Consider the following 72089-nt stretch of genomic DNA (forward strand, 5'->3'; position numbering starts at 1 on the left):
AGCACATCACATCAGAAAGATGAGCACATCACATCAGAAAGATGAGCACATCACATCAGAAAGATAAGCACATCACATCAGATGAGCACATTATATATCAGAAAGATGAGCATATCACATCAGAAACATGAGCACATTATATTAGAAAGATGAGCACATTATATTAGAAAGATGAGCACACCACGTTAAAAAGATGAGCACATTATATTGGAAAGATGAGCACATTTATTAGAAAGATGAGCACATCACATCAGAAAGATGAGCACATCACATGAGAAAGATAAGCACATCACATCAGAAAGATGAGCACATCACATTAGAAAGATGAGCACATTATATTAGAAAGATGAGCACATTATATTAGAAAGATGAGCACATTATATATCAGAAAGATTAGCACATTATATTAGAAAGATGAGCACATTATATATCAGAAAGATGAGCACATCACATCAGAAAGATGAGCACATTATATTAGAAAGATGAGCACACCACGTTAAAAAGATGAGCACATTATATTGGAAAGATGAGCACATTATATTAGAAAGATGAGCACACCACATCGGAAAGATGAACACATCACATTAGAAAGATGAACACATCACATTAGAAAGATGAACAAATCACATTAGAAAGATGAACAAATCACATTAGAAAGATGAACACATTATATTAGAAAGATGAACAAATCACATTAGAAAGATGAACACATTATATTAGAAAGATGAACAAATCACATTAGAAAGATGAACACATTATATTAGAAAGATGAACAAATCACATTAGAAAGATGAACACATTATATTAGAAAGATGAACAAATCACATTAGAAAGATGAACACATTATATTAGAAAGATGAACAAATCACATTAGAAAGATGAACACATTATATTAGAAAGATGAACAAATCACACCAAAGAAGATATTGTGCAATGTTTCTTTTTTTTTTTTAAATTTTTGTGGACGCTCAAGATTATCTTCTGTGTGTTAAAAACAAATAACATTGATTCCATGCACAGATTTAAATTATAATGTCAATGCCAACTGATAAAGACCGACAATGACAGGTAATGAGAGTTTATATTACAGATAATTAAAATAGTTGTGGTTGATTGAAATGGGGTTCTCATTTATTTATTTCAAAAGTTGAGCACCTAGAGCTCCAGTTGGGTGTGAAGTACATCCTAATCAATGAAACAAATTCAATCAATTGAAGATAAGAAACCTGATGCTTTGATTAGTTCAGTAAATATTTTACAAAAAATAATTCCCATGAGTTAAGCACATTTAAAAAAAAACACTTTGTATGTTGAACTATGAATATCACGCAGAGGCACTCACGTTTTGTGCTTTATTCATATTCTAAAAACCACAATAATATCAAGAAATATTAGTCTACTTCTATATGTATTATTGATTTTAATCATACCTACTATCCACTATACTATTTTTTTCTAGAGGAGATTTGGAATAGTTTACGTATTGGAAGTAAGAGTCAATAACTCTACATCTACTGTCTACATCTAACACGTTTAAGTAATAGTAATTGAAACAAAAAACATACCACAAATTAAGTGAATTCTACAATAAATAACATCCAGCTTCCTCTGAAACGTCTTCTGTCATTCCCAGAAAATGTGTACATCCAGAAATTTGGAGGGAACGTCTTTCTGTAACTTTACAGGAGCAAGAACTGAGCAGACGTCTGGAGTTTTTTTTTTTTTTTTTATGTGTATTTTGGAAAGATGGAATATTTTGGGATGAGAGTTGAAAAGATTAAAAGAAGAAAGAGGAGAGGGGGAACTTTAAAAAGCGGGGGGAGGGAAGCTGAAGCTGTTTAAACATAAAAATTCCGTGTCAAAGACAAGTCATAAAATATTTCCGAAAGCATCGAAAAAAAGAGCGGCAACTCACTAATGATCCGACATAAATCAAGAAATCCCGCTTTGAGTAGCCTTTAATGTTTCCCAATACCTTACGCCCTGGGCCGTTTCGATACCGTTCTCGTCATAGAGAAACTTTCTCATCGCAGTATCGTATTCGATTACCAAATCTTCAGTACTTGATCAACAGATTTAGTTTGTTTTTTTGTCTGTTTTTGTTTATCATTGTCTGTATAGTTTGACTTATTATTTGAACTGTTGATTGTTCACATGTTTACAAAATGTGTTGTTACAAACAATTGCTATATTCGTGAGATTATTATTTTTCTTTTTTGTATCAAAAGTGGGTAGAACTCTTTCCCGCGCCTGGCAAATGAGGTATCGCCCACCCGAGATCTCGTAACGAGCTCGCCGCCGAGTCGAACAATAGCGGAGAGCGAAGTGGCGGAGAGATGAATGGAAAGATCACTTTCCGAAAGGCAGCCATAAATAATCCCGCTAATAGCTGCACACGACTTTTATGTGCAAAATATTGGTTCATTCCGAGAATGAATGGCTAGTGAACCTGCCGGCCGTTCCTCCTCCCGATTAACCGAACTTGTCTAAGAGAATACCCCCATTTTTTTAACTTAAAAAAAAAAAATGGGGGAATGTAAACATGTTACATTTTTAATTATTGTATTTTACCTACCCTCATTTAAAACCGCATTTTTTAAAAAATGTATCTGTTAATTTGGCACTGGGCTGCTATTTAAAGAGTTGAAGCCTTTACACGACTAAAAGATAATGGTCTGTTAAGTAATAAAATTCCGTAGCAAATAAAACTGGTAACATAGAAAAAAAATGGTTTAAAAGACTATTTCTACTTTGGAATTTTTATGATAGCGATTACTTAGCTCTTAACCAATGAAGGATAGATTTATAACAAGAAAATACAGAAAATATACTTTTTGAAAACAAATTATATTAAGCTCTCTCTCTCTCTCTCTATTTATCCATCTATCTGTCTGTGTGTTTGTCAGTCTGTCTGTCTGTCTGTCTTGTCTTGTCTTGTCTTTTATGTATGTATGTATGTATGTATGTATGTATGTATGTATGTATGTATGTATGTATGTATGTATGTTTCATATGTCTTTCCTGGGGCATCGTTTAACAAAAGCAGCACAGAATTTCTCACCAAAACTGAACATTTTTAGAATGAAAGACACAAAGACTTAGACTAGAATAAATAATGACAGTCCTAATTTCTAAAGCCATAGTTCCTTTGCCAGTCAACAGCTAAGAATAGTCTAAAAAGAATGGAGCGCATGCAATTAAGAGAATGGATATATTTGAAACGAATTTCGATTAAACGGAAGCGAAAATTTTTGCGGATTTTACAAAACTTGACTTCGAAAATTTAAGAAACAAATGTGCAGTGAATATCGGACTAGGTTTGGGACACACAAGCAGTTGGTGGGGGTGCTGTTGGTGATGAGGCCGGGATGTTCTGGTGCTGTGTAGTGGACAATATTTCATACGAAATCGTTTGTCAGAGATGGGGAACGAAGGACAAAAAGGCGGCTGTCCGCAGGAGGAAACAACTCGCCGGGAAGAGGAGGTCATCAAAGAGAATAATCGCCCGTGGTAGTTTATGGCGTCTTAATTGTAAGGACAAAATTTGTCATAAGTCATTTTGTCTGGTTGGTGTGGAGGGGGGGAATCAAAACACCTTAGAGAGAACGACAGAGAGAAAAAAAAACAGAGAAAGAGAGAGAGAAAGAAAGTTCGAAGAAGAGGGGAGAAATATCCTAATGAATTTCTCACAGGTGAAGGAGAGAATAAAAAGCACTACAGAAAGAAAGGAAGCAGAAGAGAGTGATCTTAATGAGTTTTGTGCGCGTACGAGAGAGAGAGAGAGAGAGAGAGAAAGAAAGAAAGAGAAAGACAAAAAGAAAGAGAGAGAAAGAAAGAGTCTGAAAGAAAGATAGAAAGAGATAGAAAGAAAGAGAGATACAAGGGAGAGACAGAAAAAGATACAAAGAAAGAGAAAGAGAGACAAAGAGAGAGAGAAAAAAAACAGAAAGAAAGAGAGGATGAGAGACAGAAAGAAAGAGAGAAAGATAAAGAGAGAGAGTGAGCAAAAGAGAAAAAGAGAGAGAGAGAGATGGACAGATGAAAAGAGTAACATGAATAAACTGCAGACGCAGATAAATTTGAGACCAATTTAACATTTTGACATTGGAAACATATGACATCTTAATATTGGGATATAATGGATATTGTAACCTGGACATTTGAAAGTGTCTGGGGGTCAATACCAAGGTATCAAGGTTATAAAAATGCTGGATTGTTGTAAGAGCCATTTCTGTGTTGAATGTCATGTTATGTACCTGAATTGTTTTTAGCTCGGAAAAATACATTAAAATCACGAGTTTATTAAGTTTGGTAGAACGTTTTGAAATGGACAAAAATTATATAAATTAAAGTAAAAAAAAGGAAACACAAAAAAAAATAATTTTTTGTCTAGATCTCACTAAACATTTAGCCCAAAAATTTTGCTAGTAAAAAAATAGAATCTTACTTGAACTAAACACAGCCAACACTTTAATTTTCGTTTTGTACCAAACTTTTTAGTGCCTTTAAATAGAAGTGTTGTCTTTTTTTTTTCCCCCTATAACTTATTTTCGCCTTTTTAGTCTTTGACTTGTACAATCCTTTTGGATCACTGACGTATTTAAGACACTGAATCTAAGATTAAACTATTTTGATAATCTTGTCATGAATATTGCCACTCAAACAACGTAAAAGTTAGAAGGACTGTGACCCAAACATTGAACTTAGTGCGTCACACTTAGGTCTTACCATTCGCCAAGAGAAGTCACGCAAGTGTGAAGTGTTATTGTTTGCACACCTCCCACGACGTACCTCTCCTTAGAGTAGTTCTTTTCTATAATAAAAACAAATTTTAGTTTCGAGAATTTTATTAACTGATTGGTGGATTTTTCTTTTTATTTCTTCATGTGTTGTCCTCAGCAAAAAAAAAAAAAACCTTTTGAGTCGATTTTGCAGCAGGCATTTTTCGAAAAAGTTGTAGCCCAGACCTACTTTCAAGGTGAAAAATCTCTATACTAATTTCATTTTTCAAACATATTTAGATATAAACAAAGAAAACAATATATATTCTGTTTCTTTAATTAAGAATTTCAAAGGAACAAACAATAACATGTTTTTTTCCGTTTCTCCCACTTCATCATTATTATTTTTTTTTTTACAAAGCTTATATCAAAGCACCCTGTCTGTCTGTCTGTCTGGGTGGAATCTTGTTTAAGTTATATCTTCCACTTTCCCTTCACGGACCAACTTCAAACTTTGCATATTTATTCATTGTCGATGACAATCAGTGAAACAAAATAACCAATTAATAAATCAATTATTCGTAATTAATGCAATTTATTTTTATAGAGACAGTAGGGCCTACTAAGCTAAAAGGGAGATAAGCCTTGTGTAGAGAATGAGGTCTTTCGCTAAAATAGAATATCAACCAGGGGCGGACAGGCTATTTGGCATTTGGGCCAATGCCCGGTGGGCCGGTACCCAATAGGGCCGGTAGGGCCACAGTTATGGCCGCATGAATGTCAGTAAATTGTTTTAAGGTCTTATAACATTCTCTTTAAAGCAACTTTTGAGCGTTGTGATTTTAATACCTTGAGTGTGAATGTAAAGTATATGCATATGCTAATGTATTTGGTAGCAATTTTTTTTTTTCACGTTAAGAGATTTCCCATTCCAAGTGATATACTTTATTCATTTAGTAATTGAGCTTATTAGATTAGATCCTTTCAAAATCATCTAATAAATTATTCATATAGCTAACTCCTTTCAATACATAAACTTTACACAATGCTCTTGAGAACAAAATGTAATTGGATGAAATCATGTGGCATATAATTTGTGGGTCGGATTGTATAGAAATGCCCGGGCCGATTTGGACATTCAGTTCGCCACTGCTATCAATAGACTATACAACCTTCTACTTTTTAAATAACTTGGTTAGCTCAGTGGCTAGGAAGTCGGCTTTCCTGGAGGCTCGAGATCTAATTCAGACTCAAGCAACTCTTTTAAAAAAATGATTTTGAAAAAAGTATCACCGAAAACGTCTTTTTTTCTTCACTGGCTGGTCCATTAAGGTGATTGGACTATAGCCCACTGAACAGGCTTTAGCCCAAGCATGAAAGTTACCTTAAACAAAAGCAATGAGCTTTGTTGCTGCACATAAAAAATATTTGTATGTCAGATGCGAATAGCCCAAATTTTCAGTAAAAGAAAATACAAAAGTCATTTCTCTATAGAAGTTACGAAAGTTATAAAATATAAAACCACAGACCTATATATACTACAATAGGTACTGATATTTGCTCTATTTACGATTTATTTAGGTAGATGCTGTTTTACTATTACACACCAAGCATCAGATTTTAGAAAAACCCAGGTTCGTTTTGTTGTGTAACGCTATTCGCTGACACCGTATAGATCTAAATTACATCTCTTTATTAGTATAATTAAATCTATATATTAAAATCTGAATGAATGCGTTGGAAACATAGTAGATCTAGAGCTACTTATTATAAATGAGATTATAAGTTTTATGTTTATAAATTAAGTGGAATAGATCTATTGTTCTAGAATTTTAAAATCTACATATATTTTTGGCATATCGCACAGCACAAACAGACAAACTTACAAAAGCCGTCAAGTCGGAATTGGTTCTGCGTATTTCATAGGCGTAGACATATCACCACATGGGCACAGGTGATTCGTGAAACATTCAAATAAATAGTAAAAAACTCAACATTAATCTTCGGAATCCACAACATTGTCATTAAGTCATTAAATAGACATGTAGAATGTAGACTCTATATCTAGATCTACATTTCTAGTTTAGAAATCTAGATTCTATCTTGAGACTAGATTGTCACTAGTCTACTCTACCAGACTAAAGTTTATTAACTAGGATAGGCATACATCTACTGTCTAAATTATTCTATTTAGAGTCTACATCTAGATCTAGAAAAATTCTATAGTCTATAGTCTATGGCTACTAATAGCTAGTTTAGGCCAGACTCAGTAGATCTACTATCCCTGCAATATTGAATCTATTTCTACTTATTGATCTACTTTTCAACGCCAAGACCTAATATACTAATATAATAATAATAAGGCTCAATAAGATTAATGCAGAATGCAATATTTTCCGAGGCTACGCAGCCCCAGCTGTGACCTATATATTTTCCCACATCCAGTGCAAGCATAACCATTGTCCGCCGGTGGTACATTTTCTTTTCTTTTCGCCGTCTGCGTCTGTCCTCGGCAGTGGATTTCCTTTTGGTCTCAAATGTGTATCCCGCGGCCTTTGTGAGTGACCTCCTGCTGTCTCGTTCTGAGGCCGCATGCAACCAGGTATTCACTTCTATGTCTGCTAAGGCAAGTTGGCGCCTTAGCTGGTCTTTATAGCATTTCGGTGAGGCACCCCTTTACTTCGACAACCTTTAAGCTTACCAAAAAAAAAAAAAAGAATGCATTTGGCATACGTTCGTCTCCCATACGGGATACGTGCCCTGCCCAGCGTAGCTATTGGACCTTAAGAAGTCCCTCTATACTGTCCATACCGGCGTTCGCAAGGATATCGCTGTTTGTAGTGCTGTCTTGCCACCGTATGTCCATGATGGAGCGCAAGCATCTTTGGTGAAAGCGTTCAAGTAGTCTTAGTTGCTTTCTGTATAATACCCATGTCTCAGAGCCATATAGAAAGGTTGAGAGAACAATTTAGATTCTATTTCTACTATATTTTAATATTTATAACCTAGATATATATTCTAGAAGTAGATTTATACTGATTCTATAGTTACAATTGAAATTCAACTTGAATATTTATGATTATATTGATTACAGATTATAACTAGATTTTATAGATCTATGACTTTAATGACATTGTCCATGGCATGTGTGAGATCTATTTTTCAAAGCAACTATAATTAATGGACTTCATCTAAAACAAGTTCATTCATATATTCACTTGCGATTTTTTAATAAAATATAAGCTTAGCATTATTTTGGACCAATGTGTCACAGCGGCTGATAAGAGAAATCAGTTATAAGCATCAGAAGACAACACGACCCCTCAACTCAAGAAAACATTAAGAAACTAGAACAGACACACAATAGACAATAAGATTCATAACAAACCAATATTCACAATTGATTACAGTAACACCTTTTTAGAAACACCTTTTTAAAAATCATTAAATGTTTTAAAATCACTACACTTTTTATTTCTACATCGCAAAATGCCTGGTACTTGAAATAAGCTAATCCATAAAAAAAAAATACATAGATCTTGATCACATAGATCAAAAATACATCAGAACGAGACACACCTAATAAAGTACTGTAAATGCGTAGTTTCATACTCTTCTTTCAGGTCTTTTCTTTTTATAGCCTCTATCGGGTTTGATCCCAACTACACGTATTTTTGTGCAGAATTTTTTTTTCTATCAAGTACACTTAAAATTAAAGCCTAATAATGTCAGTTTAATTTAAAATGAGAACTGAAAAATGCAAAAGATATTTAAGGAAAATGGTACTTCCGGCACAATTTACTAATTCTAGTTTTAAACCAAAGAAACGAAACGCATAAGCGCAACATAGCCTATTAATAAAAATATTTTCAATCGCTTAAATTTATTATTGTTATCTAGATCTACTAGGAATTAGCAGCATGACTGATACTAAAATAGTTCTTGCAATATCACTCAAAATTACAATTTATTTATATTTTAAAATTTTACTTGTTGGCTTTTAATTTTTAGCATTAATAAAATAACAAAGCTTACATTAGCAAGGATTTATTACTCTATAGCATTTACTCATGTGGCCCCGTGGCCTAATGGATAAGGCGTCTGACTTCGGATCAGAAGATTGCGAGTTCGAATCTCGTCGGGGTCGAAGCATTTTTTTTTTTCGAATGTGGATTTGAAAAGAATAAATTGAACTACAAAATGTTTGAAATATTTTGTTCTGTATCCCACTTTTGAAATGTGGAGAAATACATTTAAAATGTCTTCTCCCTTGCAAACGTGTCTGAATGTAGTATCTTATCTTATAGTGTCTTATCTTATAGTGTCTTATAAATCACAGAAGTTTCTTTGACAAGAAAAAAAAAAAAGGCCTATGTGTTAAATGACTAGTTTATGTAAATTTAAACTCTAAAAGGATTTTTTTGTTTGTTTGCTTATTCCGGAAATGTGTTCCATGACCACAAAGAAAAGAAAGATTTCTTACAAAGGGAGACAAGCGGAGTCATTTGTACAGTCATTTGTACAGTATCATTGATGAAAGCACTCTGTGGCTTTGTGCCAACATGGTGACATAGTGCATGGAGCCAAATGTGGCATCACGTTGTTTTCTCAGCTCTCTGAGGTTTAAATACATGAGATTGTTCAAATATGTATTGCACAAATGAGGAAATAATAATTTTATTGAAAAAAAAAACAGCAACAAGATTACAAAGAGAGTTTGTGTTTTCACGCAAACTCAGAGGCATGATTAACATGCATAACTAAATTGACACACGAAATTATCTTCTTTACAAAGCTTATATCAACTCACTTTGTATGTCTGCAGTATGTCTGGTAAAAGTGTATTTCTCCCACACTCTATCTCGGATCAAGTTGAAACTTCGCACAATTATTTATTGGCATAGGTGACCTGATCCTTACTTTTTTGTGGAATGAGAAATGAAACCATTTTCATGCCAATTTTTTTGTCGTTTTTTTTTTGCATCTTTTCGTTGATGTGGCCCGCGACAAGAATGTCAGAAATTGAAATGGGCCGCAGGAAAAACTAGGGTGGGCATCACTGGTCTAAAGTAGGTAGATGTACACTCAAAAAGTAATTCTAGACCATCAGAGGTTTAGCGCTCCGACTACCCCCCCCCCCCTCAAACGGTTCTTCCTTTCCTATGTTAATAAACATCAACGAGATACATTAGACGCAATTGGAACCAATTACAGCTGTTGACACAATTCGGTGGGTGCTTGGGCACAGCCAATTAAATCGCTTGACACATTTGTTAATGGGATTTTATCTGGTTGATGACAAAGAGCAAGATGCTGATGATACGCTACGATTTGTAAGTTGGTGGGTGGGGGGGGGGACTATTGGGATGAGGAGAAAACACTGATGCCTTGGGGGGGGGGGCTGGAAAGGCGAGGAACCCTGAACGTGGGAAACTAGTTGACGCTTGTGAACCATAAGGTATGAAACCATTGGCGTGGAGGAACCGTGCAAAGGGCAAGGAACGAGTGGGACGAGGAAACTTAGGAGAGTGAGAGAACTATGGGCGCTGGGAACCATCGGACTGGGGAACTATTGAGGCAGGGAGAAGACAATGGACCTCATTCACCAATCTCAAAAAAACAACATTTAGTCACGTGATCTTATTGATAAAACAACGAAAAAAAAACTGTCACGTGACAACCATCATGAATTTAACATGAGATCGTATATTATATAGAAGCGATAGAGCACCACGTGGCTAAATGTTGTTTGTTTACGATTGGTGAATGAGGTCCATTGTGATGAGAGGATCTTTCAGAGGATGAAATCTCAGCCTCAGCGTGTGTCCGGGTCTAAACAGTCGTTGGAGGGACGAAAAAGACCAATAGGGAGCCAATAGGTCGACATGGAAAATGCTAACTGACTCCGTGGCCTAATGGATAAGACGTCTGACTTCGGATCAGAAGATTGCGAGTTCAAGTCACGTCGGTGTCGGACTCCCGTTTTTTTTTCAACATCCTAAAATATTTCTAGAGAAAATATTTTTAGAAATAATATATATAAAAAAAAAAACAACTATGTAATTATTTTTAAAGAAACTCTAGACTATTATAAATCTTTCTCTGCTTATGTTTCTCCCCATCTCTCGTAGGTAATTGTTAGTATTGTGTTTGACAAACCTTATATTAACTCTCTCCGTCTGTATAAAAAATTCTGCACGTTAATTCTCCGAAACGCAATCTGGGATAAGGCTGAAATTTAGCACAATTATTTCTTACACTTGACAACACAAATTCATTTTTTTTTAAATGTAACCTATTAGTAAATTAACTAATCAACTATAAGCTGACTTAAATGCATTCTAGGTATCAACTAGTGAAACCAATTAAAACGCTTGAAGAACGTGCAAAGCCCACTTTTGTTTCTAATTTCCAATTTATAGATTGTAAACCGAAAATTTATTTCTAAATACAGGAATATTTGCATCATTTCCAAATAACATGCGCGATACCTTACGGTATATGGATGGTATTATTCAACAATTTAAGACAAGATTATAATCTTACGCAACGATATACAGGAACTATCTCTCCCACCTCTTTCTCTTTCTCTCACTCTCTCTCTCTCTCTCTCTCTCTCTTATATACACACACACATAAACGACACGCGTGCTAACAAGCTGAATGCCAAACTTCCCAGATTTTTTAGCGAGGTGCAGACAAAAAGGTTTTCGGGTTATTTTTAAATAAATATTTTCTTTCGCGCCTTATTAATGAACCCAACCTGTCATATTTTTTTTATTTGTGGAAACAAGGCAGACGTAGCCAATAGATGCGCGTATGTCGGTCAGGACATGTTGTAGTGGGGCGGGTGGGATGGTGGCCTGGTGGATGGGAGTAGATGTACAGTCCATATACAGGGCCGGCCTCACAAATTTCGGGGCCGGATTTGATGCTTGCGAGGCCACTCTTCTAGATTTTTGTTTAACAATAGGAACTATTACTATTACAGATCACTATACCAACATTTGTTATACAACATGCACAGGAAACAACTCAAACGAAATTGGCGGCAATAGGTTAATTAATGCTACGTCTAACATACGATAGGCCTACATTAAATATGTTAACCCATTAAGTCCAACATCGTTGAAAGCCTGTATCAAGAGCCTTGACCGATACTTAATGTAAATCGCTGGGTCCCTGCCATCCGCGAAGCCCAATTGAAGCAATCGGTCAAATCGACCTAAAGCGGACCTGCATATTTATATATATTCTAGTATTGCTCGTATATCGTTATACGATGATGACCACTATGTTTCCTAGGTTGGGGGGGGGGGGGGGGCTGAGGGCTTTGCTTTGTAATTTTGTGCCTCCTCATATGTCTGGTGAGACCTTAGTGAGCCTGGAATGTTTGGCTGCACACCGACAGTGGTCCAGCTGGACTTTGTGATAATCGTCTTGATTGTAATCTCCAGCTCTTGTCCTCAGCCAAGGCTTCTTGTTCTCTGCGCCATTCTAGAATAACAGTAAAGCCTCTTTAAGTTTGATACAAGTAAAAAAAGCAATATACAATCACACACATATGATACGATCGTTCGGTAACAATGAAACAATATAGTAACATTTAACAATAATTACACACTTAAGTTTACTGAACAATCATGATTACAATACAATAACAAAACACACACACACACACACTTCTAATGGACAACAAAAGTTAGACAGCAATCACACACACACACATACACACATGACAACAAGGTTACAAAGACAGTTTGTGTGGAAACACAAACTCAAAATCGGCCCCCGAAGTGGTCACCCAGGCAGGTAAAAAGGCAGGTTCTAATATTTTCGAAAGAACATCAGAATGAAATTCTATCAAAGACAAATTACAGAGAAGAGTGGAGAAATGTGGTTGACAGATCTTGTGTGGCTCCCCAACGGTCCAGCAGACCAACAAAGGATAGGTGAAAGTAAATGGGAAGTAAGATGTGAACCTGGCTTAACTGATGTCTTTTAATGAATATCTAATTAATCTAATTGTTTTGTAAAGGATCAATCTCTTATTCAAATCCTTAAGAAAAATACATTTCCGAAAAAAATTGTTAAGTTTCCTGTGTGTACCTGTGCATAGTGTATTTTATGCGATAAAATGAAAAACTACTAATTAATTGTTGTTTAAAATTATGCCCAACTTATTTGCTTTTTAAATAGATTTTTTCTCTTTAAAAAAAAAGAAAACTTTTTTGTGTGTAAATGTAGTAGAAAGTATGACAGATCTTACATAACTTAGCAATAAATATGTAATTAAAAAAATATTTTGACAAAAAATCTAAAACCATTTGCATAAATATATTAAAAATGTGGTGAATATCTATCTCCCCTTCTAAAGAGCCTCCAGTGTTTGTCACTATTAATAGTGAATAGTTGTAAAAGTGTTGTATTTTCATGAAAAAACTGCTTGCATATGTGATTTTAAAAATTCGATTTTTCGCTTTCAGAAAAAAAAAAGTAGCCGTTGCATCAGAACTTTGAATGGTCTAAAATATTATGGTGTCAGATTTTCACTATCTTTTCTAGTTTACGAGATCTAAACGGGACGGACAGATGGACAGACATTCCACACAAAACTAATAGCGCCTTTTCCCTTTTCAGGGGCATCTAAAAATCACATAATTGTAAGAAAAATGTTTCACTTCTCATATTCCCACTCTCTACGCCAGCAACTGAAAAAAAAAAAAAAGGACTTTGAAGAAGTTTTGTATGAGAGAGTACAGTTCAAACCTATATATCACCTCTGAAGGGACGAGTGAGCTAGATAGAACTAGATATGTGAGCTGTATCTCTCTGTGTGCGAGCATCTCTGCTGAACATACGTGTACTTATGGGGCGCCTGGAATACTTTCAGGGCCCGCTCCGCGACCCAATAAATCACTCGCAATAAACGTAAGATCTGCGCCGGGCCTGGTGCGCGAGACTGACAGGGCCCGAGGGCCGCGTCTGAAGTCTCTCCCCGTCTGCGGGGGTGTACACTTCCAAGGCGTGTCAGTTTAACTCACTTCTCAACACCCCCTCCGGTGCCGCCACTTCTCCTCCAGAGCTCAGCCTTTTGAGATTGTGACTGGGCTGTCCGTGTGCATTGCGCATCTCCTGGAGTCAGGCGTACCAGGCCATACCGAGCTGTCGGTTCCAATATCGGACGCAGTGGCTCACGCACACACGCTCAGCATCTCACATACGCACAATATTACAGACATAAACACACATGCATGGGCGTTCCCAAGCGTCCCTTGCCAAGCTGTTAAAAGGAGATGGTAATAAACTTGTTTAAATAAAAACGAACTCTTATTGCTAACAACATTAAAGCAATAAGGATTCAAAGTGTTTCCTGGTAGAAGTCTTTTAGCGTCCACTGATTGCGTTCATCATTTGGGGTCATTGGATTAAAGTACTCTGACCTTAGTCAACTGATTGCCTTTACTAATTGGGATCCTTTGATTAAAGTACTCTGACCTTAGTCCACTGATTGCAGGGCCGGCTCTAGCAATCGCTGGGCTCTATGCGAAAAGGCGGGGCCCAGTCTGGGTAAGATTAAACATAAAGTCAAAAATAAAATAAAGATTTTGTATTAGAAAAAAACATTCTTCTCTGCAATACATTTTTATTAAATGAAAACTGAACTGACAATACCGTTTTCATTTTTTAATAGCGCGAACGATAGGCAACCCCAAATGACAGTTTTGTCTATTTTTCAGGAGATTTTTATGATTTTTCAAAGAGATTTTAATAATTTTAATGATGTATGCAACCTATGCGGCCGCAGTGAGCCCCGCACTTTCAAGAATTAACATTCTGTCGTCATCGAGAAGTACATAGGCCTAGAAGTCTATTTATAAAGCGTTGGTAATGAGTGTGTATGTGTTTTTCGTGTGAGAATGTCGTTCGTATGTGCATCTATAATGTGCATCTATATTGTTATTTTACAGTAGTTACACTGAGGTTGTCATTTGTAGTCAAACCGAATTTCCATTTGATTGGATCAATAAAAGTTATCTTATCTTATCTTATCATATGCCCGCGCTAATTTTAAGTGTAAATTATGTTAAACCATTATAACGTATATATATAATAACAGGGTTTCCTCGGTCTCCTGATTTTCCTCCTGGAAATCACTCAAATTGCAAAATATACACACAAAAAAGTCTTGGAAATCGCTGAAATTATAATAATCTCCTGAAAACTCATAAAAATCTCATGTAAATAGACAAAATTGTCATATTAGGGTGTCAATCCTAAGCATGATAAAAAAGTATGCATTGTCAGCTTTCATTTAATAAAAAGTTATTGCAAAGACGAATGTATTTTCTAATACAAAATCTTTATTTTGACATTATACTTATCAGACTAGGCCCAGCGCAATCTATTTTGCATTTCGCAACTGTTATGGGCGGCCCTGGATACATGAAATAGATACATTCCAAAGTTATTTTTGTAGAAGTTACAATCAGAAGTTACGTTCAATAGTTAAGATCTTTAGTAACTCTCATGTTCCCTGTTTCTGCCCCATCCCTCCAACCCCTGTAAAAAAATTTCCACGTTCAGAATTTACCCAAGAAACTGGTTAATGTTTTGTAGGCGGTGATGTTGGAAGGCTTTTCTCCATTCCAAAATGCCGGATCGCCATGTTGTCCTGGTAAGACTGACATGTTTGGCATACTCGTCTGGTCTGCAGACGTCACTATTAAGCCTGGTGCTGGAAGCTGCTAGCTTCAGCCAGATATGTCTCGTCGGCTAATTGCTTGCACACTATTGCCAAGGAAAGCGGCTCGATGAGTGATTGAGTTATCTCCGCCTTTACTGGGAAGTTATAGTTTCAAACAAAAACAAGAGATCTTCTAATTACGTTATTAATTATAGATTTAGATTTAGATTTAGAATAAGATTTAGATTAAGTTTTAGTCTAAGTTTCAGATTTAGTTTTAGTTTTAGTTTTTGTTTTTGCTTTTGTTTTTGTTTTTGTCTTTGTCTTAGTCATAGTCTTAGTTTTAGTTTTAGTTTTAGTTTTAGTTTTAGTTTTAGTTTTAGTTTTAGTTTTAGTTTTAGTTTTAGTTTTAGTTTTAGTTTTAGTTTCGGTTATAGTTTTTTTTTTAATTTTTGTTTGTTTTTGTTTTAGTTTTAGTTTTAGTTTTAGTTTCGGTTATAGTTTTTTTTTTAATTTTTGTTTGTTTTTGTTTTAGTTTTAGTTTTAGTTTTAGTTTTAGTTTTAGTTTTAGTTTCAGTTTCAGTTTTAGTTTTAGTTTTAGTTTTTTTTTTTTTTTTGTTTTTTGTTTTTATTTTTGTTTTAGTTTCAGATTCAGTTTTATTTTTAGTTAGACCGAATCCTCGGTACTACTCGCGTTGTATCTCAACTATTTGGCACGGTCATAGTTTCCGATCCCGGAGTTTCATATAAAGTACACTCCGATACTCCTATATCATTGCTAAAGTAAGAACATATGCAGGACGCGAAAGAAATTCTTCTCGATTAGAAGGGAAACAGGGAAGGGGGAGGGAGGCTCGACCGACAAAAGTTTGAGAAGCATTGCTCTATAACCTTAGTAACTTTTTTCCTCGGATTTATTTCATTGCATTTTTTAATCAATTTTTTTTATTTTTCATTTTCTAGGCGTCTTTTACTTGCTAGAACCACAATTTGTTTAAGTGACAATTTGTTTGTGTGACAATTTGTGTGTGTGATTGTTTTTTTTTTTGTGTGTGACAATTAGTGAATGTGACAAGTTCGTCGATGTGAAAGTTTGAGAAGATTAAAAAGATTATTTCTTCAGCATTTAAAATTACTGTAAGACTATACAAATTAAGACACAATGAAAAATACACTTTAAAAAAAATGGTCAAATCTAGGCCAGTGAATGATTGTTTTAATATTGAGACGTATTTATTAAGACAGAAACTAACGCTTCAAAAAAACTTTAATAAATCTTTAGTCTTTCATAAATTCCGAAAAAAATAAATAAATTTAAGGGCATAAATTGGAAATATTTTTAAACTTGAAGATACAATTTATTTTTAAAAAATATAAAATACTTCAAAAAATGTTTATTGAAGCTGAAAACTCCCCAGTTACTATATCTCTCAATAATGTAGAATTTTTATCCCTTTTTGGTATTAAACAAAATAATTAATTAACAATAAATAATTGACTAATTTGTTATTTGTAATTTTTTAATTGTTTTGTTAGGTACAACTAATAACTCTGTAAAGTTTCAACTTGATCCAAGAATTGTGAGTGGGAGAGATAACGTGCTTAAAAAGATTTGTAACAGACAGACAGACAGAGTGAGTTAATATAATCTTTGTAATTATCTATAATATACTTCTATGCTACAACTAACGGACTGACACATTCATTGATCACGTGATCTTTTAAACTGCCGTACGTATCAGCATCAAATTTCGTACACACGTTTATTTAACCCCCTAGGTGCTCACTAAGAACGGTTTGTGACAGATTCGCAACCTGACGACCGCCATTCACGAAAAACCGCAAGGTCTATCAAACCTTTATTTATTTTTTTTCGGTATTTTTTTTTTTTTTTAGAAAACAAAATACGAAAAGAAATGTAGAAATTGGAACAGGAATTTGTAAGAAGGACTAGCTTGTTATTGTTGGCGCTTTTCCATTTTTTTTTTCGAGAAAGTGAGAGACAGAGAGAGAAAGCCTAGAACGGTACTTTGTAACACTTAAAAACAAACTGTCCTAATAGCATTAAAAAGATAAATCTAGAATCATGATCTATTGTCATCATCTCGCTACATTCAAAAGGAGTTAGATAAACAATGACCATAAATAAAACCAGATTGATATTTTTTTTTTATTAAGAAAATGTAGACACGGAGACGAGATTGTGGCCTTCAATTGAGGTGTATTTTTATACAAGGCCTGAAACTGATGGTATGAAGACATGTATTCGGTGTATAATACTGGACTCACTGGACCTTGCTTGCAGTAAGATTAAAGGGTAGAAAAATAGAAAACGAATAAATTGTGGCCCGTGTATTACAAAGTCAGAAAAAAAATGAAAAGGGGTGTTCCGGCCATAGTATTTACGCATTGTGCCGTTATGATTCAACAGCCTTAGCCGATGTGTACTGCTAAAATTTTGTAATTTAGAAAAAACTTGTTGGAATTTGCATAAATTGTTACGAATATGAAACATTCTGAGGTCTTTAATTTCTGTATTTATTTTTTTTATAGATGTTTCTTTGGTCAATGTGAGTACCTCTGGTCACATCTGGTGGTAGAACAAAAAGCTCGTCCGCTGTTTAATTGTTTTTTTGCTCTGTCTACTAAATTGTATTTGAAATGAAAATTCGCTTGACAAGATTTAGTACAGGCGACTGATCCATGGTACACAGGCCGTACCAGGACGGCATACACAGGCAGTACAAGGGCCAAAACCCGTGCACTGCAAATATGTCCCATCAATACTAATCACATCTAGTAACAATAGTTATGAGGGAGGGGGGAGCGCCGATGACAGGTTCAAAGGTCAGATTTCCAACCTTTCTACTCGAAGGCTATCTCAGGGGCATTTTGTTTATTCCACTAGGCCCGCTATCGCCCCCATCCCACCCCACACACACCTTTTCGCCAACCCCAATCAATAGCATTGGTACGAGAAAATAGAGAACACCAAACTGTGGGAGATGAGTGGACAGAAAAATATAGAAGTGCAGATCTTAGAGAGGAAGTAGAGATGGATTGGTCACACCCTTAGAAAAGATACCAGCAACAGAGCTAGGCAGGCCTTAAAGTGGAAACCCCAGGGAACAAGACGCAGAGGAAGACCAAAAAGAACATGGCGACGCAGTGTACTTGAAGAAGCCGAGAGGTCCGGGAAGAGCTGGGAAACCATCAAAAAAGTATCAAGAGACCGTGGAGAGTGGCGTGTTTTTGTCGAGGCCCTATGTTCCATGAGGAACCCAAAGGAATGATGATGAATCAATAGCATTACCTTGATCCTTACACTCAGTTTTCTTTCAGAAGTCTAAAGTTTCCAAAGTTTGGAATCATAAATGTTTTTTTTTTTTTAGTCTTACATCTAGATCGGCACCTTCGACATAGGGGTCACGGAGGTCACGTCTAGATCCAATATGACCCTTAAGTAAAGCAGATCGGAATAGAGCCACTTTGAATGTTAGTGTTCGTGCTATGGGAGTTGTATGGGATCGAGTTTAAATCTTTACAAATCTTCCCCCCCCTCCTCCACTTTTGTTCCACCCACCCACCACTTCCGCCTCCCTCCACAGTCACCATAAGGCTCAACTGCTTGCTGTAAGTCTGTTGCCAGCGAACGTCTGTTACTCACCAGCGGCACGTGTTGAGGCCATTAACGTCACCAGTGTTTGGTCAGGGGCAGTGGGGGGAGGGGGGAGCTCTGTCACGCTACGTCACTCATACCGGTCCTGACTGGCTGTGGTGGGAGGCGGGGGGTGTGATGGATTGTTGTCTCAAGAGTTACTGACCACAATACATTTATGATCCCCCTTCCATCCTTCTGGTTTTCATTGTTAACACTGGTTCCATGTGGACAGTTTTTGGTCTTGATTCTCAGCGTACTTGTTAATTCATTTCACAATTTGTTATTTCACTTTCTCCACCTACATTTGTTACGTTGTTGTTATTATTATTATTATTATTATTTCTATTTCATTATTGCTTCCTAGTTTTTGAGATATAAACAGGATTTATAGAACAGAACCAAAATCTTTTTTTTTTTTTCAATTCTCTGCGGTGACCGCTAAAAATTGTTGTAGTCCATCAATACGTGCATTCGCTACCTTCGAGTTGGTAACCGGAAATTGAAACTGTCTCATTTAAGAGTTGGTAACCATAGAAACAATAATAACAATAAAAAGAATTAGTACATAGACTATAATCATACACGTGCACGGCTAATCTTCACAGGGTGTCAGTGTTATTGTTTCTGTTTTTTAACAGCTTAAGAAAATCAGATTCTTTTTTATAATTAGCCTATTCAACTTGTAAATTCTTCATCGTCGAAACATGTGTAGAACCTGCAACCTGGATACGCAGCTCGAAAACGGCTCTAACGATTGTCCTAGAAATTTGACAGTTTATGTATATGCTTTAAAATGAAATTCCTAGCTCATTGGCCACACGGGGAGAATTCTGATTTGACCGTTATGAGTTTTTACAAATACAATAATTTTAAAAATTAAATTTGGTCTGGAGTTGAAGACATTCCATAACTTGAACACACCCACATACGCCAGCGGGTATTCCCACATGTACTCATATATAAGAGTGAAATTGTGGGTAAATAAATGATTGGACGCTCATGTTGCACACCACCTTCTACGTCTGGGTCTGTAGGCCTAGCATTAGAATTTTTAACATTTGCTTGACCAGAGTTGTTGTTTTTTTTGGGTTGGGGGGGGGAGGATGAGGTAGGGGTGAAATGTTCCTTTAAAAAAATAAATCTATCATTTATTAGTTTATATCAACACGCCCGAACAAGACACTGGCCCCCAAGGCCATCCTATAGAAGAAAAACTATACGGAGAACTGCTTGATCTGGAAACCACTGCGCGGTTTATCTCAGATAAAGGATTACTGATCTGAACCCTCCGACATGTACAATGAGAACGAAGAAGAAGAGGAAGAAATTCATTAGCTATTAGGAGCAAAATAATCGCCCTTGTAGTTGCTGATCAGCTAGATATATAGGAGGAACTGTCTTTAAAAATAAAACTATGTTACTTCTTTATGTTTCATTTTGCAGACCTCATATCCGTCCTGGTTTAGATACAAAATAAGCTCAGCTCAGCTCATCCCTCCCTCTCATTTAACCCCAGCTCGCCTGTCAGAATGGCCTTAATGTTAATTGTTGCACACAGCAAATCAGTACGCTCCTTGTCGACTGCAGAAAATTCATTTTACGCAATTTTGAAAGGAAAAGCAAAAGTCGTTAACATTTTTTTAACATGTAAGCTAAAAGAGGGGGGGGGGAGGCGGAGGACAACTTCTGCCAGTAGACGAACATGCCAAGTTGCCGCTGAAATGCCAAAAGTTGACAGTCTGTGTTGGCAGAAATATTTGACCGATCTCAAGTATCTGGCCATCATACTGTTAGCAGTCTTGTCTACAGGCAGTCTCCTGGCTAGCTGCGTCGTCCATGCCAGTTTGAATTTGTAAATTTATTTTTTTGTTGGGATTTTGTTGTTTTTTGCTGCAGAGTTGGGTTTGACCTAGTGAAATGTCATTTTTTCATTTAAAAATAAATCTAATTGAAGGTCATTAGTGTTCCACCATTTTTTTTTCAAGCTTTTGGTTTAAGAGCTCGATGTGTATTCAAAACGTGTTTATAAGACTTCAATCTGTATGTAATGTCCACTATTTATAAGACTTCAATCTGTATGTAATGTCCACTATTTATAAGACTTCAATCTGTATGTAATGTCCACTATTTATAAGACTTCAATCTGTATGTAATGTCCACTATTTATAAGACTTCAATCTGTATGTAATGTCCACTATTTATAAGACTTCAATCTGTATGTAATGTCCACTATTTATAAGACTTCAATCTGTATGTAATGTCCACTATTTATAAGACTTCAATCTGTATGTAATGTCCACTATTTATAAGACTTCAATCTGTATGTAATGTCCACTATTTATAAGACTTCAATCTGTATGTAATGTCCACTATTTATAAGACTTCAATCTGTATGTAATGTCCACTATTTATAAGACTTCAATCTGTATGTAATGTCCACTATTTATAAGACTTCAATCTGTATGTAATGTCCACTATTTATAAGACTTCAATCTGTATGTAATGCCCACTATTTATAAGACTTCAATCTGTATGTAATGTCCACTATTTATAAGACTTCAATCTGTATGTAATGCCCACTATTTATAAGACTTCAATCTGTATGTAATGTCCACTATTTATAAGACTTCAATCTGTATGTAATGTCCACTATTTATAAGACTTCAATCTGTATGTAATGTCCACTATTTATAAGACTTCAATCTGTATGTAATGTCCACTATTTATAAGACTTCAATCTGTATGTAATGTCCACTATTTATAAGACTTCAATCTGTATGTAATGTCCACTATTTATAAGACTTCAATCTGTATGTAATGTCCACTATTTATAAGACTTCAATCTGTATGTAATGTCCACTATTTATAAGACTTCAATCTGTATGTAATGTCCACTATTTATAGGAATCTTAAAATGTCGATCTGGTCTTTTCAAGGTAAACTATTTTTCCTATTATAAGATTTCCCGACAAAACCAACGTCTAATCTTTCGACTCAGGACCGGACACAACTGAATGAGACAACACATGCACCGGAAGCTCAAATTGGAACCAGTAAAATCTGCCCATGTGAAGTATCACCAGAGAATGCCGACCAGGTCCTCCAAAACTGCTCTCTTTATCAAGAGGCACGTAGAAGACACTGGCCCCAAAACACCCCAATAGAAAGAAAACTATATGGAGAGCTCCCTGATTAGGAAACCACTGCGCAGTTCATCTCATATATTGGTCTAGTCATCTGAACGCTCCAACATAACAATGAGAACGAAGAAGAATTAAAAAAACTAAAACCTAGCCTATATTGAATGAAATTGTATCAATTATTAGGAATCAGATAGATATATACTATCCTCCGTTGCGTAGCAGTTTCGGTTGTCACCTTAAATCTTGTCAATGCTCGCCCGTCGCCGACTTGTGTGCTCCGGCTTTGCTTTTTTTTTTTTTTTTTTTCGACTATGAGTGGTTTTTGTAACGGGTCGCCCGCCACCGGTTTGTAGTACATTTTGCATATAATGTAAAATTAATTACGACTATTTGATTAACTTATTGGTGACGTTTGATTGAATCATGTGTTGTCATCGACAATGAATAATTGTGCAAAGTTTGAACTTGATCCGTGAATGGGAACTGGAAGAAAAAAGCATGTAACAAATTTACTCAGTCAGACGGAGTGAATCAAGTGAAGCGTGGTAAAATAAACACACGCTCGATTTCCCCGAGTACTTGGAGTTTGCAGCCTGAAAACCTCCTTAGGTTGTCACATGTACTGCGCGATCTCCGGACTTGGCTAATGACGGCATCCTTCGCGAGATAGATTACACAATCTGCTGGAAAAGTATATTTATATCATTATAATATTATTATTATGTTATATACATACAATAACATTTTTTTGTCAAAAAAGCAATCATGCATTATTTTATATAAATGTGCACAATAATCACCTTCCTTGCTTAGAATATCCTCCAATCTTTTGAGTATGAATAGTATTTAATAGTTTGTTTCGTTTGTTTTTTGTTGTTGTTTTGACAAACGCTAACATGTTTATAATTTATAACAAAACGTCCGCTTTCAGAATCAAGCTGCAAAATAAAATGAATCCATTTTTTTCCTCAATCTCTTTTCTAGTTTTTGAGATCTACGAGTAACGGAATGACAGACAAACTACACAAAACTACTCCTTTATGGGGCCGCTAAAAATAACCTTGACGTCGATGTCTCTAGAACATGAAGGAGCCTGCTGCTACGTAAGGCTCCTTGAAAAACTTTAATCCCAGAAGTGGACACTGCAAGGAAGACAGGGACACGGCGGAGATCATCCTGTACGAGAGAACAGGTGCAAACAGAGGTGTCGCTCTGTATTGAGATGAGGACACCCTGAGGAACACCTCTGTCACAGATGAAATGGTTAACTTATTGTACCATAATTTTGTGAATACAGAGAGTGGACGTGTAAACAGTGACCACGAGTTATGAGTTATGAATGACCGGAAGTAAGATCGAGAGTCTAGTAGAGTAGGTGAAATAACTTGCTTCAAGCAAATTAGTTTTCTGGTCAAGTGGAAGTCATGCAACAAATATGCTGGTCATTAGTCACTTCAGGCATAGGCATAGGCAAACTAGGCAGCTGCCTAGGACCTCCAATTGGTGGGGGCCTCATACAGGACATGTTACTATTATTTGAGAGAAGAAATAGCGACAAATCTTGTTCTCAATGTTGTAGTCCCTAGCTTCTTGATAAATTGCATAATTTTAGTTTTTTCGCTGTTTATGTTTTATTTTTATTCAGGGTCACCAAATTCACTTCGCCTAGGGCAGCGGTTTTCAACCTTTTTAGCTCGACGACCCACTAATACGATTCACCAGTAGGCCGCGACCCCCTACCTTAAAATGTATTTCGTTCTTAGGCCTAGTTAGGCTTTAAGTGTGATTCTGCTAATGTAATAAAATAATCAAATTTTAAATGTATGACGTATTGCCATAGCAAAAACTTTATATCGTTGTCTTCAACATTTATTTTCGAATGATAACTATATTCAAAAAAAAAAAGCAGTAACTATCAATCATCATCATCATCATCATGATGAAACTCCATTTGAGTGAGGGCTTGAGAGGCTCAAATCCTCTTTTGCAAAAGCTCTGGACAGAAACCCTGTTGTCTTGCGTAGTGCATAAACGTCGCCATACAGGTTGAAAATTTTTAGTTTCCCAGACCTGTCAAGACGGAGATCAGAAAGTCTGGGGCAGTCAAACAGAATATGAGGCACGGATTCCTTTTCTTCCTCGCATCGGGTGCACCGTGAATCGAAATTTGGCCATAGCCGTGAGAACTATGAGCCAACAAGACAGTGGCCTGTCCTGCACTGTGCTATAACAGCCTGCTTAGGCCTGGACAGCCTCCACCACGGGGAAGTGCGTTCAGGGCGCCACATGCGCTCCCAGACTCCACAGGCTTTTTGGGACTTGTCCCAGCACTGAAACCACTTTTCCATTTCTGTTTTTTGAATTACAGCCAGAGCATGATGAAAACCCACAGCCTGCCAAGTTGGTGGAACCTGCCCTCCACGGTGGGCCAAGGAGTCTGCAATAGTGTTACCAGTCACACCTATGTGACTCGGCACACACTGCACCACCACAGGGGTGCCATAGCGCTGCCTTACGTTGTTTGAGGCCATGATGATAGTATCGATATTTTGGGGCTATGGTCCAGGGCTTTGCAAAGCCTGTAGTACAGATTTTGAGTCAATGACCACAACAATCTGTGTTACCCTCAAATTTCCCTCGCCGAGTTGAGAGCCAACTATCAATGGAGAAATGTCTACCTTCAAGCAAAAGATTGTTCTGTATTTTCTGGTAATATGTTCGTGTTCTTAAATAGGCCTCTCCACACCCACCCCAACCCATTTTTATTTCGTTTTATTGAGGAGAGACAATCGCTTTGTCATTTATTTTGTAGCGTCCTAATCTGAGTAATATTCCTTGACTTCATACGTTAGAGTGTAAATGTTTACCGTAAAAGGTAAATGTGTGCTTGTTACAACACGTCAGAACTGACGAAAATTAAACAATGTAAAATAGAAGTAAAAACAACATTTTTCTATGGTCTTAAGCGACCCCTGGCAAATAGTCATTCGACCCCCAAAGGGATTGTGACCCACAGGTTGAGAACCCCTGGCCTAGGGCCTCCAATTATCTATTTTTGGCTATTGTCATTTACAACTTCCTGGACCATGATGCAACAAACCCATCAGTCAGTAGGAAGATTTAGGACATGGGGGAAAGATATGTTTTTAAATCTACAGCTGCTATAATTCTCAAACTCCACTGACCAGACACCAAAATCTCCACCAAGTCCTGACTTAGCTCTGAAAATCCCAAACCGAACACATATGACCATGACCTTGATTTGAACTCACCATTTCCTGTCATTGATTTCAACAACTGGCAAGACAATTGTAGAACAAGTTAACAGTAGCCCAGTCAGTGGTGTAGCTAGGGGTTTGGAGTACCGGAGGGGGGGTTGATCTTGTTAAGGGCATTTCGACATTCGACATCATGTCATGAGATAGTGTACTTAATAAATATATGTCTAAATTCCAATTGGTACAATTAATAAGTAATATTATTTTTTAAAAATAATCATTAAGACTCTTTTAATGAATAACACCTTTGTTTATTGGCGAGATGATGCTCAAGGGACAAATCTCAATTCATATCGCTTCACGTCGTGCTTCCTGGGCAGCAAAGGCATCTACAACATCATCTACATCGATGCTGTCTAGTAGTTTTGACTCCACGTGAATAGCAAGATTTCGTGGCAGTGGCGTAATATTTAATGTAAAAAGAAAATTAAGACATTCATTTGAGGGCCCCCTCAAGTGGGGATTTTTTAAAATTTGGACCCCTCTTTCCCCACTAAACCCAGTACATCTAGAAATAATCATGGCTACCTTTAAACATAAAGGTATACCACCTTAGTGTAGGGAAACCAAGATGACAAATAGTCACTAACAAATAAACAAAAAATTCAATAATTATTTATATCTTTATTTTCATTTCTTATTTACACAAAAATAGAATAAATAAAACATTAATACAGATTTTTCAAAAAATTAAGGATATTTCACACATTTCTCAAAAATTGGAATTTTAGCATTTGGCAACATAAAAATTAATAGCAGGACAAAAATAAGGTTTTAAAAAAGTCATTTTGTAAAGAAAATTAAATTCTTTGATTTAATTAAATAAATTTGTTATTTCATAGACTTTGGTATAAGATCACAAGTTTTATAAAATATAATCATTCAAACAGAAAAACCGATTGATCTTACAGACAGGCAAACTGACTGACATATATAGATATAGATATCTTGAATGATAGATAGATAGATAGATAGATAGATAGATAGATAGATAGATAGATAGATAGATAGATAGATAGATAGACGGACAGACAGACAGACAGACAGACAGACAGATAGATAGATAGATAGATAGATAGATAGATAGATAGATAGATAGATAGATAGATAGATAGATAGATAGATAGATAGATAGATAGATAGAGTGGTAGACAAACAGATAGAGTGGTAGACAAACAGCCCTTAATTGGGACATTTCAAAACACATCGGGACCTAAAAATCAAACAATGACAGTTGACATGCCAAAACTGACAACGTGAATCATGTACACCGGATGGCAGCTAATTACTGACACAAAATTAAGCATTCAGGAAGCTCCTTAGATTAAAAAAACAATAAAGGAAAGAAATACTCAAACCATTTTATTAATATACAAAAGAAAAAGTGCACTCCAACTATCACCCACGTTTTATTTGTTGACCTCAAGACATGATAGTCACATTGCGTTGTGAGCCACGAAGAACAATTAAGGATACAGACATTTATAGGAATTCATATTTACAACAATAATATAATGAAGCTAACACTAAGAACAGTGTTTAAAGTCTAGTGATACTTTGGACATTCATAGGCTGTTACCGCTGATACTAAAATGTTCATACATTTTTTTTTTAAATCTATAATGAACTGACAAAAAAGAATATTTGTCAAAACTCTATGCAAATTACTAGAAACCACTGACCTATATATACACGGAAAACGGAAATATATTTTTATCATATAATGATCAGGCATCAGATCTATATATATAGATTTTTATGTACGTAACTCTTTTTCAAGCTGTAAGGGAAGTCGCCCTGAATTTAGGCAAATAGAAATTTTCTTAGAAAAGTAATTATCTTTAGTTTTCAAAGGTTAGAAATAATGCTATCCTATTTTGCGAATTTTAAGTAGAATGAGCTATCATTAATATTAATCACAGAACTATATATTTACGCAAATCTATGTTAAAAAGCCTTTTCCTGTTAGTTTTCATTGAAATAATGTTTCGAAAACCCCAGATCGAAATAATGTAAGTCTGTTGATTTTAATCATCTTATGATTTTCAATTGTATATTTAAATAGATAGAATACCTAAATCTTTCTAGATGTAGAGTATGTATTTAAAGATTGCAAAATAATAATTATGAGACGGGAGTACCTACTCTTATTTTCCATATTCATTTACTCGAAACAATAAATTATTTGTTAGGTTAGGGTTGAAAAAAAAAACAACAACTTTACTTCTTATAACTACGTTACAAAAGAACACTTTGTTTCAGCTTCTATAAGTTTTTCACATTTCTGTATACTGTTAGGTATACTATATGTAGGTCTGTGACTCGGTACTACAAACCCAGAAAGCAATCCACACACACTCACATTACGGTCTATAAATAGATAAACAAAAACTATAACATACGGATTTAGATTATTAAACTATTTTATTACAACTCACCATTTCTTTCTATCTCCACCGTCATCAAAAATATAAAAAAAACATGGATTTTGTATAAAGGAATAAATATTTATGACATTACAGACTAAAACTGAACTTCTGAACACAGATTCAAATCAACTAAATGAAAGGCATGAAAAATAGCTTTTTTTTTTATATATTTGAATGTATATTAATTCATAAAACATGATGAAGAGTATTCTGACAAGAACATTTCCGCTACTAACGGTATGGTAATGCCACGGTGATTGGAGCAGTCTGATTGGTTGACTTTTTGTACAGAGATATGATGGTGGCATCGTGAAGTTTGTCGGGATAGTAATTTTGCCCCAGCATAAGGTGAAAAGGTCTGATAACCGTTTTGTGAGAGCATCACATCGAATTTTGAAATGGTCTGCTAGAATACTGTCTGAGCCAGGCGCTTAGAGCCTTTTGAGATTTCCTATTGCCGTTTCAACCTCAACAAGACTTAAATATTAGTCAAATTCCTTTTTTTTTTGGTTAAATTCCATTTCTATAGCCCATCTATCAATCTTATAGCACGCTCAGAGGGCGATGATTCTATTACTTTTGTGGACCTGTGGGGGGCGGGGTGGGAGGGGGTATCTAAGAAAATGTTTCCTTGCTGTATTTAGGTGCCTGGCAAACAAAGCTCTGCTCGAGTTGGAATTTGAACTCGAGCCCCCTTATTAGGTGGTTGTAACTTGTCAGCCACACTTCGTACATATTTCACTGTTTCCTGTGGAATTTCAGCAAGAGACGTTTCAGATACAACTATAGTGCTCTGTCCACCGATTGACCGTGGTGTCCACCCTGCCTAGGAATTGCTTAAAGTCACAAAAAGGCAATAAAACATCACAAACTTAATATCAATCTAAATATTTGGTGATAAAACTAATATTTATACCATTAACATAAACAAATACGAACAAATACAAGGACATTTGACAGGAAGATCACGTCTGACATAGGCTTGTACCGTGACCTTTTTGCACCCGACTGTCACGGAAACTAATTGAAACTTATATAATACTCCTTGTAGTAGCTTCATAGGTTCCTATTTCAATGCGTGCTTTGTTATGGTCCTCTCATCATTAATCTCTAACCAAATTGTCAGGTAACTAAAGAACACAATAACATTATGATCTGCAGAGTATTTATATATCAAACATTCATAGTAAAGTGCAGAGTCGGCATCAGAATACGCAATTTGAGATACCGCCACATAAATGAATCGGGCAAATAAAAATCAGGTATGTTGGCAGGATGTTCTTTGACAATGATAATAACGAACGAGTCTAATCAGAGTTGGCATGTCATGTATCAGTTGGCGTGATCCAATCATTGTATCTGTCAATGAGAGAAAGGGGTTAACACCATTAAAAACTAAAGACAGAGATTTGCGTCAGATTATCTCACATCACTGTAGTAATTAATAAGGTATACATTTGAACATATATAAAAAACTTTCACATAAATGGCAATGATTAGCGGTTCTTTCCCTTAGGTAAGCTTTGTTTATTTTTAAAGTTTGTTTTTTTAATTGCTCGTTTACTTTTAGATTGTTAACTCTTACGCTTGTAGTACTTAGCAATATTTATTACTCAGTTCATAACAGTGACCTTTCAATAAAACGTCTTTATTTATTTTCATTCTAATTTACTTCAAAATCTCTAAAAATCTTCGTTTTTTTTTTGTTGTTGTTTTTTTTTTTCCTTTTTTCTTCTTTATCTATGGTCCCCCAACATTTCTTCATATCGCTTTCTCTTTTTTTTTACAATGTTTTTTTTTGTTTACACAAATGATTCTCAAACTTTTTTTCCTTAACGAAACACTTCGCACATTCTAAGTATTTAGCGGAACATTTTGATTATTTTTTTTAGAGAGATTAATTCACGTGGTGCCCTACTAGTTAATTATTCAAGTCGTTTGTGGAACACCTAGTCAGGCCTAGCAGAACACTAGGGTTCCGCGGAACACAGTTTGGGAAACACTGTTTTACAGAATGTAAACCTGATATTAAAATCAATGCTAAGCAGATAGATGGAACTTAAATTCGTTGTGCGAATTTCCAGTCAATGAATCTATTTTGATGTTAATGTGCAGTATACTGACCCTTCCAGCAGACGTGACTTCGTGTTGGGCTGCTTATGTTCCTTCTTCCACTTCATCCGCCGGTTCTGGAACCAAATTTTAATCTGACGTTCTGATAAGGTCAAGGAATGTGCGATCTCTATACGTCTCCGTCTTGTCAGATACCTACAGGAGGCAAAGATGGAATCAAAATACATTACACATTATCAATGTGTTTGGAAATTAAAGCAGAAAAGTACATGGCTTAAAAAGAAAGGAAACAGATGCAATTAAGGACTCTTAAAAAAAAAGAATAGCGATTCGAAATCGAGTTAGAAAATTCAGTACAACAGAGGACTTGGTGAAACCATGTGCTGATGGCAAAGGGGGCCCATTATTACGACTTGAGAGCCGCATTCATTTCTTTTGAGAGCTGGTTTCCAAATCAAGTAAAATGAGCCCTTTCGAAAGTCACAATTGGCCTAATGGGGTGGGTGATTGGGCGACGTAGAGAAGTATAGATACAGAGAAGATTTGCTTGTTTCTCCCCCCCCCCCTCCTCTTTTTTTTCTTAGCCGCGCTCTCTATCGCCGCGAAAGTTACGTGGGGGTAACTCTAGTTCGACTTGCAGAATTATCTTTCCATGATTTCTTCACCGACGGTGAGAGAGTCGGCGTGCGTGCGTGTCCCACAAGGTTGGGCGATGTAGAGAATTATATACACAGATGATCAACTTTCTATTTAAATGAAATTACTGAATCAGGATCAACTGACTGTTTCTTTTTCTTCAAAGTTAAAAGGGACCCAATCTATAATAGCTATTGTAGAGTTCTTTTCGAAGATGTTGGCTACATTCTTTAAAATAGGACTAGTTACTGAATCCTGGTTGATCGCCGAAAAAAAATCTGACTTTTTTGTTAGTCTCGAGAGTGCTACTCAATCTGTACAATAAAGCAATATGTTTCTTATAGACGTTAGTTAAACGCATTTTAATTCTTTTTTTTTTTTACGATTATACTACATAAATAGAAATACCGAAACGAATGTACACATATAACTACACTCAGCCATATTCACACATACTCACATAATCACACACTCACACCAACACATACTGGCATGCACATGTATAAACAATCCCACTCATTCTCATATACACACAATCATAGACTCACTCACACAGTAAAACATGCACACTCCCACACACATTCGTACACCCACATACATACGCTTACGCACAGATAAGTTAATACTGACCATCATTTTTTTTGTCTTCAGTAAACTCACACATTGAATTTGTTAAAAGATCTCACCTGTTGAAGTGGAACTCTTTTTCCAGCTCCAGGATCTGCTGTCTGGTGTACGCTGTACGGTTTCTCTTCGAGTCTGTCACGCATGCAGTACCTGTGAACGTTAGGATAATAGCATGGTATTAGTGTGCAGAGTTGATTATAAAGTTCAATTTCAAGAGTAATCTTAGTGTAGATATGGGATTATGGGTACAAGCTCTTCAATTTTTACAAAGCTTATATCAGCTCTGTCTGTCTGCCTGAGTCTGATAAAAAGTTAAAAACTTTGCAAAATTATTAATTGAACCTGACAAGACATGAATCAATAAAAACAATTTTTTTTTAACAATCAGTTAATTAATTGTTGGTGATTAATTTTTTTTTTTGACATCAAGATAAGAGGAATAAATGCTACTTAATGAGAAAAGTGGATGTATATATGGATTTAATCCCCTTATTACGTTTTCTCCCCTTTCCCATTCTCGGATCAAGCTGAAATTTTGCATAATTATTCAAACTAATAAAATATAAAATAACCAATTATTTAATCCTGTAGTACTAATTGGATGCGTGTAAAGTGTTGCCTTTGAATCCTGGTGAAGACTGGGAATTTTAATTTAGGGATCTTTGGGCGCCTCAGAGTCGACCCAACTCTAATGGATACCTGAAATTAGTTAAGGAAAAGTAAAGGCTGTTAGTCGTTGAGCTGGCCACACGACACCCTCATTAACCATGGGCCCACAGAAACAGTTGACCTTTACATCATCTGCCCTATAGATCGCAAGGCCTGAAGTTGAAACTTTACTTTACTGCCTAGTACTAATTAATTAATTTTGTTTTATATAGAAGAAAAGGAGCTAACCCTGCAACTTTCTTATAATTGACAGTAGTTAGCGGTTCTTTCCCTTAGATAAGCTTTGTATTTTTAAGTATTATTTTTTCTATTGCCTGTCAATAATAAAATCTGTATAAGTATTCCAGATAAAAAAAAAATTGCACTTTAAAATTTAAATCGTCACTTTGCCTACAGCAGTTCTAGTCGTTCTATACACTGCCTAGGCACAGTAGGAAACGGAGGAATCATTTCCTACTTTGCCTAAAATCTACATTTAGTATACACTCTACCCTCACACCCCCCTCCCTCTCGGAAAAAAAAAAGTTTGAATAGTTTTGACTATTCCATGAACACATATTGCGAACTACGGATAGCCTGGCTGTAGAGTAGGTGCTGTCTTGATGGTTCAAACCCCTGCTCGCCGCAATCCTCCGACATAAGGTGTGAGGCTTTCATAAGTACGCAATAACCCTTTCAAATCTGTTTGATCATCCGACACATGTCAAATATTTGTAAAAACTTGAAAAGTCAGATTCCTACTTGCGACCAAGACATTGACATATTCCACATAGCTCCATACATTAACGACGAGGAGTGTCAACCAGTAACACAAACTAAAAACCCAGAAATACCTAGGTGTTATAATAAATAAAAAACTGTCATGGAATCCCAATATTAATGAAACTATCAAAAAATCAAACAAAGCATTAGGGTTTATTAGAAGAAATTTCTATAAATCAAATAAGAACATAAAACTAAAATGTTATTTAACCTTGGTTAAGCCAATAATAGAATATGCATCCTCTGTTTGGGACCCCCCAACACAAGAAAACATTAAGAAACTGGAACAGACACAAAATAGAGAAGTGAGATTCATAACAAACGAATATTCACATTTGACTAGAGTAACACTTTTAGTAAAATCACTAAATTTAGAAAGCCTTCAGGAGAGAAGACTCAAAAGTAAAGTAGCAATTATACATAAAACACTGAACCATAATCTACAAATACAAAATTTAATAAAATACTCAGAAAGACACAAAGATAAAGGCACATTCCTCGTCCCATATACTAGGACAAATTTGTACAAATGCTCTTTCTTCCCTAGTGCTATTAGAGCATGGAATGGGTTGCCTGAGCTAGCCAGGAAAACCAGTGACTTGGCAGAATTTAGGTCATTGGTTAATCCGCATGACTAAATGCATGACGCGTGGGACGTAATCATTTTCTTTTTTGAAGTAACGTCTGAATTTTATAAGATAAGAAGATAAGAATCTCGCAGTATGACTTTCATCAGTATTTTTTTTTTGTCGGAGTTACTATAAATGAAATAAATCATTTCATTTGAATTAATAATTGCATCAATTTTTTTTTTTTTCGCAATTGATTCACTTAGGTTTTTTGGACAAACTGTTGGTGGTTATAACACTAATTCCACAGCATACTTGAAACCCAAATCTATTGGACACAAAATAACAATTGTGTTCTTTAGAATTAAAAGGTGAACGGCTCTTGAACAGAGGGATAATAAAACTTTTCTACTCATCCTAAGATTAATGAGGATGCAGTACTTCCCATTTTTGACCTACATATTTTGCCACAGCCAGGGCAAGCATTACCATTGTCCGGCGGTGGTCAGTTAAGATTTTCTATTCGCCGTCTGCATCTGTCCTCGGCAGCGGATTGCCTTTTGGTCTCCCACGTGTATCCCGCGACCTTTGTAAGTGACCTCCAGCTTCTTTTGAACATATAGACACATACAAAACACGATTTTTACATTCGTAATAAAATTAAGATATAGAATGTGACTACATAAAGCAATATCTTTTTACCAGTTTTATTACGTTAATTTTGTTGTTATTTACCATCAGTAACACAACCTTCTGTTGTTCAATCAATATCAAATTTCAGCTTATAAAAATTATGTTTTAAGCTATTTCCTTCATAAAAATGTTGTTATGAAATATTCTTTGTATTATTATTTTACGTTATACGGATGTATGCAAACGCGACATGAAGCTCTTCAAAATCGACACTGGCAACTGGGAAGAGGTGGCACTGGACAGATCCACATGGAGAGAGAGCATAAAGGAAGGATCACAAATTGGAGATGTCATACACAACTGAAGCAGAAAGAAGGGTGAAAATGCAACGGCGCCTGGTGATTATATATGCCCAACCTGCGATCGCAGCTGTGTATCAAAGATTGGCCTCTTTAGTCACACAAGAAGTTGCAAAGACGTAAAATGCCACAGATTATTGATATGAAATAATATATTATGTCTTTTCTTTTGAATAAAATTGTATTTAGAAAAAAAAAAAAAAGGCCCAAAAAAAGAAGCTAAAGCCCAGAAAAGAGGTGAATGAAATACCCAAAAAAAAGAGGCAAAGAAAAGAGGCAAAGGCCCAAGGATTCCTAGGATGTAAACAGCTCGACAACTGAAGTCAAAAGCTAAAAAAGCTGAGGTATCCTAAACAAAAAAAAAAGGAAAAAAAATCATGTTTCAAATTTTTTCTTTAATTCTTTGTGATTTAATATTTGTGAAATGTGAGCACTTACAAATAAAAACTAAATAAAATAAAAAGCCCACAAAAGAGGCTGGAGGGCCTAAAAAAAGCTAAAATTGAATAGCGCTAATTCTGAGGTTATATTTTAGAAAAAATTTAAAAAGTACTACTAATCGAAAATTCTTATTTATCTTTAACTTGTTATAAGACAAATAACATTGTCAATAATTATTTGATTGTGTGTTTTAAAAGGGTGCATTTCAGAAGCGGACTGGGAACATCCACTGGGCTAATTAAAGTTTCTTTTTCCTAGAAACCCACCGTTGACCCTCGCAATACCAGCTAGAAAATATCCTTTACTTACTTTACTGTTGACTGCTGATGTAAATCATTTTCAGTTTAAATATAATGACTCTATGACTCTATGACTCTATGACTCTATATCTGAATATCGTTCTTCTAATAAGTTCCATCATTTTTATATACTACGCGATTAACAAACAAGGTCTCTATTTCCTAAAGTGGAGATTTCACCTTAAAACCAAAGTATGTCCTACAATAGTACCACAGCCATGAAAGTTTCCAAATAACTTGATTAACACATGAAATGAGTGATGAAAAAGTCAAATGTCAATTTTGACATTTGGTATGACGTCACCTCTGCGTGTTACTATGAAAACAGAGGACAATTTGGCAACAGATTTCTCAAAAAATATTTAATGATTTTGAGCTGTAACTTTGCAAATATGTTTAAACATATATTATCAACATCCCCTACTAAAATCATTATATTCCGAAATGTATTTGCGTATAAAAATATTTTATTATTTATGTTTTTTTTAAGCAAAAAACATGAACATAACATTTTATAAATGACCATAACTTAATATCTCAATATCCCATTATAGTAGATCTGTTGCAATGTGCTTAAAACATACAACAGTTTATATTTGCCAAGTTTCATGAAGATATATTAACAACTTTTGAATAATTTAAATCAATGTCAGGAAATTGGTCAAAAAAATTAAAATGTAGAAAAATGAAATTTAAAGAAAAACTTGGATAAATAAAAAAAATAAAATTAGTTAAATGATTATTGGTAATTAATTATCGAATAAGAGAAATAACTTGTACATAATAATAGATATAGTTTTAAGGGCGGAGTTCTTCCCCTTTAGATAAGCTTTGTTTTTTTTTAAAGGATTTTTTTTTCCTTTTTTTTTTCTTTATTACATTGAGTGATTTTCTAGATCACAACACCGGGCGTCACCGGTGGGAAAGACGTTAAAGGCTAGTATTGGCTAATGGGTCACTTTAAAAACAATGAGGGGAGACTACGTGTTTGTATAACTGGCTGCTTCTGTGTCACGCTGCAGACACTCCAGTAAAACACATCTCCCATGTCACATCTGTCAGGATCTAACCCGGGCTTAACCTCTGACCCCCCACCTGACTTGGCACTTAGAGACAGGTAAGCGAACAAACATCATTTTCAGCTTTGCCTGGTGAACTCGGGGGTCAACCAGAGACAGGCTAGAATAGATTCAGTTAAAAGAGAGCAGTATCAAAAGTGACGTGCTATTGATAAGGAAAGTGTGTATTCAATTCATCTACTATAAAGTAGAACCTCGATTTACCGAATTATTGCGAACTGTGGTCTGTCCGGTTAATCGATAGTCCTGATAACCGAATGCGGAATTTTATAATTGGTCTATTTCACCAAACAATAGGAACAACAATTCCTATGCTGGTATAGCTTAATACGTAAATATAAAGTTCAAGTAAAATACACTGGGGAAACAAAGCGTTATATGTGGTGGCCCATTATTTAATAATCTCTCATCTTTTGGTAGCCTACTATTAAATAATCTCTCATCTTTTGGTAGCCTACTATTAAATAATCTCTCACCTTTTGGTAGCCTACTATTAAATAATCTCTCACCTTTTGGTAGCCTACAATTAAATAATCTCTCACCTTTTGGTAGCCTACTATTAAATAATCTCTCATCTTTTGGTAGCCTACAATTAAATAATCTCTCACCTTTTGGTAACCTACTATTAAATAATCTCTCAACTTTTGGTAGCCTACTATTAAATAATCTCTCACCTTTTGGTAACCTACTATTAAATAATCTCTCAACTTTTGGTAGCCTACTATTAAATAATCTCTCATCTTTTGGTAGCCTACTATTAAATAATCTCTCATCTTTTGGTAGCCTACTATTAAATATTCTCTCATCTTTTGGTAGCCTACTATTAAATATTCTCTCATCTTTTGGTAGCCTACTATTAAATATTCTCTCATCTTTTGGTAGCCTACTATTAAATATTCTCTCATCTTTTGGTAGCCTACTATTAAATATTCTCTCATCTTTTGGTAGCCTACTATTAAATATTCTCTCATCTTTTGGTAGCCTACTATTAAATATTCTCTCATCTTTTGGTAGCCTACTATTAAAAATCACTCAGCTTTCGCTGCACATCAGCAGGTCATTTTGGCGACGCAGTTTTGGCTGTTTCTGCGACGTCGTTTTGGCGATGGTTTATTGTACAATATTCAAACTCATACAATAATACTAATAAGGCTTGTCTTCGAGTCTGAAGATTAATTAGGTATACACATGTTGCCACATCCAGCGCAGGCATAGCCATTGTCCGCAGGTGGTCGAGTTAGATTTTCTTTTCACCATCTACATTTGTGCTCGGCAGCAGATTTTCTATTGGTCTCAAATGTGTATCTCGCGGACATTGTAAGTGACCTCCAGCTGTCTCGTTCTGAAGTCACATGCCACCAGGTACTCTCTTCTATGTCAGTTAAAGCAAGTTGGCGCCTAAGCTGGTCCTCAATACGTTTCCGTGGGGCAACTCTGTTAAGTCGATCACCTTTCAGCTCAACAAAAAGACTGCTTTTGGCATACGTTTGTTCCCCAAACGGAATACGTGCCCTGCCCAGCGTAACTGTCGGACCATAAGGAATGCCTCTATTCTGTCCATACCGGCGTTTGCAAGGATATCGATGTTTATAGTGCGGTAATGCCACCGTATGTGGTCGAAAATGAGCATATTTCTCATTTCCTATGGACTTGAAGATGAATGTAAAGTCCAATCCTCGCTTTAAAAAGCCGGCCGCATTTGTGCCATGGGTGGGTTAGGTCAGTTGCAGATAGGCCTGTTTCTTCTCTCAGCTTTTTGTTGGTTCGGCGCTCTTTCACTCTGGCTATTCTTTTTCACTCAATCTTGAGACTCCGAGACTCACAGCTTCACGCCATGAGGAGCGATCAAGAGCCAGCCGTGAATGTCGATATCGCATTCCTTAAAGGAGCTCTTGTGAGTGTCTTTGTAGCGCTTGTATTGGCCTCCCTGTGAGCGCTTTCCGGCACACAACTCCCCGTACAGAAGTCTCTTGGGAAGGCGATTGTCTGGCATGCGGACTAAATGTCCCGCCCATCGAAGTTGGGACCTTTTTACTGTCGCAATGATACTGTACATGTGCAGCTTTAAGATTTCTGTGTCTGGTATGTGGTCGCACCTTATGGATACACCTTAGACTCTTAGTTCTTTCTGTATAATAACCATGTCTCAGATACATATAGAAATGGTTGAGAGAACCACTGCTTGGTAGACATTAATTTTTTGTAGGCAGGCGGATCGACCAATAATATATTGTTAATTAGCATACCAATAAACCCAAACATGCAAAAAATGAGATATGCATCATTCTTTATAAAAGGTAGCTAAAGTTTACATGAATAATGTGTTTAAAACATTCGGCGACAAAAAAAAAAACAACAACACCATGACAACAAAACGGCGTCGCCAAAACGTTGTGAACCGCAAGACCACTTAGATCGAGGCCGATCGTCATAGAAGGTATGAACACTAGCACCATACGTCACAACCTGTGGGCGGTCGAGCCTAGTAACTCGTTGCCACGTCACAGGTCTGTACAACGTGGCTACGAACTAATGGTATCCATTGCCCACAGGTTGCGACGTCGCAGGTCAGAGTTGAGGCAATCTATGACGAATGGTGTCGCTGTCGGCGTACTGTAAAGCAAAATAAAAATAAAAAGACAGTCCGCATATTTAACGTTCTACTGTATACATCTCTAAATCTTGACCACTTCCGGTTTCGTAGGAAAAAAATGGGAGATTAAGAACATTTATTATGAGATTATTCGGTAGACCTTTTTTTAACCGGGGTATCGAAATATGAGTTGAATATAAGTTATAAGAATGTTTACATTATGTTTATGTACAAAAAAAATATTTGATTAGTCTGTGATAACAAACAAAAAGAAAACACACCAGGCTATCAAAGTATTAGCTCTGTGAAAGCAAGTTTAGAGGGTCATTCAATTATGACGACTGCGACCTCAGAAGTCTATATCGCTTTGATTTGTCTTCCTTTCTATTATGTATTAAGATAACTCAAATGGGGGGGAAAATGTGCTCTCATTACTTACTATTACTGATTCCCAACCTTACCTCGTCTGTAGACTGGACACTGGTGTCCCGGGCCGAAAAACCCAAATGATACGAAAAGAAAAGAAATTAGCGCCGAAAGCATTCATTAGAAAAGTGTGGATCTCGATCTAGTAGGCTACCTAGAATTATTGGCATTCGGAAGTTTACTAGAAACCAACTTCTGAATATTCGGCTGCGTAGACACCAAATCTAAACAATAAATCAACTTCATGATTTTATCACGTAACGTATGTCCTTAACACTAATAACAGGTGATATACTGACAAAAACATTGTGATCATCTTTTTGTGAGCGTATAAATTGTTTGGCTTATCCTGCATGGATGACTGAACTCTCGAGTCCATGAGTTACGGTGGCAGGAATCTCGTCGTAACAACGTCCGAAAATATTTTTGACAAGAAATGTTTCATTATTCAAAGCATGAAAACCCAATAATCTTTTACTGTAATTAGCCTCTAAGAATTTGGAACATTGTATGTTTCAATGGCAATGATGATGATGTTGTAAATCTTTACAGGCCTGGAAGTCGTCAATGCCCACATTTGTTTGCCTGCTGAAATAAAGTCGTCTGCCAACATGGAACATTGTCTTCCTCTTGAAGTCTGCTGTTATTTATTCAGCAATGGAACACTTCCATTTTCTTGTTATCTATACTCTTTTCTTCCTGACGATTCCACAGTTCTTGTAAAAAGGCAGGTTTCAATATTTTCAGAAAGAACATCAGAATGAAATTCTTTCAAAGAAAAATGATAGAGAAGAATGGAGAAAGAAGGTTGACAGATCTTGTGTGGTGCCCCAGCGGTCCAGCAGACCAAAGGCTAGGTTAAAGTGAATATGAAGTTAGATGTGAACCTGGCCTAACTAATGTCTTATAATGAATATCTAATTGATCTAATTGTTTTACAAAGGGTTAATCTCTTTTATCCATCCCCTGCAGTTCACGTGATAATATGAAAAACTACTTATTAATTGTTGTTTTAAATTATGTCCAACTTTTATGCATAATAAATAGATTTTTTCTCTTTTAAAAAAGGGAACCTTTTTTTTTTTTTTGTAAATGTAGTAGTTAGCATGACAGAAGTTTCTTAACTTCACAATTCATTTGTAAATAAAAATTTTTGACATAATTTGCATAAATGTGCTGAAAATATGGTAGATCGTGCTCCTCCCTACTAAACAGACAGCAGTGTTTGCTATTATTAATATTGAATAGTTGTAAAAGTGGTGTATTTTTATGAAAAAAATTGCTTGCATAAGTGATTTTAAAAAATTAGATTTTTCGCTTTCAGAAAAGAAAAAAGTAGCCGTTGCATCAGAACTTAGAATGGTCTAAAATATTATTATGTCGGATTTTCACTACCTTTTCTAGTTTACGAGATCTAAACGGGACGGACGGACGGACATTCCATACAAAAGTAATAGCGTCTTTTCCCTGATCGGGGGCCGCTAAAAAACTAGATCTAGTTATTAAGAACTTGAAATAGTATCGTGCAAATATAATACATTGTAGAGCCTAGTAGTTCTATAGATGGACCTGCAAGACTTCAATCTATCTAAAGTCTAGAGATATTTGTTTAACTTTGTTTTCTTTTGTTTTGTGTATTTCGAAACAAAAAAGACAAGAAGAAAGAACTAAGCGAAAGAAATGTGAATAAGGAAAGAGAGAATCAAACAGGGACAGAAAGAGAGAGGGAGAGAGAGAGAGAGATAGCAAGATATAAAGAGCAACATAATAGAGAGTGTCAGATTGCAAAAGAGAGGGATAGAGAGAAACAAGAGAAAGACACATCAAGTTAAGTAGATAATGAGAGAAAAAAAGAGAGTGAGAGAAAGAGATAGAAAGAGAAAAAGATAGACAGAGAAAGAGATAGAAAGAGAGAGAGAGAGAAGGAGAGAAAGAAAAGAGAGAAAGAGAGAGAGAAATAGAGAGAAAAGGAGAGAGAGAGACAGAAAAAGGGAGAGAGAAAAAGAGGAAAAAAAACAGAGAGAGAGAGAACAGAGAGAGAGAACAAAGAGAGAGAGAGAGAGAAAGAGAGAGAGAAAGAGAGAGGGAAAGAGAGAGAAAGAGGGAGAAAGAGAGAAAAAGTGAGAAAGAGAGAGAAAAGGAGAGAGAGAGAAAGAGAGAGAGAAAAAAGAGAGAAAGAGAAAGAGAGAGACAAGGAGAGAGAGAGAGACAAGGAGAGAGAGAGAAAAGAGAGAGAGAGAGAGAAATAGAGAGAAAAGGAGAGAGAGAGAAAAGGGGAGAGAGAAAAAGAGAAAAAACAGAGAGAGAGAGAAAGAGAGAGAGAGAACAGAGAGAGAGAGAGAAAGAGAGAGAGAAAGTTTTCTAGTCATCTGTGTTATGTAAGATGAGAAAAAACCCGAGAGTCCGGTGGAGTAATTGCTCGCGACACGCAGCATGCCTCTGATCTTCCTTAACTTAGTTACGAAGAGGGGGGGGTAGGACATGGGGCGCCTTGAGGGAAGGGGCGGGTGTACATGGCGCAGGAACGTTTTATGTCTGTGTTGAAACATGGCAAGCATGCTAGCAGATAGACCGAGGACAGGAAGGGAGATGGAGGAACTCTCGTGGGATGAGAAAGGCACGAGATTTTAACGAGAGCTACATTTCGGAGGAAGAAATGAGGAGGTGATATATTGCTAAGAACAAAATTTTAAAAAATCACAGGAGGAAAAGAGAGAAAGAGGCAGAGGAAGAAGAGGAAGAGATAGAGAGTGACTTAAAAGAGAAAGACAGTTGCAAGATAGAGAGTGACTTAAGAGAGAAAGACAGTTGCATATAAATAAAGGCAAATGTGTAAAATGTTCTGAGATTTCCTAACCATACGACTTTTTTTCTCTCTCTCTTTCTCACTCTCTCTCTCTCTATAATGTTCCAATTCAACATGTATTCAGTTCGGATGTTCTAAGAGAGATGCCAAGCCTACGGCCCGCGGACTATAATCGGTAAAACACGTGACTGAAATGTATTTGTTGCTTCCCCTTCTCCCCCTCCCCCCCCACCCCCCAACAGATCGAAAAGGCTGAGAACCATTGAGTTACAATATCAACCTAAATTTAGCCAAATTCACTGTATCAACATACATCTAGCCACATTCACTGTATCAACATACATCTAGCTACATTCACTGTATCAACATACATCTAGCTACATTCACTGTATCAACTTACATCTAGCCTTATTCACTGTATCAACATAGTCTAGCCTCATTCACTGTACCAACTTACATGTATTCTTATTCACTGTATTAACTTACATCTAGCCACATTCACAGTATCAACTTACATTTAGCCACATTCGCAGTATCAACCTCCATGTAGCCACATTAACTGTATTAAACTAGACATAGCTGCGGTCTTTCAACCGAGGGGTAGACATAATGCACCGAACAGGTCCCACTAGATTTACACAATGGTAATAATAATGCTTAGTAGAAGTCATTGGGTCGAAGCATTTTTTCCCTTGTCTACATTTGCTACAGTCAGTTATTGTGGCCAATACCAAGGTCCACTCTGACACTGAATGTACTATAGTGATGTGGTGCTATAGTGCTGTAGTGCTATAGTTTTGTATTACATTCAGCCGTTGTCTTTCTCTAGTGCAGTGTTTCCCAAACTGTGTTCCGCCAGCCCTGAAAAGGTGTTCCACCAGCTACTGGAATAATTAACCATATGCCACCACGTGAATTAATTTCTCTAAAAAATTAGCTAAGGTGTTCCACTAAATACTCAGAATGTGCGAAGTATTCAGAGAGACGGCCCTAGTAGAGCCCAGGGCCCCGGGCGACTGTCGTATCATGGCCACGAATCTTTGTAAAATGGGCAGGCAGTAACGAAAGATTCTCTTTATTGCGGGCCGCCTAATGCGCGGGGTCTGGGGCGGTTATCACACTCGCCACCCCCTAAAGCTGATTCTGTTTACCGTTAAGAAAAAGTTTGATAAACACTGCACTAGTGCGTCCTAACATAGCCTGTAATATAGCACTCCTCGTGACTGTCCGACACTCTGACCCTCTGAGTACCAATAGCACAATTGGACACTATATGCCCCACAGTGCTATAATAGTCCCTAACACTGCCTATGCTACTGAACAAGAATCTTTTCTTTCACCACATGTTTTGTTTTAAAACTTTCATGATTAAAAACACTCACATTGTTGTTTTTTTTAAATATACATATTGCTTAGTACAAATACTCCTTCTTCCCTAGTGCTATTATAGCATGGAATGGGTTGCCTGAGTCAGCCAGGAAAACCAGTGACTTGCCAGAAGTTTGTCCTTGATGAACATGACTAGATTGACAAAGGAACACGCGTAGGACGTAATCATCTTCTTTTTTGAAGTAACGTCTGTATTTTATAAGAGATGGCTAAATTCTTTAGTGAAGATTTTACTATATGGCAAAAAAAAACTATAAATAGCCAGCTATTTGGTGTATCCGGTGTAAGAAATAAAGGAAGTGTTGGTAAGCTATGTTTGTTTTTTTCATGTAGATGAGAATTTTTCGGCACATTTTGCACTGCAGAATGAAATGTTCTGAGCTCTTCAGTCTGTAGGACAAAATGATTTCCAAATGGAGGACTGTCACTCTATGACTTCAAAAGTTATTTGAAACAACTGGGGGTTAGATACGAAGATTAACTTCCATGGTGTTGAGAACAAACTTATAGCACATTTTTTGTTATTTAGTTGGCAACAATTTAGCGTCGTTGACATTGTTTAGTTTATCCTGCAATTATCCAATAAACAGTAAGCCAAAAACTAACTGTATAACATATTTTTACCGGATTTAATTTGAAATGTGAGCTTGACGTCCTATAGGGTCACCTGCAGTAGCATACGCTTAATATTCAAAGTTTTTACTTTTTTGTCATTTTTCCTACCTCATGGGTGCAGCAAATAGCTGGCTAGTTGAAGAATACTCATGACCGAGCAGTCTTTAAATAGATAAAGCTAGTGAATAATACATACAATCATGTATGAAAACTACAAAGTTATTCCCAATGGCAAGCACCAGTGGGTCACCTAAGCCTAGTGATGGATAGTCCACTCAGTGACTGGCGCAGAGCGGTGACGTGACAGGCTCGTACTTCAGTCGGGCTAGATGACCAGTAAGGCTGGTCAGTTATAAACAAGGCTGACCGGAGACGTAGACAGCACGGACAGGCTCTGTATGCGTGTTTAAGTATTCTTTTAACCTGGCATTGATTTAGGTCTACTTCCACGGGGGCATTCATTTAGGTCTACTTACACGGGGGCATTCATTTAGGTCTACTTACTAGGGGGATTAATTTAGGTCTACTTACATGGGGGCATTAATTTAGGTCTACTTACAAGGGGGCATTTATTTAGGTCTACTTCCACGGGGCATTCATTTAGGTCTACTAACACGGGGCATTCATTTAGGTCTACTTACACGGGGCATTCATTTAGGTCTACTTCCACGGGGCATTCATTTAGGTCTACTAACACGGGGCATTCATTTAGGTCTACTTACACGGGGGCATTCATTTAGGTCTACTTACACGGGGCATTCATTTAGGTCTACTTACACGGGGCATTCATTTAAGTCTACTTACATGGGGGCATTCATTTAGGTCTACGTACATGGGGCATTCATTTAGGTCTACTTAAATGGGGGCATTAATTTAGGTCTACTTACACGGGGGCATTGATTAAGGTCTACTTACACGGGGGGCATTGATTTAGGTCTACTTACATGGGGGCATTAATTTAGGTCTACTTACACGGCGCACTAATTTCGGTCTACTTACACGGGGCACTAATTTCGGTCTACTTACACGGGGGGGCATTGATTTAGGTCTATTTACACGGGGGCACTGATTTATGTCTACTTACACGGGGGCATTAATTTAGGTCTACTTAGATGGGGGCATTAATTTAGGTCTACTTACACGGGGGCATTAATTTAGGTCTAGATTATTCTATTTACTCCACTAAACATTACATATTAGCCAAATTTTAAAAAATCCTTTTAACCTCTGAGAATTCTACAGCATGATCTTATCTTTTTTTTTTTAATTAAAAAGAAAAAAAAATGTCCTAGTATTAAAAAAACGACATTAAAATATTTGACGACATTTGACAGATCATTGTCATAAGCTAAAGAACAGAACATTAAGATTAGAATTATGTGTGTAAAGAACAGAACATTAAGATTAGGATTATGTGTCTAAAGAAAAAAAACATTAAGATTATTATTAAGTGCTATTGACATTGTAATAGTCCTGAAATTAAACCCGTCCCTCCCCTTGCCATTCTGTAGGAAGGTCCGGAACATTAAAATAATCTGCATTTCGAAACGAGAGTGTTACAACAAAAGTTTCTGTGTCACCGAAGAAAAAAAAAAAACAGATACTTATGGAAGAATAACGAAGTATCAATGCAGTCTTTCACACGACCAAGCAAACCCAGTTGCGACCTACATATTTTGCCACAATAAATGTAGACATAGCCAATGTCCGCCGGGGGTTCTAGTGAAGTGTTCAAGTTTTCTATTCGTCACCTGCATTTGTCTTCGGCAAGGGCCCTTCTTCATTGTCGCTGGCTCCAATGTTTGATTGAATAGCCTGCATAAAGATTCCCCAATACTTACATGCAATCAAAAATTTAAAAGCAAATGTATATATATATATATATATATAACACTTTTTTTTCTTTCTTTTTCATTATTTATTTCAATTACAAACACAAACACAAGACAGTTCAGATAACGCAAGGCATCCAAACTGTACAGCACGGTCAAGCGGTCAACATTATCGAGAAATTGTATATTATTTAGGATCATGATTCTTTGAATATATACCCGCTCCTCTTCCTGAACTATAAACCCATCATCTCAAATAAAGGAACATATGCAGGTGGATGGAACGAGTTGGTATTGGTCTTCACCAAGGGCAAGGCCTTAAAGTTAAAGGTCAGCCGTCAACACTCAGAGTTATACAACACATACTTTTTTTTAATGTTTAATTTTGAGCCAATACGATGTGACATATTGGGGCTATATAACGTGACATATTGGGGCTATATAACGTTACATATTGGGGCTATATAACGTGACATATTGAGGCTATATAACGTTACATATTGAGGCTATATAACGTTACATATTGAGGCTATATAACGTGACATATTGGGGCTATATAACGTGACATATTGAGGCTATATAACGTTACATATTGAGGCTATATAACGTTACATATTGAGGCTATATAACGTGACATATTGAGCCAATACGACGTGACATATTGGGGCTATATAACGTGACATATTGAGGCTATATAACGTGACATATTGAGGCTATATAACGTGACATATTGAGGCTATAAAACGTTACATATTGAGGCTATATAACGTTACATATTGAGGCTATATAACGTGACATATTGAGGCTATATAACGTTACATATTGAGGCTATATAACGTTACATATTGAGGCTATATAACGTGACATATTGAGCCAATACGACGTGACATATTGGGGCTATATAACGTGACATATTGAGGCTATATAACGTGACATATTGAGGCTATATAACGTGACATATTGAGCCAATACGACGTGACATATTGAGGCTATATAACGTGACATATTGGGGCTATATAACGTTACATATTGAGGCTATATAACGTGACATATTGAGGCTATATAACGTGACATATTGAGGCTATATAACGTTACATATTGAGGCTATATAACGTGACATATTGGGGCTATAGAACGTGACATATTGAGGCTATATAACGTTACATATTGAGGCTATATAACGTTACATATTGAGGCTATATAACGTGACATATTGAGCCAATACGACGTGACATATTGGGGCTATATAACGTGACATATTGAGGCTATATAACGTGACACATTGAGGCTATATAACGTGACATATTGAGGCTATATAACGTTACATATTGAGGCTATATAACGTGACATATTGGGGCTATATAACGTGACATATTGAGGCTATATAACGTTACATATTGAGGCTATATAACGTTACATATTGAGGCTATATAACGTGACATATTGAGCCAATACGACGTGACATATTGGGGCTATATAACGTGACATATTGAGGCTATATAACGTTACATATTGAGGCTATATAACGTGACATATTGAGGCTATATAACGTTACATATTGAGGCTATATAACGTGACATATTGGGGCTATATAACGTGACATATTGGGGCTATATAACGTGACATATTGAGGCTATATAACGTTACATATTGAGGCTATATAACGTGGCATATTGAGCCAATACGACGTGACATATTGCGGCTATATAACGTGACATATTGAGGCTATACAACGTGACATATTGAGGCTACACAACGTGACATATCGAGGCTACACTACGTGACATATTGAGGCTATACAACGTGATATATTGAGGCTATATAACGTGATATATTGAGGCTATATAACGTGATATATTGAGGCTATACGATGTGATATATTGAGGCTACACAACGTGACATATTGAGGCTATATAACGTGATATATTGAGGCTATATAACGTGATATATTGAGGCTACACAACGTGATATATTGAGGCTACACAACGTGATATATTGAGGATATACAACGTGACATATTGAGGCTATACAACATGACATATTGAGGATATACAACGTAACATATTGAGGCTTTACAACGTGATGTATTGAGGCTATATAACGTGATATATTGAGGCTACACAACGTGACATATTGAAGCTATACGACTTGATATATTGAGGCTATACAACGTGACATATTGAGGCTATACGACTTGATATATTGAGGCTACACAACGTGACATATTGAGGCTATACGACTTGATATATTGAGGCTATATAACGTGACATATTCAGGCTATATAACGTGACATATTAAGGTTATACAACGTGACATATTGATGCTATACAACGTGATATATTGAGGCTACACAACGTGACATATTGAGGCTATATAAGGTGATATATTGAGGCTATATAACGTGATATATTAAGGCTATACAACGTGATATATTGAGGCTACACAACGTGATATATTGAGGCTACACAACGTGATATATTGAGACTATATAACGTGATATATTGAGGCTATACAACGTGACATATTGAGGCTATACAACGTGACATATTGAGGCTATACAACGTGACATATTGAGGCTATATAACGTTACATATTTGAGACTTGTATTCTAATTACTTAGCTATCCAGTGTTATTGTTAAATCCATGTAAAATAAAATTGAGATGTTTGATGAATTTTAAATTTTAAGCAGGTTACCATTTAGGTCTATTCTGATGATATCCCCCCTTCCATAACGCCCCTGGACAATGAATTTCAATCTTTAAGTATTTGTTAATATTTTGCTTGCTTGAATGTCTAAACATTTCAAATCTAAAAAATATTTTGCGTCTGACTTTAATTTTCATCGAATCGCTAGATGTTAGAAACTTTTATATTTTGTGTCGTCTGATGGAATCACTAAATAGTGACTGCCAGTCATTTCAATACTGAACACTTGTTGAAGAATACGTAAAATGTGTTCTATTGATTGTTACAGTTTTATACAGAGCCGGCCTTGGGCCACTGTATCCTATGAGGCCGCAGTGGGCCCCACACTTTCATAGGCCCGCTCTAATTCTAGGTGTAAATTATTAAACCATTATAACATATAACGGGTTTTCCGATGCCTCCTGATTACCCAGGAGCTCCTGAAAGTCTCCTGAAATTATCCTAAAATCCTAAAGGCCCATAGGGTCTCCTGAAAAATAGACACACTTTGTCATCTTTAAGGCATATTCTACCCTATTCCGCCAAAATCTCAGAACAAATGTTATCTTATCTGTTCACTAATGAAAAATACACTGCTTTCCCAAACTACTTTATTCCAGAATGTTTTTAACAATACCCGTAACTGTGGCATCAGGTGAAGCTTCTGGTGTCTCAAACTAATCAAGAATTACTTGAGGTCAACAATTCACGAAGATAGATTGAACAATTTGGCAATTTTGTACTTAGTAAGGAATGAATATATAAAGACAAATTTATGTTCTAATACGAAATCTTAAATTTCACTTATTTTCCTTATCCCTGCCCAGACTGGGCCCCCGCACTTGTTAAGGCCCTCCCACATATTACCAGACTATAACCTGTGATAACATTAAATATAATGTATATTAATCTATAAAAGTGTGCAACTTTATAATAGTTATAATAAATTAATGATATTTTAAATTAGACTACTGAAAAGACAGAACATACTAGGACTATTCCATTCTCCAAAGGTTGCCAGGGGAAAACGATTCTTTGTTATTTTTTATTTTATTAGCATTTAAACATTGGGGTAAAATAAAAGTTAACAAAGAAAAAAAAATACTTGAAGTGAGTCATTCTTGTAAAACCTAATTCTCTCCCATTAGCTTTTCCGAATTCCCACCATTCCTGTATAGTCACGTAATTCTCCCAGACACTAGATGTGTGTTGGCCCTAATATTTAATAATGAAAACAATTTTTTTTATCACACTATTTCTGTTCTTCAGGAATGTTACATGCCGGGACATATTTTTTAATGTTATTTTAATCCATCGCGGACTGTGAGATGTCAGCCAGGTTGAGCAGACGACATTGGACACAGGCTACGACTCCGTGTTTTCAGAAAGAGATAACCGACGAAAGCTTCCCCGGGAATTATTAACAGGTGACAGAGGACCTCCCCCCCCCCCCCTTTAATTCCCCAGACACAGGGCCATGGGTCATAAGCAATCGCATCGTCGAATTGTCGAACTATGACGTCATGGTGGAATGAAGGTGTTAAGAGATTGAGATAACACGTGGTCACGTGACGCACATTCCCAGGCAGTCGGTGGACTGTACTATACGATTATTTCTTCGTTTTCTACAGGCCGCAATAGTTAGCCATGATCCGGCATAGTTAGCCATAACCATAGCTAGCAATGGTTCGACGTATACGTGGCTTAAAGGTATAGTGACAGACCTAATACATGTCTTCTTTGATACTGCAAGGGCGTATCCAGAACTTTAAAGTGAGGGAGGTTTGTTTTAATGAGTACATATGGGCTTCTCTGAACTCTAATGGGATGGGTTCTTGGCAGGACCGGACTTAGGCCACTGCAACCTATGCGGTCGAAGTGGGCCCCGCACTTTCATAGGCCCCAAGCTAAGTCTAGGTGTAATTTATTAAATTAAAACATTAAAACTTATATATAATAGCAGGTTTTCCGCGGCTTCTTGATTTACCAGGGGCTCCTGGAAATCTCCTGTAATTGCAAAGTATACCAAAAAGTCCTGGAAATCGGCTTTGGTTCTTGGCATAAATTGCTGAAGTAAAAGCAGTTTTTGTTGTACGAGCCACATGATACCCTCGTTAATCGTCAGCCGTAGAAACAGATTAGTTTTGCATCATCTGCCCCTTAGATCGCAAGGTCGGATAGGAGGTGCCCTTTTTTCTAGGAATTAGGATTCTTGATTTTTTTTCTTTACATTTAAATATTAGCAAAAAACTCTAGAAAAGAATAGACAGATAGATAGATAGGTAGGTAGGTAGATAAGATAGATAAGATAGATAATATAATATAATATAATATAATATAATATAATATAATATAATATAATATAATATAATATAATATAATATAATATAATATAATATAATATAATATAATATCATTTTTATTGATCCAATCAAATGGAAATTCAGTTTGACTACAATTGACAACCTCAGCTATTGTACATTATCGATGCAAATACAAACAACATTCACACACGAAACACACACACTCACAACCAGCGCTTTATGAATTAGACTTCTATGAACTTCTCGATGATGACAGATGGTCTTGTAACACTCTGATCGACAGTGGGATGAAGGAGTTTTTAAATTTTTCTGTATTAGTTCTAATGGAAAGGAGACGACCACTTCGTTCAGATCTTATGTAACTGGTTTAATGGGTGCAGGTTATCTTTAAGAATCGTGAGTGTTTTGGAAAGGCATCTTTCATAGAAAAGCTCTTCAAGAGATGGTAGCTGTGTTCGAGTGATATACGATGCTTTTTTAGCGGCCCCCGAAAGGGGAAAAGACGCTATTAGTTTTGTGTGAAATGTCTGTCCGTCTGTCCCGTTTAGATCTCGTAAACTAGAAAAGATATTGAAAATCCGACTTCACAATATTTTAGACCATTCAAAGTTCTAATGCAACGGCTACTTTTTTTTTCCTGAAAGCGAAAATTCTCATTTTTAAAATCAGTTATGAAAGCAGTTTTTTAAAGAGAAAAAGCTAATTAGTATGCATTATAAGTTAGACCTAATTTAAAACGAGTAGTAATCTTATAAATGTCATTTTCGTATGTTTATTGTGCTGCTAGAGCTATGTATATCTAAAAGGAGTCGATTGAGCCTTTGCATAACAATTACATTATTTATTCCGAGCCGAGGGACCCGGGTTCGAATCCTGGTGAAGACTGGGATTTTCAACTTCTGAGTCTACCCAGCTCTAATGGGTACCTGACATTAGTTGGGGAAAAGTAAAGGCGGTTGGTCGTTGTGCTGGCTACATGACACCCTCGTTAACCGTAGGCCACAAAAACAGATGAACTTTACATCATCTGCCCTATAGACCACAAGGTCTGAAAGGGGAACTAGTAAGGCCAGGTTCACATCTAACTTTACATTCACTTGCACCTATCCTTTGATCTGCTGTACCGTTGGGGCACTACACAAGATCTGTTAACCTTTTTTCTCCATTCTTATCTCTTATTTGTCTTTGATATAATTTCATTCAGATGTTCTTTCTGAAAATATTGAAGCCTACCTGGGAGGACCACTGGTCGTGCGGTTTGCGCGGTGGACTGTCGTTCGGATTTATCGACGGTCGAAGGTTCAAACCCTACCTGCTCCCATCCCCCGTCGTCCTGAGGGAGGTTTGGACTAGGAAGTAAACTATCTTCAACTCTGAAGGATTATCCGAATTATGTAAAACATTTTACTTCGGGGGCCGATTTTGAGTTTGTGTTTCCACACAAACGTCCTTTGTAACCTTGTTAATTAGTCTATTTAGTCTAAGTCTAAGATAGATAGATAGAGATAGATAGATAGATACATATAGATAGATACATATAGATAGATAGATAGATAGATCGATTGAGAGATAGATAGATAGATAGATAGATAGATAGATAGATAGATAGATAGATAGATAGATAGATAGATAGATACATATAGATAGATAGATCGATTGAGAGATAGATAGATAGATAGATAGATAGATAGATAGATAGATAGATAGATAGATAGATAGATAGATAGATAGATAGATAGATAGATAGATAGATAGATAGTAGATAGATAGATAGATAGATAGATAGATAGTAGATAGATAGATAGATAGATAGATAGATAGATAGATAGATAGATAGATAGATAGATAGATAGATAGATAGATAACAAAATGTATACATTGTATGAATTTAGCATTATGTGTCACATATTTTAGAATTATGTCTATGTACCAATTTCAAAAACTTGCGAGTGTACTAAACATTGAGTTTTAAATTACGAAAAAAAAATTGCACTAAGCTCGAAAAAGGGGCCTGATGGTTAACTGGTAAAGCGCTTGGCTTCCGAATAGGGGGTGTCGGGTTCGAATCCCGGTGAATGCTCTGATTTGGAATTTCGATAATGCACCCAACTCTAATGGCTACCTGACCATAGTTGAGAAAAGTAAAGAGAAGTCGTTGTGGTGGCCACATGACGCCGTCGTTATCTTTACCTACATGAGCGGGGCACTTTGGAGGCTGATTTTTAGTTTGTGTTTCCACACAACCTGTCTTTGTAACCTTGTTTTCTATCTCATTTGGGGTTAACCAATTCAAATTCGTCTAGGGCCTCCAGTAATCTAATGATGTAAACACACAGACAGGCATCAAGATATTCATGTCATATACTATAGTCAAAGGCAAATCTGAATTTTGCATGAAAAAAAAACTCTCCTGGAATGTTGTGTAACAGTTTGTCTTTAAGTGATGGACACTATAACATACTGAATATTTACATATCGTGTCCCACGTGACCCAGATTTATAATCCCTTTTATGACAGACATCCGAATGGCTCTATACCTTAATCTGTCACCAGTAGACACTGACTTTGTCTTCGTAATTTGTGACAAAATATACAGGTCACAAGTATATACAGGAGAAAGTAATACAAGACTATTCGTCCTTGGTCAAAAGACAAGGCCTTGTTGATAGATTATATTACACATGTCAAATATAAACTGTACTCTTTCATATAAACCATTAACAAATTATGGAGAAAAATAGGAAAATTTAGTCATGTTTCCATAATTTTTTCCCACATAAAATGCATTTAAATGCTTAAGCTAATACAGATTTTTAATAACTTTACCATAGATAGTACCCTTATAGAAAGTACCACTATAGACTCAAAGGTTGCAACTAGTTCAAATAAAATAATAATTTTAAACAAACCAGAAGGGTCAACAGAACGTAACACAGTAGCCAAACGTAGTATACAGTACAGGTAGAAAGTACTACACACATGTAAGTATTCTCAATGGTTGTGTTAACAGGACTTGTAATTGTTCTATTCAGTCGAGCGGAATTGAAAGTTTTTAGACCATCATTAAAACAACATCTGTTGACAATTTATGTTTTTTTTTACACAAGAAAAGTGGAAGATTCACATACAATGAATACGATGTGGTCTTTTTTTTTTAAATGCGGTCTTTTTTATACAAGATGTGGTCTTTGTTTTAAAAGATGTGGTCTTTGTTTTAAAAGACGTGGTCTTTGTTTTAGAACAGTGATGCCCAAAATACGGCCCGCGGGCCACATCCGGCCCGCGACGTGGTTATATCCGGCCCGCCGAAACGTCGGCACAAAGTGTAGAAAATTCATTGTCCAAAAAAAGTTTTAAAAATATCTTTCACTACGTAGATTAAATGGATTGGTATCGATAGTAAGGGGTAGAGTAAATGGATTGGTATCGATAGTAAGGGGTAGAGTAAATGGATTGGTATCGATAGTAAGCCAACATATTTGTTTTTATAAAGAAAGAGTGGCTCTTTTTCAACAGCTTTAGGAAATCAAACAAATAAGGCAACATTCTTGGTTTGAGACGCCATAGTTCGATTACACTTAAACTGGAGGATTGGTGAGAATAGTTACCTAAAAGAGAAGAAAATGAGTCGGATGTATGTTTATTGTCTGTTGCCACTGACGAGTTTAGCGACATATCTGATACCGCTCAAAATTTTGGTATTTATTAGCGATAAAAACAACAGTTTTGAAATCCGAAAATGTGTAGCTATTTGGAGCATGCATGGATCGCCAGTGGCGTAGCACTGACAAAAAAGTTTCAACCATCACAGAGAATCTTTTTTCCTTGGAGAAATAAGTGGGAGTTACTACTGATAGTGTCAAAACTATGCTTTTTAGAGGTCAAATGGAACCGTGGTCTCGCTGAATTATTCACCAACAAAATCTACGGACCATGTGATGATGATCGTGTTCAGATTGAACAATATTCTTCGTTTCTAAAATCCATCTGCAGCCAATGTGCCAAATGCCCAGACAGAGCTACAACTGAAACTGATAGACTTACAAACTAGACATCCTTGCTTGATCAAGTTCAAGTGATGCAGACTATTGATTTCTACTCCGTGTTTCTTGCATTAACTTTTCGAAATCTACGAAAACAAGTGTTATGGATGATCACAATAATTGACTTACTGACTTAATCCTGTGCACTCCCAGGGGAGCATAGGTCCGCAACCACACCTCTCTCCACCGAACTCGGTTCTGAGCAGTTTTCTTCATCTGTTCCCAACAAGGACTTATTAGTGGACAAACTTTTTCAGTGATGAATCGTGCTACGTGCTACGTAATCGTAGTCTTCTAGACAAACATCTAGAATTCTAGATTCAGTTCTTCGACTTGGCGTCTCAACTATGCAGCCGTATATTTAAAAGTAGTTTAGGATAAACTCTTATGAATATTAATACTAGATTCACGAGTTTCTAAATAAAAATTAATTTATTGTATAATTCCCTTTTTTTTTTCACTTATTCTTCATGTGGCCCGCGACTCGAGTGTCGGATATTAAAATGGCCCGCCGTCCGAGTGAGGTTGAGCATCACTGTTTAAGAAGATTTGGTCTTTGTTTTAAAAGATGTGGTCTTTACATAGAAAATAATGTGGTCCTTGTTTTAAATGATATTGTCTTTGTTTACAAAGATTTGGTCTTTGCTTTAAAAGATGTGGTATTTGTTTTAATAGATGTGTTCTTTGTTTTAAAAGATATGATATGGTCTTTGTTCTAAAAGATGATTCTTTGTTTTTAAAGATGTGGTCATTTTTTTAAAGATGTGTTCTTTTTTTTTTTTTTTTCAAAGTACACTTTCAGTTATCACTTGGCATCTTATCTTATCTTATATATTACAGACGTTACTTCATATGTCAATCTAGTCATGCATGTTAAAAACTGTTACAGAATAGAAAGAAAGAATACAATAGTCTGGCAAATAAAACAAAAGGCGGCCCAGAGGAGGACCACGAATAGGGTGACAGAGATTACTCGAGGATGCAGGGGCAGATCTACAACAACTTGGGTTCAGGGCATGGCGACAAAAAGCTCGATGGAGATTTCTTTTAGAACCATGTATTAAAGCAAGCCTTGGCTCTCCATGGGCTGTAACACCACTGAGCTAGGCGTATTTGTTGAAATATTGGTTGATATATCTGTTGAAATCTTTAATTCAAAAACTACGTTCAGAGAGAGAGAGAGAGAGAGAGAGAGAGAGAGGGAGAGAGAGAGAGAGAGAGACTGTAACACTGTTTATACTGTCTTTAATTTCTGACCTTTAATAGATCAAGTGCCTGAATGTTTGTAATTAATAAAGTGAACAAAAAGATCTAGATCTTATTCCCTTCTTGACGAACACACTCAGTTGAATCAACGAATGAATGAAAAATGTTGACGCAAAAATGTCTATATATCACCTATGATTATAATTCATAGGATTATTGTGATACAGCCATAGACATAAATAAATATAGGATTCGGATTTCCGAATTATGAAAAATTGCTTGATCTTCTTTCTTAGAGATTAAACAAAACTACACTGCCTCCTTATTTATAATATCTATAGGTGTGTGGCTGACATAGATATGAATACTTAACTTTTATACTGCTCATAAATGCTGTATAATAAAGTATTCAAAATTGCAAGTCACAAATTTTCGTTTCATAAAACTCTTTAATCGTCCAGTCTATATTAATTTATGTCTATGGATATAGCATACTTGGTAAATTAAAAAGTAGAATTTCATGTCATCCTAAATTGGTGAGCGAAACAAGTACGCTCTAAAAGACTGAGAGAGTAATTTGGATCGTTGGGTACCAACAAGCCTATTTAGTTAGATATGGTTGTCAGAACCCAAGTCACACATTTCTATCCGACATATTCATTATAAATATGGACAGAGGTTTATTTATTACGAAGCATTGTAACAAAGCAAGTAAGGTACAAGCAGAGACAAGTATCTTCCAATGTACCCAATACATCCAAAATATGAGATATCAGTCCAGCCGAGATACGTTATAAAATTTAATTTAGCTTTTTTTTTTCAACTATTTATTTCATTAAATAAAAAAATATATTTTAATGCCATTACTTACTTTTACCAGTTTGTGATTTTTTCATCCATGGATAAATCAAAGGTCTTCCTTCATCCACTTGTGCTTTTTCAACATCCATTCCATTAAACCGATGACCTATTTGAGCTAATCCACTCTTGAAGTCGCCCTCCTTCGAAAGCGTCTTCATGTATGCCCGGCCCTGATCCAGCGTCTGCTGAATATCCATTGCGTTGGCCTGTCTGTACGTTGGGTCAGAGGTCAGCGCCTGATAAGTGGCGTCGACGCTCCCGTCATACTGAAGCGGGGACATGTGGGCGAGCGCTCCCATGGAGTCCTTGTTCTCAAAGTGGCTGCCCACGAAGCCAGGGACGCTGAGGTGGTGGTGCTGGTGCTGGGAATGCTGCTGTTGTGGAAGCGCCGCTGCATGGTGCAGGTAGCGCATGTCTCCGTCGTAGTGGCCACCGGGGTTCAACTCTTCGGGCATTAGGCCCTCCTGCTCCTCAAAGTCATGAAGGACTCGGGGGGTGCTTATCTGCTGACCACCGAGCATCTGTGCGTCTCTGATGGACAACCCGTTCTGTGCGTACAGCTGACACTGCAGAGGAGAATCGTTTCTAGCCATGCCGGACGAAATGTTGGCGGCACTTTTGTGGAGGGCGATCCCCGGTTTTTGAGCGCCGTTAAAAGTGTTTGTACTTACGTAGCTCCGAGATAGGTCCACCACTGAGGAGCTGTAAGATATATCCGTAACGTCATTCATGGGAGAATAACTCTCCATACCTTGGTGGTGAGAAGAGTAGTGGGCCTTTGCATCATGGGGGTACAGCGCTCGGCTCTTGACGCTGCTGTCTCCGCTTACATCGCTGAGATCTTTGGCATTTTCTTCGCTATCGTCATCGCTGACGTCGATGCTGTCACTGTTGGCTCTGCTGCCTTCGCAGCTGCCGTTCAACAACACGGCGCGGGAGGAGGATGACGAATGAGAATCTTCCGACCTCTTGGGCAGCTCATCACCGTGCGATGACAACTCTGGGGAGACGCTGCCGTTCGACACGCGGCTGAAGTCCTCCGTGCGTTGTGCCTCGTCTGCGAAATTTCTTGCTGCGCAGTGGTAGACTGCAGGCATCCTAGACGGGTCACCGTAAGCGGGCGAGCTGTTGTGATACGAAGGCAACTTGTGAGCGCCAGAGCCATACCAGTAATTCCCATGTCCGCCGCCGTACGCGGAATCGCCGACGCTTCTCTCATAGTCACAGACTTTGGGGTCCTGATGGTGCCTTGGGTATCCTGGAAGATGATGCTGAAGGTGATGCGGCTGCGAGAATGGATCCGACACATAGCCGTATGCCGCTGTCTCTCCGCCGTCGATATGGGACGAAGACAAGTCCGAATCTTCGTCCTGTGTTGAGGGGAGACAGGCCATGCTTGCAGCTGGTCATTAATTTTCGCTTGTCTAGGGCAGTAAATAATGCGCTCTCGGTCGCGGGCTTCGTCTCGTAGAAAAATGGCTGGGATAAGCCACGCCTACCCGTTGTTTGACGTTTCCACGTGACGCGCAGCCGACCAATCAAGCAGCGATTTGTCACTGCGCGTGAAGTGAGACGCTTGGAATGTACATCAAATTGCCGAGCGATACATTTCCTCCTGGCGAGTTTGTTTTAGAGTTGTTGGGCTGTTGTTTTCCTCCGCGTTTAACACCAAAGTTGTTTACACGTAGTTATTAAATCGCCCCACCACCCCCGACGTGACCACATGGCGCCCTCTTCCTTATTTCTGCCTCCCCCAACAGTTATTTATAGTACCTAGTCTTGTTATACCCCCTCCCACTCCCCATTCATTAATTTTGTTTTTATACATTGACAGTATCCGGCAGGCTCGTTAGCGATGGCGTGGAGTTTGTTTTTGTTTTTTTTTTTTACTTTGCATTGTAGCTCCAATGCGCCCACCTCTAACTGTTATATTTTTTTAAAGTTCAGGGGCGGATTCTGTTATCGCTGCTTAAGAAACAAAAAAAAAAAAAAAGGTTAAGCATTGTCAGTGGGATACAAAATAATTGGGGACAATTTATTACTGGATAAATATTTTTGGTATTATATGTTCTTGCTTGTATTTTAATTACGTAGTGGAAGCTAAGACTAAGTAAGATGTAGATCTATTTTCTATGGCAACATTAACACGGGTTCTAATCATTTCCAGTTGTATTTGATCTCAAATACTTGTACATGACGTCTAATAATGGTAAAAAAAATATTCCATTTTCAGACCTTCTGGTCTATAGGGCAGAGGATTTAAAGGTGTTCTGTTTTTGTGGCCTACGGTTAACGAGGGTGTTATGTGGCCAGCAAAACGACCAGCCTCCTTTACTTTTCCCCGACTAATGTCTGGGTGGACTCAGGGGTGCATGAAAATCCCGAAATTAAAAATCCCAGTCTTCACCAGGACTCGAACCCCGTCCCCGGTTCGGAAGCCAAGCGCTTTACCGGTCAGCCAATGCGCCTCTTTCTAGTATAGGTACGTGGTGTCAAATATTTGTACATGATGTCAATTACTTGTTTAATCATGTTAATGTTTAATACTTGTATATGAATAAATTGATGTCAAATACTTGATCATTCAGGTGTAAGCTTATAAAATGTAAAAAAAAAAAAAAAAGTAATTTGTAATGACAATTTGTTATGGAAGTGATGCAATCAATTAGTTCTTTAATTAGTGTAGGCCTAATTGCCTATCACTATAAATAAGAAATTCAGACCAGAGTGGCATGAAAGGGGTGAGGGTGGATGCTTTGAGGGCAAACTGAAGTTGTATGGTTCTATCAGCGGTTCTGTATTGTTCTATATAATTCAGCTGTTCTGTATTGTTCTATATAATTCAGCTGTTCTGTATTGTTCTATATAATTCAGCTGTTCTGTATTGTTCTATATAATTTAGCTGTTCTGTATTGTTCTATATAATTCAGCTGTTCTGTATTGTTCTATTTAATTCAGCTGTTCTGTATTGTTCTATATAATTCAGCTGTTCTGTATCGTTCTATATAATTCCGCTGTTCTGTGTTGTTCTTAAATGGTCCGGTCAGTGAGTATGTGGTGTTCTTGAATAGTTCTACTCAGTGATTCGGTGATATTCCTTAAGGTTCATTTCGAGATTCAGAACTAGTCACAAATAGAGTGCTTCTGTAGAATTCTCTAATAGAGTAGTTCTAAATTGTTCTCAAATATTCTGTACTGTTCTTTAAAAAAAAAAAAGATCGATGGTTCTCAAATATTCATTAATCTCTCAACCTTGGTTTCTTAATTTTTGTGTGTGTTAAAGCCAATAATTTCACATACCTTTCTCTCACGGTGTGACAGGAACTAACAGAAAACTAACAAAAACAGAAAACAAAAAAGGTTCTGCTGAGAATACGAACTCTTATTCAATCAATTTTTTGGCCTCAATGGAAAAGAAATTTAAAAACAAATTCTTTATCTCGCTATAGATTTCCAAAGGACTCAGTCTTGTGTTGTATTTTAAAGTCAACTTTTCCTTGTTTCTATCTAATGACTGAATGTGATGGCCTGACTTGAAGAAGTTCTATCCACAAACTAGCAAAAGTGTCTTTTCAAACAACCGGAAATGGCTTGATACTTTTTATATAGCGAAGTCACCTCTACGGCCATTAATACTCGCCAAAATTACAGTTGCCTAAGCCTGCTGTCGTCAAAACTGCTGGCATCAAAACTGATGTCGTCAAAACTGCTGGCATCAAAACTGATGTCGTCAAAACTGCTGGCATCAAAACTGTTGTCGCCAAAACTGTTGTCGTCAAAACTGCTGGCATAAAAAATGCTGGCATCAAAACTGCTGGAATCTAAGCTGCTTTTATCGAAACTGCTGTCTTTAAAACAACCGCCATCAAAACTGCTAGCATCAAATCTGATGTCTTCAAAAATGCTGTCTTCAAAACTGCTGGCATCAAAACTGCTGTCGTCAAAACTGCTGGAATCAAAACTGCTAGCACCAAAGCTGCTGGCCTCAAAACTGCTGGAATCAAACTGCTGTCATCAAAATGTTGACAACTTAGTTCATTTAAGATTAATCATTAAGAAATCACGTTGAAGTCAAGATGAAGTCAAGATGGTTAAAAAAGATTCATCCTATAACAAAGTACAAATGGCTCTTTCCTAAACAAATGATTCTCAACTGGTGATGTGAAACAATGTTTGGAGAGAGGGCTGGAGAACTTCAATTGCAGCAATGGAAGAGAAAATAAATGTAATCCCTCAAACACAGCTACTGTCTCTTGGAGAACTTTTTCATGAAAGATGCCTTTCCAAAACAAATCCTTAAAGACAAGCTGCACCCATTAAATCACAAATGACATCAGATCTGGGGGAAGTGGTAGGCTTCTGTCGATTTAGGCTAAATTAGAAATATTTTAAGCCCCCTTTATCCAACTTTCAGTCATGTTGTTGCAAGGTCGTCTAACGTCCTTCAGAAGTACATTGAAGCCGAAATCATCAACCGCTGGTTATAGGTGTGCTTTATGTTGTTTCTACTTGCATCTATATCATTATTGTTATAGTTATAATGGTAATGCCGAGGTCGACAATTGTAGTCAAACCGAATTTCTATTTGTTTGGACCAATAAAATAGTCTTAAGTTATCAGACAGCTGAATGCTGGAGAGAGACAGACGAACAGGTGGACTGACTGATAGATAGAATATAGATAAATAGTTAAGAGTATGTTTCTGACACACACACACCTACATACACACATACCAATTTATATGCAGTTTGTTATTTTTAGAGTCTCATGTCAGTCTACACAAATGTGCTAATAGGATTGTTGACAGACTGATAGAGTTGTCCACCCCTTGCAGTTTGGGAACTGGTACAGCTAACATTTTGGTTTGTGAGATTTGGGAATGAAATAACGTCAGCTGTATATAGACGCGAGGTCCAGGGGACAGAACTTTTTGTTAGTCTCTATCCAACTGATGACAGACAAAGGGTCATTCCAAGTCAAAAATAGTCCTTAGTACCCATTATATATATCGATATGAGCATCACTCTAGAAGCTGTTCAAGAAGTATTTTTCTACCATAATTAGCTAATAGTAAATCTCCTGCTGGACATCTTTTAACATTTAAAAAATATCAATTTTTTTACAAAGCTAATATCAACTCACTCACACAAATGTCTGTGCATGTTATTACTCCGACACCCAATCTCTGAGAAAGCTAAAATTTAGCAGAATTATTTCTTTTACCTGACAACACAAGAATACATAAAAAAAAATAACAACATATTAGCCAATTAGTTAATTATTTTCTTTGGTATCTCAAACAAGGAAAAGAAATAGTACTTGATTGAAGTAGTAGAATAAACTGAATAAGTCCCCTTTCCAAGGGATAGAAATAGTGCTTCACTCAAGTGGTGGTAAAAGCTGAACTAACCCCCTTTATATTAGATAGTCGTCTGAGGCTTAGTGAACACAAACATGAAAAATAGAAACAATAAATAACAAGACAATCGACCATTCTCTGACATTCTCTGGTTGGATGACATTCTCTGGTTGGATGACATTCTTTGGTTGGATGACATTCTCTGGTTGGATGACATTCTCTGGTTGGATGACATTCTCTGGTTGGATGACATTCTATGGTTGGATGACATTCTTTGGTTGGATGACATTCTCTGGTTGGATGACATTCTCTGGTTGGATGACATTCTCTGGTTGGATGACATTCTCTGATTGGATGACATTCTCTGTTTGGATGACATTCTCTGGTTGGATGACATTCTCTGGTTGGATGACATTCTCTTGTTGGATGACATTCTCTGGTTGGATGACATTCTTTGGTTGATGACATTCTTTGGTTGGATGACATTCTCTGGTTGGATGACATTCTCTGGTTGGATGACATTCTCTGGTTGGATGACATTCTCTGGTTGGATGAAATTCTTTGGTTGGATGACATTCTTTGGTTGGATGACATTCTCTGGTTGGATGACATTCTCTGGTTGGATGACATTCTCTGGTTGATGACATTCTTTGGTTGGATGACATTCTCTGGTTGATGACATTCTCTGGTTGGATGACATTCTCTGGTTGGATGACATTCTTTAGTTGAATGACACTCTCTGGTTGGATGACATTCTTTGGTTGATGACATTCTCTGGTTGGATGACATTCTTTGGTTGGATGACATTCTTTGGTTGGATGACATTCTCTGGTTGGATAACATTCTCTGGTTGGATGACATTCTCTGGTTGGATGACATTCTCTGGTTGATGACATTCTTTGGTTGGATGACATTTTCTGGTTGGATGACATTCTCTGGTTGGATGACATTCTCTGGTTGATGACATTCTCTGGTTGGATGACATTTTCTGGTTGGATGACATTCTCTGGTTGGATGACATTCTTTGGTTGGATGACATTCTCTGGTTGGATGACATTCTCTGGTTGGATTAAATTCTTTAATTGGATGACATTCTCTGGTTGGATGACATTCTCTGGTTGGATGACATTCTCTGGTTGGATGACATTCTCTGGTTGGATGACATTCTCTGGTTGGATGACATTCTCTAGTTGGATGACATTCTTTGGTTGGATGACATTCTCTGGTTGGATGACATTCTCTGGTTGGATGACATTCTTTGGTTGGATAACATTCTCTGGTTGGATGACATTCTCTGGTTGGATGACATTCTTTGGTTGGATGACATTCTCTGGTTGGATGACATTCTCTGGTTGGATGACATTCTCTGGTTGGATGACATTCTCTGGTTGGATTAAATTCTTTAATTGGATGACATTCTCTGGTTGGATGACATTCTCTGGTTGGATGACATTCTCTGGTTGGATGACATTCTCTGATTGGATGACATTCTCTGTTTGGATGACATTCTCTGGTTGGATGACATTCTTTGGTTGGATGACATTCTCTGGTTGGATGACAATCTCTGGTTGGATGACATTCTCTGGTTGGATGACATTCTCTGGTTGGATGACATTCTCTTGTTGGATGACATTCTCTGGTTGGATGACATTCTTTGGTTGATGACATTCTTTGGTTGGATGACATTCTCTGGTTGGATGACATTCTCTGGTTGGATGACATTCTCTGGTTGGATGACATTCTCTGGTTGGATGAAATTCTTTGGTTGGATGACATTCTTTGGTTGGATGACATTCTCTGGTTGGATGACATTCTCTGGTTGGATGACATTCTCTGGTTGATGACATTCTTTGGTTGGATGACATTCTCTGGTTGATGACATTCTCTGGTTGGATGACATTCTCTGGTTGGATGACATTCTCTGGTTGGATGACAATCTCTGGTTGGATGACATTCTTTGGTTGGATGACATTCTCTGGTTGGATGACATTCTCTGGTTGGATGACATTCTTTGGTTGGATGACATTCTCTGGTTGGATGACATTCTTTTGTTGGATGACATTCTCTGGTTGGATGACATTCTCTGGTTGGATGACATTCTCTGGTTGGATGACATTCTCTGGTTGGATGACATTCTCTGGTTGGATGATATTCTCTGGTTGGATGACATTCTCTGGTTTGATGACATTCTTTTGTTGGATGACATTCTCTGGTTGGATGGCATTCTCTGGTTGGATTGAGTTTAATCATTGTGCAAACATTTGTGATGTTGAAAGTATTTGAAAGCAAGAAGTAAGTAAAATTAAAGTTCCCTTTCAGACCTTGCAATCTATAGGGCAGTTGATGTAAAGGTCATCTGTTTCTGTGACCAACGGTTAAAGAGGATGTCATGTGGCCAGCACAACGACCAATCGACTTTATTTTTCCCCAACTAATGTCAGGTATCCATTAGAGCTGGGTGGACTCGGAGAAACCCTAAAGATCCCAAAAAATAAAAAATTCCTAATTCCAGGATTCGAACCTGGGAGCCTCAGATTCGAAAGCCAAGCGTTTCACCTCTCAGCCACCGCGCCTCCTTGCTTGTAAAAAAAGAGCAAAAGTAAAAGTTGTGGATTACAAGGGTTCCCATATCTCATTTAGCGCAAGAGCGTACCAATCCTAAATCCAGTTCTGACTGCTAAGAAGGATTGACAGAGCCTCGAAAACAACGTTGAGACTTAGACTGGATAGAATTCTTCCCTGACAGGCCACCTTGTCTTCATTTTCTAAATATTTGTTCAGACTATTCTAAAAGCCGGTGACGATGTAAATAATACTGGGGAGGGGAGGAGGGCATGTGGCCGTCCACGCGGGCTGGGCTTCAACCTTTCATTCGAATTAGATTTGCATAACACACAGAATGTGGCCGCAATATAATATGCTTGCGAATCTTTGACGCTGACTGCTGAACTAGAGTGGAGCATCCTAGCAATGGGATTGAGAGACTACAGAAAAATCCTTGGTATCACATACAAAGACCGCATCACAAAGGAAGAGGCTAGACCTCACAATGACCTGCTAATTACTGTTGAAAAACGCAAACTCTATGGCTATATTACAAGGTCTTCAGGGCTCGCAGACCTTCTTTCGGGAAACAGTACCAGGAAAAAGAAGAAGAGGCAGACACAGAAAACGACATAAAAGAATGGTCGGCCTGTCATTGAAAGAGATTCTATCCAAAACATAAGTCAGAGAGGAATGGAGAAAGTCAGACAAAAGATCGTGTGTGTTGCCCCAACGATCCAACAGACTGACATACCTAGGGCCACTTATAGGACTATGAAGTAGTCGAGACATTTTTGGCCACTAAGTCCAAATACAAAAGAAATGAATTTATTTGACCTTGATGGACGACATTAAAAGTACGTGAATAAAAAACATTAAACTGCGCTGTTCAATAAATGTCCCGAGTCGTCAGCTTTACATTAAACAGCTAAAAGATTACAAAAAAAAACTAAACAAAGAACCTCATATGACTGTCACAGAGCATGATGTAAATAAATGATGTCGTTTTGATAGTCTCGCGGTCTCTGTAGTGAATGTGATTTTCATTTGAGCTCAACGGAATATGTGGGCATGACTGGCGCTTAGGGGCCGCCAAAAAGTTTATATGTATTATTATAATAGTAATAAATAATAAAAAGGATATTTAAAAAAAAAGAGGAAATAAAAATGGTCTTGTTTAGATATTTCAATGTCTGTGGACTCTAGGACAAAAACCAAGATTAAAAAAAGAAATAAGTTATTAAGTGTAAAGGAACAAGGAAGATAACTCGGCCTAGGAAATAAAAGAACAGGACTTCCGTCTGATGTCGGTAACAAATTGTAACTAATTAATTTAGTCCTGTAACTTAAAACAACATACAAATAGACATTTTTTTTATGTTAACATACTAAAAACAAATTATCAGGATTCCATTTTCTAATTTATTGCCATAAATTACCAAAACAATGTAAACCAATTTTAATTCCCGAAACCAAAGATGTGCTATATATATTATATTTCTTGCACTCGAGACACCTAGTATACAGCAATACCCATAATCCCCTAGAGTTCCAAGAACCTTCGACTCAACTCTTAGGACAATTACGATTAAGAAGAGCGTGGTCACTGGTCATCTGGATCATACAAGAGGAACATGGCTTGATGTCTGAAAATGGGCCAACGTCCAAATAGTTAACCATTTGGCGCCTTGGCATTTTGGGGTTTTGAAACAGGTTTTAAACACCTATATAAGTTGTTCTTCACTTTGAGTTATTTAGGGTTTAGACCCTTCTATTGTATCATAAATAATCAAAATCATATACTTTGTGTATGTGTGTGAAAAACAATGGGAGGAGACATGGAGTCGTTCTTTTCAGGTCGTGTGTTTGTTGTTTTTTTCTACCTAGGCTAGGTTTCTGTTTTTAAATTGTAATTGAAATTTGTAATTGTTTTACACCTGTACAAGTGACCTTAGATCAGAGTTATTGCCTTGTTACATCTTCCAGTTGAGCTATAAGGACCTTAGATCAGAGTTACTGCCTTGTTACATCTTCCAGTTGAGCTATAAGGACCTTAGATCAGAGTTACTGCCTTGTTACATCTTCCAGTTGAGCTATAAGGACCTTAGATCAGAGTTATTGCCTTGTTACATCTTCCAGTTGAGCTATAAGGACCTTAGATCAGAGTTATTGCCTTGTTACATCTTCCAGTTGAGCTATAAGGACCTTAGATCAGAGTTACTGCCTTGTTACATCTTCCAGTTGAGCTATAAGGACCTTAGATCAGAGTTATTGCCTTGTTACATCTTCCAGTTGAGCTATAAGGACCTTAGATCAGAGTTACTGCCTTGTTACATCTTCCAGTTGAGCTATAAGGACCTTAGATCAGAGTTATTGCCTTGTTACATCTTCCAGTTGAGCTATAAGGACCTTAGATCAGAGTTATTGCCTTGTTACATCTTCCAGTTGAGCTATAAGGACCTTAGATCAGAGTTACTGCCTTGTTACATCTTCCAGTTGAGCTATAAGGACCTTAGATCAGAGTTATTGCCTTGTTACATCTTCCAGTTGAGCTATAAGGACCTTAGATCAGAGTTACTGCCTTGTTACATCTTCCAGTTGAGCTATAAGGACCTTAGATCAGAGTTATTGCCTTGTTACATCTTCCAGTTGAGCTATAAGGACCTTAGATCAGAGTTACTGCCTTGTTACATCTTCCAGTTGAGCTATAAGGACCTTAGATCAGAGTTATTGCCTTGTTACATCTTCCAGTTGAGCTATAAGGACCTTAGATCAGAGTTACTGCCTTGTTACATCTTCCAGTTGAGCTATAAGGACCTTAGATCAGAGTTATTGCCTTGTTACATCTTCCAGTTGAGCTATAAGGACCTTAGATCAGAGTTATTGCCTTGTTACATCTTCCAGTTGAGCTATAAATCAAAAGAGGTTTTATGTTATTGATATTGATCGATCAGACTAACTGTCACTAACAGATAGTTTAAATAACTGCTTATTTACTGTTTTAATGGATGAAGGCGTCATAGTTATTTGATTTTCAACGAATAATATTTGTACAGATCAAGTTTCTTATACTGTATAAATTAAATAAGCAAATGAAAAATGTAAAAAATACATATGTTACTAAGTTAAATAATGTCAGATCCGTTATACAAATGTTTGTTAAATAAAAAAAAATATATATATTATTCTAGAAATGTATATACTTTTGGTACATGTGAATGATAATTATAAATTCAAAGCTAAAGTCATACAATACAGTCATTTTTTTTAAATTTTAGTTCAGAATCTTTGATAATCATCTCCCTTTTTATTATTATATGATAAATAAAAGTAAGCAAGCGATAATGAAAAGCACAACGGAGCATTACTTATAACTGTTTACAAATTTTTGTTTCTAACATCCTCTATTTTTAAATACAATAACGTACGTACAGATATATTATATAAAAAACAAAACTATTTCACTTTGAAATCAAATATATATATATATAGAGAGAGAGATTAGATATAGATAGATAGATAGAAAGAGAGAGATTGGATATAGATAGATAGATAGAGAGAGAGAGAGAGAGAGAGAGAGAAGCTCCAACGTCCCCATCTCCTCCACCTCTCGCCCCACATCTCTCAAGACACTCTAAATGAAGATCTCTGACTAAAAACGCCCCTGGGTAGGCCCCTAGTTCTTAATTCCCTCTGCATCTAGTGTCCAGTGTCCACAAGTGTCAAGGGGAGAGATAAATGACCGCTGACTTTACAGTGACCACTTTAATTAAGACGTGAAGATATTAGGTCTGTATATCGGGAGGGGGGGGTACGTTTAAGTGGAATGTCCAACTGGTCTCGCGGGTCCGAAATCGGGTCACTTTCCAATGCAAGCGAGCTTTTATTTACACGCATTACCGCTTAAAGCTTATACATCTACCGAAAAAATAACACTCACCAGAAAATATGGACCATTGTCAAAAAAATATGGACCATCGTCAAGAAAATATGGACCATCGTCAAGAAAATATGGACCATCGTCAAGAAAATATGAACCATCGTCAAGAAAATATGGACCCTCGTCAAGAAAATATGGACCCTCGTCAAGAAAATATGGACCATCGCTAAGAAAATATGGACCCTCGTCAAGAAAATATAGAGGCTCGTCTTAGTGACATTCAATCACACATAAAGGCATCTCTGTAAGGATTCATAACATTCGTTGTAAAGGTCATGTTTAACTTGCTGCAATTATTTATCTCCAGTTGTATCGAGATACATGAAATGATTTCGATTTAACCCATTGCAGTCTAATGCCATGATATGTCCTTTTTTTTTTTAGAGGACAAAGTACCAGAATAAGTGTGGGTAAAGGACAGGCCTTTGAATTTTTTTTTTTTCCTCTAGGCTTGAAACATTGTTTTTAATTACCATTTTCAAAATGATTTTCTTCAATTTAAGTGTTGTATTTAATTTTTATTTAGTATTGATACATATTATAATGTATATGGTTTATATAACATCATATACCCGCATAATTCATGGCTTTAGATCTGTTTCTCTCAATCTCCCCGGTGACAGAAAGTTGTTGAATATAAACGCGTACGTTTTGTATTGCAAATGAACACATGGCATCACTGTTGTCACTGCCCCTGGGATTAACCCTTCGATAGTCACTCGTCAAACTCTTTTGCCTTGGGGGGGGGGGGGGAAGGGAGGGGGGATCTCCAAAATAATTACCCAAAGCGTCGCAATCCACTCGAAATCCAGGAGGGCTGCAATAATCATTACAGACAAGAGTTGGACAAGTTGTGTTCCCGCCATTTCCTCCCACCGCTGTCTCCCCCCGTTACACAAAGTGCTTTTAATCATGCGCCAATGTTACACCAAGCGCCTAATGAATCTGCCATTGAAGTGACCACAATATACCTGTTATGAAGTGAGTGTGTGTGTTTCTATGGTGACGTTGAGAAGAAGTTAGCGATTGGCCATGCATTGTGAATGATGCAATATAAGCGGCACTGTCATAAGCTGACTTGGGTACGCCAGACGAGTCCTGCCTGAATGCCAGAGAGAAAAGACATGTTGTTTTTTTGTTGTTTTCTTTTGTAGTGAGTTAGATTTTGTTCAAAATATCATTTTATATTATTACTAAAGTCTACTACATTTATTTCATCTCAAGTTAGATTGGTTTCTATTGTAATAAAAGTTCTATTTAGTTTTGTTCACAAAGAAGTTATTCAAGTTATTTCAAGTGACTTATTTATAAATTAAGATGTATTAACGCCTACATCGGTTTAGTTGTCTACCAGCAGTTTGGTACTACAGGTTTCAAAATGGTTTTAGTTTTCCTAATAGTGTCAAGGCAGTCGTAATTTGATATCTTCAGACAGCTAATCCAACTAAACCATTCTAAGTTTATCAATGTCCTAATGTAGAACTTGAAAAAAGCTTATCTAAGTAAGCCATTCTAGGTGTATCAATTTGCTAATGCAGAACTTGAATAAAGCCTCAATGATTTTCTAATTAAAACAAGTAATGAGCTTAACGTTTATTGACATTAGTGTAAATATATTTGGAGCGCCAGGGTTCGAATCCTGGTGAATACTGGAATTTTAAATATTGGGATCTTTGTGGGCCTCTGAGTCCACCCAACTGTAATGGGTACCTGACATTAGTTGGGGAAAAGTAAAGGCGGTTAGTCCTTGTGCTGTCCACGTGACACCTTTGTTAACCGTGGGCCACAGAAATAGATGGACTTCACATCATCTGCCCTATAGATCGTAAGGACTGAAAGGGGAACCTTCATTTTTTTTACTTCTATATGTATATCTAGTCTTCGGCTTAAACTAATTCTTACAAATGCAAAGAATATCATCCTGTCCGGTCAATACGAATTAGCACATATGCACCAGATAGCTCTACATTTATTACAATAATTTATTTGCTTCAAAATCTATTTGTTTTTCAGTATGGTCAGATAAAAATTCATTTAGTTCTTCAGAAAAAAAAAAGCCTTTCTAAAAAATTATACATTTAAAAGGGAGGTAAAGCATTCATGTCGCTTCAAATGTTGACTTTTATTTTGTTGGTTAACTCCCTTACATTCCAATTCCTCAATTTCAAAAGATGCTCCTCTTTGCCTGTACACGTTGCTACGGAAATAATATAATTCTTTAATTATTGTAGAATTATACATATATATATATATATATATATATATATGCAGGGCCGGTCTTAGGCCACAGCAGCCTATGCGGCCGCAGAAGGCCCCGCACTTTCATAGGCCCCGCGCGATGCGTAAGTTGTGTAAGTTATTAATTTGAACCATTTTAACTTATTAAAGGGTTCCTGGAATTCTCCTGAAATTATAAAATATCAGAAAAAAGTCATAAAAATCTCTATAAATTATTAAAATCTTATGAAAACTGATGCAAATCTCCTTAAAACAGACAAAATTGTCATTTCGGGGTGACATTCAATATGGAAAACGCCAATCCTACTCGCGATTAAAAAAACAAAACAAAACGAAACAGCTTTGTCAGCTTTCATTAAATAAAAATGTAATAATAAGCCGAATTTTAACCAAAACAAGAAGTTCAAATACTTAATTTTCTTTAATAGTCACTGGCATACAAATATAGATCTAAATCTATCTCGATCTCTTCGAAAAAAAAAAGCGATATTTTGCTAGTCGATAGTAAATCTAAAATGCAGATCTGAATGTTTATCGTCGTTTAGTTGGAAAACTACTATCTACTGTAAAGTTAGTTTAACAATGATTTTGTACTTAGTAAACTATAAATAAAATGCAAAAACGAATTTATTTTCTAATACAAAGTCTTAATTTTCACTTATTATTACAACGCAAATTAGTCCCCGCGCAATCCGTTTCGCATATAGCCCCGCAACCTATAGGACCGGCCCTGTATATATGATATATATATAGCATATATATATATATGCATGGCGGTCGGTGGCTGAGCAGTTAAGCGCTTGGCTTTCGAACCTCGGGTTATGGGTTGGAATCTCGGTGAAGAGTGGAATTTTGAATTTCGGGTTTTTCTTGAGTCCACCCAACTATAATGGGTGCCTGACTTCAGTTAAGGAAAGTAAAGACAGACATAAACCGACACAGACAGACAGACAGACAGACAGACTGATAGATAGAAAGATAGATAGATAGATAGATAGATAGATAGATAGATAGATAGATAGATAGATAGATAGACAGACAGACAGACAGATAGATAGATAGATAGATAGATAGATAGATAGATAGATAGATAGATAGATAGATAGATAGATAGATAGATAGATAGATAGACAGACAGACAGATAGATAGATAGATAGA

General features: G+C 36.7%; 1 protein-coding gene and 1 non-coding gene across 2 annotated transcripts; one reads left to right on the plus strand and one right to left on the minus strand.

Annotated features, from left to right (window-relative positions):
* Positions 1-8795: 8795 nt before the first annotated feature.
* Trnar-ucg (transfer RNA arginine (anticodon UCG)) lies at positions 8796-8868 on the plus strand. The gene has a single exon. It is a non-coding gene; the product is annotated as a tRNA-Arg (tRNA).
* Positions 8869-26117: 17249 nt separating this feature from the next.
* LOC106062056 (uncharacterized) lies at positions 26118-58533 on the minus strand. Its single transcript, XM_056004872.1, has 4 exons — positions 56860-58533; positions 31315-31405; positions 30044-30187; positions 26118-29278 (listed from the first exon to the last, which is right to left on the minus strand). The coding sequence occupies exons 1-4, from the start codon at positions 58241-58243 to the stop codon at positions 29245-29247; spliced, it is 1653 nt and encodes a 550-aa protein (XP_055860847.1). The 5' UTR covers positions 58244-58533; the 3' UTR covers positions 26118-29244.
* Between the last annotated feature and the right edge of the window lie 13556 nt (positions 58534-72089).

This window comes from Biomphalaria glabrata, chromosome 11, assembly GCF_947242115.1.
Source record: "Biomphalaria glabrata chromosome 11, xgBioGlab47.1, whole genome shotgun sequence".
Taxonomy (NCBI): domain Eukaryota; kingdom Metazoa; phylum Mollusca; class Gastropoda; family Planorbidae; genus Biomphalaria; species Biomphalaria glabrata.

Excerpts from the sequence above, each read along its gene's own strand:
- LOC106062056 (XM_056004872.1), bottom strand. The coding sequence starts at position 58,243 with ATGGCCTGTCTCCCCTCAACACAGGACGAAGATTCGGACTTGTCTTCG. Across the intron at positions 31,406-56,859 it reads AAAATCACAAACTGGTAAAA|GTACTGCATGCGTGACAGAC; the intron begins GTAAGTAATGGC and ends TAACGTTCACAG. Across the intron at positions 29,279-30,043 it reads AAGTCACGTCTGCTGGAAGG|ATACAATGATTGGATCACGC; the intron begins GTCAGTATACTG and ends TCTCATTGACAG.